Source organism: Hydractinia symbiolongicarpus, chromosome 7 (assembly GCF_029227915.1).
Source record: "Hydractinia symbiolongicarpus strain clone_291-10 chromosome 7, HSymV2.1, whole genome shotgun sequence".
In the NCBI taxonomy this organism is placed as follows: domain Eukaryota; kingdom Metazoa; phylum Cnidaria; class Hydrozoa; order Anthoathecata; family Hydractiniidae; genus Hydractinia; species Hydractinia symbiolongicarpus.
Window position 1 is genome coordinate 16,693,737 of NC_079881.1, and position 60,948 is coordinate 16,754,684.

At 33.2% G+C, this 60,948-nt stretch overlaps 3 protein-coding genes across 3 annotated transcripts; 1 reads left to right on the forward strand and 2 right to left on the reverse strand.

Moving 5' to 3' along the window:
• Window positions 1-11,608: 11,608 nt before the first annotated feature.
• LOC130648549 (steroid 17-alpha-hydroxylase/17,20 lyase-like) lies at window positions 11,609-13,710 on the reverse strand. The gene is made up of 3 exons (XM_057454602.1): window positions 13,677-13,710; window positions 12,277-13,545; window positions 11,609-12,117 (listed from the first exon to the last, which is right to left on the reverse strand). Exons 1-3 carry the CDS (start codon window positions 13,708-13,710, stop codon window positions 11,747-11,749), a joined length of 1,674 nt encoding a protein of 557 aa, XP_057310585.1. The 3' UTR covers window positions 11,609-11,746.
• Window positions 13,711-23,082: 9,372 nt separating this feature from the next.
• Window positions 23,083-32,417, forward strand: LOC130649225 (uncharacterized). The gene is made up of 14 exons (XM_057455474.1): window positions 23,083-23,425; window positions 23,777-24,872; window positions 25,198-25,351; window positions 25,723-25,910; window positions 25,987-26,070; window positions 26,149-26,430; window positions 26,702-26,839; window positions 27,031-27,312; window positions 27,583-27,720; window positions 28,113-28,343; window positions 28,542-28,777; window positions 29,599-29,772; window positions 30,065-30,188; window positions 30,445-32,417. Exons 1-14 carry the CDS (start codon window positions 23,267-23,269, stop codon window positions 30,645-30,647), a joined length of 3,489 nt encoding a protein of 1,162 aa, XP_057311457.1. The 5' UTR covers window positions 23,083-23,266; the 3' UTR covers window positions 30,648-32,417.
• A 25,297-nt stretch (window positions 32,418-57,714) lies between these two features.
• On the reverse strand, window positions 57,715-58,899 carry LOC130649554 (fibrinogen-like protein A). The gene has a single exon (XM_057455851.1). The coding sequence runs from the start codon at window positions 58,869-58,871 to the stop codon at window positions 57,825-57,827; it is 1,047 nt and encodes a 348-aa protein (XP_057311834.1). The 5' UTR covers window positions 58,872-58,899; the 3' UTR covers window positions 57,715-57,824.
• Window positions 58,900-60,948: the final 2,049 nt, after the last annotated feature.

Genomic DNA, 60,948 nt, shown 5'->3' on the forward strand with positions numbered 1-60,948 from the left:
AAAAAATTACATTATTGTTTGTCGAATTACCCTTTGCTTTTATGATGCGTATCAAATCTCTACTTGTTTGTTTAAACAAAATCTTAGAAAAACGATATGTTTTAAAGACATTCCCAATTTTATTCGATACTTTTTGTGGACTCTCCACAAGAAAGCCACTAGATACTTTTTTTTCCTACAAGTGTTCAGAATTTTTTTTGCTTTTCAGAGCAGGTATTTATGAATGACTAGTATTTCCTTATTTTGACGGTTAAAACAAGGAAAGAGCACAGGCTTTGTGGTCTTATGCGTTGTGGATTCATCTTTTTTTTATTATGCTTTACTACATATTCGATTCGAAGGAGGTTTTTTGTGATGTGTGATTCCGCCTTGTGATCCTGCTGAATACTTCTTTGATTAATTACAATTGTCCGAAAGAACCTTCAAGCTTTGGATGTTAATAGCAAGTCCGAGACGCAAAGATCACATTTTTCTGGACTAGTTGTTTATAAACATGTTTATAAAAAAATCAAATGAACTTTAACACAAGACTCCAATGTAAAACCTTGATCCCAGGGCTTGTAGCGTTTTTTGATGAGGATAAAACGCGTACGAGGCCTTGGTACAACAGACTTACTTAACCAATGAGATTGCGTGTACGGCTTTTTTAAATTATGTTAAAAAAATTTTTCTGGTTTCTTGTTTATGAAGAAAATATTTATATTCACGTTATTTTTGGCTTTTCTTGCATCGTTTACAAATTTATCGAAGCTGTTAAGAAATTTTTAAACATTACTTTTGTTTTCTCACTGATGGCGAAAAAGGCAGCTGACAACTGAAATGGAATGTTGCAACATCCTGTCCTGCGAACGAAAATAACATGTACTTCTCACCTTTTGTTGGGACATAACACGGTCGACGCTCGTTATCTCGACCTTTCCAAGGGAATGGTGAATAAGGTCGAAATAACGAAAGTTCGAGATGGTGGATAGTCGAGATAAGGAGCGTCGATCGTGAAAAAGGTCGAGATAAGGAAAGTTCGAGATAACGGGTAGTCGAGATATTGGACGTGTTTTAGCCTACGAGAGGTTGAAATGGCGAAGGGACCAATAAAAATTGGTCGAGATACGGAAAGATCGAGATAACGGGTAGTCCAGATAACGAGCGTCGACTGTACTTATATTCAGTTACAATTTTTGCGTTGGTGTGATTATATTTAGTGTCGACTGCTCTTGAATCTTGGACTTATTCTCCAGAGGTTTATTTATCTCTTCAATTATCATTAAATAAATTTTTTTTTTTTGACTTTTAAAATTCTTCAGTCAAAAAAACCCTCAATCAATGTTTAACGTATTGATACAGAATAATTGTACTTCAGGGTCGACGTATCAGGTTTTATATAGTTTAGCCGAGGAATTGATAAGCAAGGTATTTGAAATTGACGAGTATACCATATATTTCCGATTTTTCCGATTGATACAAAATAATTCTCGTCTTAGATTCTATGTATAAATTCTCTATTGATTTTTTGTTTTAATTTAAATTTTTGAGCAATATTTTTTAATGATTTTTTTTCACCAATACACCTTTCCCGAATGTCATAAATTATAATAACTATGACGTCATCCAAAATTTTATAATGGTTCTTTGCTCTTCAAATAAGGATATTCAGATAGAATATTAAATTATCATGAAAAAAGGTTTTAGAGCAATATAATATCCTGGTTAGATTTTTTTTAGATTTGAAGAAAATAATTATTTTAAAAATGAGGCTATTCTTGGAAAGCTCGGCTATATAAAGGGTTTGCCCATAATTGTTAGCTCGAATTTGAGGCACTTAACGAACAGAGATTTTTACGAAATTAGGTAATTTGTTCTACCTTTTGCTAAGGAACTTAGAGATAAGAAACATTTTTAGTATCGACCGCTTTAATTGAATTTGGCATAATTAGGAAATTCGGAAAAGGTCTATTAACCAAAAATTTTTGTGGCCGAAGTTTTTTTGTCTATTTACTTTTCCGTTATCTGTATGCATTAAGAAGCAAAATGCTTTAAAAATATAAGGATGCAGGCGCTTGATTTTTGTGTTTTTAATATTGCGATAAAAATATTAAAACGTGTGAAGCAAATGCAAGGATGAAGCCTATTGAACTAAAAAAAATCAGCAATAAATTAAATATAGAGATCAATGGTATATATGAATTTCATCAAGTCTAAAGCTTAGGTGAAACGAATCCAACATTCCATCCAACATTTTATCATTGTGTTGGACGTTTGTTGGATGAATGTTGGATGACTGTTGGATGAAAATTTTGCACCGATCTAACAATCATAAAACATTTCGTCCAACATATGTTTACTCGTTCTCCATTGTCCATTCATTCATTCTTGCAAAAAAAGATGATCTTCCCTGCTGTTCTATTAGAACTTTTAGATTATGACGACGACAGGCCGTGTCGGGGGTAAACCAGAGAATGGATGAAAAGAAGGAGCAATTTGGGAGAATATGCGACCATTGTTAAAGAACGAATTATTGAAGATCGATTTGGCGTCAAATCAATGTTTCGGATGTCTTTGGAGGACTTTGAAATTGGACTTGGTCACATTTAGGACTTAATAACTCCACAAGAAATTATAGGTGATGCACGGCCAATATTTGCAGTTGAACGGTTGGCATTAACCCTACAATTTTTTGCGACTCGAGAAACGTTTTGTTCTCTTTCCTTTCAATTTCGTATATCTAAAGCAGCTGTCTTACATTGTGGCTGGTTGTTGTAATGTTATCGTGGAAAGAATGTTGCCGATATTTACCTTCTTCGACTGATGAGTGGCTTAATATTGGAGACGATGCGTTCGCTTTGAAAACCTACATGATAAAGCCCTACCCACAAATAAATTTAAGAAATGATAAACAGATTTATAACTATCGGCACAGCTGTGCCCGGCGTATTTCTAAAAACTTACTTGTTATATGGGCAAATAGGTGGAGGGTATATTTTCTTCCAATTCATTTATATCCCTAAAAATTTGAAAAACATAATCCTTACCACACTAGTACTTCACAATATGTTATGCAAAAGTAGTTCTTCAAAAATAGTCTACGGGATAACGGGAATTAATCTTTTTGACCTGGCCTATTTTTCATTGCAGGGAAGTAAGAGCGCTTTGGTTCTAATAAATAGTTATTGTTCTTCTTCTGGTATTACTCATAATTTTAAGAATTCCGCCATACAAAAGCACGCTAGGTTATGATTATTACACACAACCCTTTGTCTGAACCTTTTATCCTTGGTAAATATGCACATTAAAGCAATGAAATCACCAAGACATTAAAGGTTGCTTGGGAATATGGAACACTGGAGTGGCGTATGTATAGGTAATTATTTTATATAACTTGCCTCAATAATTATGAGAGATACACTCTATTGTTTTGTTTCCAGGAGGGACCACAAAAGCAGTTCGTTTTGAAGCTCCCATTCTAGTGACAAAACTGTCTGCCTAGACAAAATTTAACTTAGGAAGTACTCTAAGAACTGGGCTCGTTGTTCAATTATTTTTTTCTCTGTATTGCCACAAAAGAAAATTCATTAGTTTTCTTGTTACATGTGAAATGTTTTGTAAGAAAAGTATTTTCGTTTTAGTCACAGTATTTTTGACTTTATGACAGACAGCAGCTTTTTTTGTCATGCGTTGCATATATTTTTCATCGATTTTCACCATTTTCGGTATAAAGGTTGGATGTGTTAAAAATTAAGTTTAAATTTTTGAGAGATAAGAATTTGATAAATTTCTTTGCAAACAAGTATTTAAAACGGGAAATATTTTTTGTTTTTAATTAAAAAACAAAACTTTAAGTAGGAGAGAAGAAACAATTCTGGGGTTATTTATCATCTTCTTAACTACTTCTTGATGATAAAATGTAGCAACTGACTTAACCTACCAAATTATTTTAGACATTGTTAAATTACACTTTTTTTAAAAATCACACTTTATAAAAACAATAAAACTCAGACTGAGTAAAAAGGTAAGAAAAAGGTAGGGCTCAAATTTTATTCACTGTCCATCAAATTAAAGCACAATAGCTTTGAAAACTCTTCTCACCCAACATGGCAAAACTAGTGAAGATTTCTCTCCACGGCAACCAAAGTGAACTATTTATGCTTAAGGGGGGTTTTCACGAAGCAAATTGAGCGGTGAATTCGACGGCGAATTGTATCTGAGCATGCGCAGTTTTGTTTGTTATGATTTTGCATCGTAATATTAGCTTCGCTAAAAAGTAGAAACAGTTCCTACTTTTTCGCGGCTAAAGGTTTCGCTGCTAGTTTTAGACCAATCAGAACGCGGTTAACCAATGTAAACTATGAATTTGGCGTCTAATTTATTTTGTCGTAAAAATTAAAAAGCGAATTCGCCATCGAATTTGCTGTCGAGTTTGCCGTTCAATTCGCTTCGTGAAAATCCCCCCTTAAAATGAGTTCGTTTTACAATGATCTTTCTTGAAACAAAAAATGGTATAATTTAGCTTGTTGTTGCAATGTTATTGTAGGGAGGATGTATCTACATTCTTTCTATTTTTTTTATCACGGATTTTCTTGACTCTTTTCAAAGCACAAAGCAAAGGAAATTCCTGCTTGCAAAAAACAGTCACACTTGCTGTATTTATCAAGATGCCACACAGATAAGAACATAATAAGAACAATCGAGGCTCAAATTGTGAAAAAAATAAGAACACTAAAGCTCATTAAAATTTTACTGGTCTTTATAAAAAAGTGCAGGTATGCTAAGCTGGCGAATATGTTTAAATGCTTAGTGAATTGCTGATGCAATGACAACTTTGGAGATTATGCAACCATTATGGATCAAAACTCAGATAAGGCAAGGTAAACATAGGTTGTATGTTTAGGTCCATTTATATGCAAAAAGTTGATAACATGCTGCTCCATCGATGAGTTACAGTCTCACTATATGACTACACTGTTTCACTTCATTCTTTAACAACAAAAAAAAGATACACGAGGTCATATTGAAAAAAAAGAGAGTAGAAAAGAAGTCAAAAAAAAGTAAGCACACAAATTTGAGTTTCATTTGTCGACAAATTAATCGGTTTGACCCAGAACATTTTTTCTTCTTTGTCCTGATATGACATGTAGCTCTTATCGTACGTCACAAGACCACTTGTTCAATTAGGTTCAATTACTTTCGTATTTTCTGTTAGTAGTAAACGAGAATTTGACATAGATGATTCATAAGAAGAACAAGACACAGTGAGTAGTTCCCTTGTTACTTATTTTATTTTTTATTTCTTAATAGTTTTTAATAATGTAATTTTACACGTTCTTATAAGTTTGAGTAAAAGTTGCATTAACTTTGGCGCTGCATCAATTTAAAGGGTGTTTTTCAAGTTGTTAGTGAAAATGTATTTCTAAAACATTTGTAAATGTTTTATATGCGCATTTATACGGTGCGTTATAAGTGGATTTTCCAAGGGACTTTAAGTTGCTAATAAATATTTAGAGTAATTTAAGCTTAGTAGTTAATAGAGTGTTGTAAACCTAACGTCACGGTGTTTGGATCTTAACCCTATTCAGTCCGGGGTTTTTCGAACATACTATGACCGGGGGGGGGGCGGATTCCGCCCCCCCCCCCCCCTCAATAACTTTTCATAGGATTGTTCAAATTGAATCAAACTTGGCACACTTATAGTACGTCATAAAAGGAACAAAATGGTGGCAATAAATTTTTGCTTACGTCAGCACATTTTCTGTGACGTCATCAGAAGCTTGAAAGTTGTTAAAAATGCCACTATCTGCTTAAAATATAATTACTTTTGTTCTAGAGCGAATTTTTACATTCTGTTTGAAGTTTCAGAAAGCTAAATAATTTTTTTTTAACATATCTTCCGGTTTTTACATGGATCGAATAAGAAATTGCCAAAAATTGCCCGAAAATCCGTTTTCTCCGATTTTCGGGTAAAACCCGACAAAATCGGGAAATCGGATTAGTCACGTGTCAAAATTATTAAAAATGATTCTTCTTGATGAAACAAAGTTGTGTTGCAAGTTTCAAGTTCTAAGGATAATCCTAACAGGAGTTATTATATTTTCCACTTTATAAGGATTTCATAGAGATTTTAGGGGTAGTTTCGAGTAATGGCCAATATCAAAGCCTCTGAAAGGTATGGGACCTAAAAATTTAGCATGCAGGTGTCTAATAGATAAATGTTGAAACTCAGTAAGTATTGTAGCTATATAAGTAAGCAATCAGGAGTTATTAAAAAAAAACCGTCAGGGGGGGCGGAATCCGCCCCCCCCCCCCCCCCCCCGGACCGAATAGGGTTAACTCCTGGTTTAATGTGCTGGACGTCAAGCTTAAGGAGGCTTTAAAGACAAAAGTCCATATGTTTTAATTAATAACCACGTCGGTTCCAGGCGCATTCTCTTAAGTGCTCAATATTGCGTAAGTTTAAAAGCGCTTCTGCACGCGCTGATCGTATTAAAATTCAAAATCATTTTGACTTTTTAAAGAGCGCTGCATTGTAAAATGACGTAATTTTATGATTTCGAGCAATAAATTTACTTGAATCGCCGCCATTTTTGTATTTGTACGCGCATTTTTGTTTCCATTGGTCATTGTGCTGCTTGGACGGGCGAACGCGCAGCGCGAAAGACGTCGTAATTGCGTTCGAAGTGGAATTTCGCCTCAATGGATAGCAAATGGGTTAAAACGAGTTAAGGTACGTTTCCGTTTTTTATGAGCGCATGCGTAGTTTGACAAAATTAGCGCTTAATTACAGATTTTTTGTGCGTAAGAGCAGCGGATGAAAATGGACCTTTAACGCCTTTTAGTGGGAACTAGGCCTTAAAAAAATTGTACCGCTACTTATTTTACTTATTTTTTGTAATGGATTCTATTATGGAGCACATGGAGTAGTTAAGCGTTTTTAATTGTTGTTACATATAAAAATGGTTGACCCCTACAAAAAAATTGTACCGCTACTTATTTTACTTGCTTTTGTAATGGATTCTATCATGAAGCATGTGGAGTAATTAAGCATTTTGATTTGTTAGTGCAAATGGTTTAAATAAAAATGGTTTGACCTCTTAGAATAAAATTTTTTTTAAAAAAAAATAACGCACGTAGATATACACGATGCTTTGAAAGCATCTTTGTAGTGGCATTTCTCTCGGCTAAATCTCCAGGGGAACGCACTATAGCGGTCTTAGTAACGAGATATATTGTCCACGAATGAATGACAAGGAATATAAACAATCAAATTCCGATTAATCGACCTGGTTGTTTAAAAAAAATGAAGATTACCCTGGGTCTTTATTTAAGCTTGAGCGATTATTAGAAATTACGTTTATTTTAGAATTTTTATGCAAGTGTAAGCTCAAATATGTCCCAAAAATTTTTACAACAAATTCTTTAAATAGAGTTACAGGGCTAAAAAAGTGATGTACGAACAAATTTTACTGGAGAAGATAGTGGAATGGCTTTGCAATACCACTTATTTCAACGCACAAGAAACTTTCGTGTGAAAGTACTTAGTAAGTTTTCTAAGCAATCAATTACACCGCCGCAGAAACCGGATAGGGAGCAAAAAAGGGCAAATAATTTTTTTATATTAATTTTTAATTATTAGAGATTTTTTCCGCTTAAGAGAGGTGTCCTCCAAAGAAAGGTTTTTCCTTTTTGGCATAAATTGCGAAAGAAAATCTACTTCAAAGTCGAAAACCCATTAGGCATGCCCATGTTACCCATTTTCTCTCCCTAATTAGGCAAAGAAACATTTTTAAAAGACAATTTGGCCTAAAAAAGAACATTCTGCTAAACGGAGATGCTTTGGACAATTTTAGAAAGTAGCTTACCTAAAATCTCCAAAGCAAATCTTTTTATTGTCCGATTCACAATTTCTGGAAGAAATAACTGTGCGTGACCTTGAAGAAGTGTCTACTTAAAGGAGTTGTCTACTTTACACTGTCCACTTTAGAAAAGTTTATTAGAAGAGTTTATGAAGAAACCGTCAGGGTAAAATTTTTTCATCCGTCTTAAGGAGAGGTCCGGTTTAGAGGATGTCTGCTTTAATGTGTTTCACAGTATAGCAATTTTATAACGTTATCAAGCAAAGAAACGTAGATTTGCCGTTATATATATATTTACTTGTTATTTTGCGCAACGTATTTAAAACAAACGAGGCGTTTTTCGACAAGTTGAAGTTTTTTATTCACAAATTTTCGGTGGATTCCGCACACCATGATAACCAAGATCACAAGTGTATGCAGATGGAATCTATTTTGTTTATCATGTAATTAGAATTGCATACCTCGGATATTGAAATAATTGTAAAATTAAAAATAAGTTGCATTCATTTCACATGTGTGAATTATACATACTTACGTTTCTCCGTGGGTGGATAAATTACTAAATAAGCAATGAACCCACAAAGACTTTTGTTTAAATTTCGATGGTTATTTGTAGATAATTATCAGATCATTGCGCAACTCTTCGAAAAAACAATAAGGACTTAGTTTTTTTTTAAAAAAATGTTAAACATTTGATTATTATATTTAAAAGCATAGCAAAGATCAATCAGCCAATTCTTGACGTCGCCTTTGCTAACTTGCTTTTAAACGCAATCATACATGGCAACTAGATAACATATCGTCTTAAAACTTTTGATTTTTTTTCTTTAAATTTATAACTGTACACAAATAAAAATTGCTGGAGAGTCGTTAAAAAATAGCTACATACATGCAGACTTATAAATTAAAGTTACAGTAAATTCAAAATCTCGAATCACAATGGTTTGGATTTTCTTATTTATTTAGTTCTTATTCATTCCTATTCTTTTAACGGTTTATTCAGTTTAATAAAAGAGCTTTTATCCTAGCCAATATTATTTATTTTTACGTTGTTTACATTTAGCTACCTATTCCTGAAAAGTGGAAGTAGCCACAATATTCTTAAGCAATATGGTAAATGCAGTTACGTAGCTACACCTTCTGAAATTTTTCTGGAAACTTTTTCTGCAAAATATAAAGGCTATTAACCGTAACGATAGGCTGTTTCCTGTGTATTTATTTAAACCAAAGTTGTGATAAGGTTTTTTTAGAAATAGCTATTACGCCTATACGCCTGTTCCATTCTGTTTAACTGTACTTTACAGGCAATTTTCAAAAGTAATGATTTATTTTTACTTTAAACGTTGTCAACTAAAATAACACTGCGGCAATACGCGAATATAAACCCTATTTTGAATTCGCAAAAGTTTTTCCGCGAAATTTGTTTCAAAAGTCGCCAAACGCGAAAGTTTTTGTCAAATATTTCGCGAAAAGTTAATACCCGCGAAAAAATCTGCCCTTAAAGTAGTAACTTAACAACGGACTGTTTTTTTGGAAAGGGCTATTACGCCTATGCGCGGTTTACCTGTACTAAGCGGTCAGCCCACTGCGATAATTAATTTTTGAACTTTCTCAGGAATGCATTCTACAAAATAAGAAAATATTGACCGACTCTTTTTCCTATGACAAGGTAACAACAGGTTGTGAACTGTGTTTTTATTTTAGCTAAAGTTATTGGAAAGATGTTTTTAGAAAAAAATATTATACCCAAAACACTATCTCTTTAATAATAGCCGTATTTTGTCTGTCTGTCCGCGAAAGAGGCGTCCCTTAACAGAAATACGAAATTTTTAATATGCGCACGAATATCAAACGCGATATATTTTTATCCACTTTGTTGCGACGGGTAAATTTAAAAGACGAGCGAACGCGACGGGCGACCCCGTGGATTTTTCCACGGGTTAACGGCCTATCTCTTTAATAATAGCCGTGGTCTGTCTGTCTGTGTGTCCGCGAAAGCCGTTTCCCGTAACGAAAGCACGAAATTTTTAAAATGCGCATCAATACCAAATGCGACATATTTCTGTCCACTTTGCTGCAACGGGTTTATTTAAAGGACGGGCGACCCCGTGGATTTTTCCATGGGCAACGACTAGTCTCTATAATAATAGCCGTATTTCGTCTGTCTGTTCGTGCGTCAAGAGCGACTTGTGTTAACCACGCACGAAATTGCGCCCAGCTCTTATCTTTTTGCCACGCTATTTTAAAATTTTATTTTATTTTGTCTTTTGCGTAGTTTCACAAAAGTTTAATTTGAAAATTTTCCTATACAAAATTCACGATTAATTAACTTTTATTGTTCCTTCGATGCAGTTTCTTTGTTATAAATAACTACAGTCAAAGTTGCGGACAATTACTTTACGTTGTCTATTTCATTGAAAAAGTTTTAATTATTCCCGCCTTTTCAAGGAAATTAACAGAAACAAGTTTTTAATAATAGAAGGAGAACAATAAGTTTTAGAAAGATTTTGTAAGTGATTTTTTGTTTTTTCTAAACATGAATGTGAAATTTATTTTGTAAATTTTGTTTCATTTTCAACTATTTATATTTTTAATGACAACAATAAACCTGGATGTGCTTATTTTTTTTCAAACTGAACAAAAAGTGTAAGAAAATGTCAAACTTAGTTTTTTAAAAGCTATTTGCAGAGAGGAACCTCTTTTTTACATCAAACTCAGGCCGTAAAAATGCACAAATTATTGTTAAATATATGAATTTTAAGAGAAAGCAGCGTAACACTACTTCCGATAAACTATGCTATAAAAAATAAAAAAGTGTAGTTTACACTGCTTCCGTGTATATTTCCAGGGACCATGGCTACCGCAGAGTATTTTCATAACAGATGCGCGAAATAAGTTAATTAACAGATACGCGAAATAATTAAGTCAGCTAATTTCCGTGGATTGTTTCACGGGTTAACGACTGGTCTCTTTAATAATAGCCGTATTCCGTCTGTCTGTCTCTGCGCAGACCCCCGGTGGAGTTAAAAAATCATGCCACGGAAACACGAATATCAAATGTGATATATTTTTATCCACTTTGTTGCGGCGGGTAAATATAAAGGACAGGCGAACCCGTGGATTTTTTCACGGGCAAAGACTAGTCTATATTATAACACTCGTATACTTCTGTCCGTCTGTCACGCAAAATGGTAGCTTAGCTGCGCATCGCTGCTTCCCTCATACCACGCCTCAACAATGTTAGAGTCGCAACAGTATAATGGTTTGATTTACGACATACTGCATACCTGTAGTATAGCGCTTTACCTGGTCGTGTTCACAGATCAAATTGAGCGTTTCATATTACGTTCAACGCCGGGTCACACAGTTATGTGCGGCTAGTCTATATATTAATATCCGTATACGTCTGTCTAACACGCAAGATCGTGCAGCAAGTAGCGAGACGCACGCAATGCCGTATAAAATGGACCCTTTTATTAAATTATGCAAGGAGGTTCAGGGTGGCTTCAGGCAAGAAGAAAAGACGATGAAAAAGGCTTTGCAGTGAACCAGTTTTATTTAAAATAATAATTTAAATAATAAATACATATTTTTAAATTTGCGTTGCCATATATTAAAACGAATGTAAAAGGTATTGCAAGAATGTCTACTGTTATCCGTACTCTTCCTCTGCCATGTTCGGTAAAATATTAAAGTTTAATGTCTAACTGTGATCAAAGGTACAACTATGATATTCCACAATGACAATGTTTCAAAGTTTCGCAGAGTACAAGAAAAAAATGAAAAAGAAAATTACTGTGGTTTTCAATATTTCCATCTGCATCAAACATAAAACTTAATACATACATTAAATAAATAAATAACATAAATTACGGTAACTGATGTGGTCTTGTAACAAGTTTCTTCTATTTTTTATTCTCCTTGTCGTCTCCATGTCTTCGTCTAGCGTAAATTTTATAAGGATGTGGAGCGTGCGTCACTTTTGTCGTGCCATAGATACTCAGCTCCTCGTTTAAAGGTGAAGATTTGAAATGAAAGTGTTGTAATAAATTAGCCAGAAACAGAAATAGCTCTGTTTTACCTAACGATTGTCCTATACATTGTCTTGGACCACAGCTGAAGGCAAAGAAGTGTGTCCTCTCTGATAAAGGGATTAATTTCCCACTTTCATCCAAAAAGCGCTCTGGCTTGAAAATGAGGGGGTCATTGTAATTTTTTTCGTCGTGGTGGATCGACCAAATGTTAATCATGGTTGCTGTGCCTGTGAAAAGCAAGTTTTATGTAGTCATTGCATGGTATTTTACATAACAAGATGTTGCGCAATGAAAAGAAAAGAAGTTTTATTATAATTTGACACGAAAAAATTCGAGTTTAGTTTTTTTAAAGAATAATTAAAAAAGAATGACTAAAGGTAATGAGATTCAGTCTTATTTACAAATATAGTTTTTCCTTAAAAATAGGTAATAAATATGAAACAAGATGTTTATAATTAGGCAGTGAACCGGATTTGCAGTTAGGCTTAGGTTTTTTTTACCTTTTTGGATACGATAACCGTTAAGCTCTACATCTTCTCTAGCTTTGTGGAAAACACCAAAAGGCAAAGTTGATGCCAGTCTTAAGGTTTCTAAAACAACTGCTTGTATGTATGGTAGACTATCTTTGTCTTTGTATACCACTCGTGATCTTTCATTTGGCATGCCTAATACCTCATCCAACTCACAATGGCATTTGTGTTGTGTTTCCGGCCATTTCATTAAATACAACAACGCCCACATAAGAGTTGTTGAAACAGTCTCCACTCCGCCAAGAAACATGTCGAATATGTTCATTTCAATGTGATCACGTGAGAGAATATTTGATACATAACCCTGCCCTTCTGTCTCTTCTATGTCTGACCTTGCCTTAAGAAGTGCTTCTATGTAGTTTGTGACTTGACCACATTGATATGTGGAGATGGTATAGTCTAAAATATTTTTTAATACTTCATCTCTTTCACTTAATACCTTTATCATCCCTTTTAAATCTTTATTTGGCAAGTATCTAAGGATTGGGTAGAAGTTTATTAAAGAGAGTGTGACACCGGATTGCATCATGTAAAAGACGGCATTGCGTAGTTTTTGAAAACGCTCGTCTTCTTTGTCCAAGGACGTACCGAGCACAATTGAAGACATCACGTTGAAGCACGCCAACTCTACATCGTCATTCAAACTAAACATTTCGTTCTCTTTGTTCTCATTGAGAGTATTTATCAACGCATCGACCGAAGACATAATACGGTCCTCAAAACAAAATAAACCTTTCCCAAACATTGATAGTGCTGAATGTGCCATTCTTTTATGGAGAATCAATGCCTCTCCGTAATCACCGAATATAATATCTTTACATCCTCTTGAGTACAGCTTATCTCCAACATATAGTGGTAACCTATTGGCAAATTTCTTAGTTAGTGCCACCTTTTTAGCAAGCGTGATGTCAGTAATAACAATATACGGTATGTCAGTCATCCATAGCGTGAACATATCTCCGTATTGCTTTGAAAGTACGTCCATGGCTATATGAATGTCTTTTCGTAGCAAATGAAGGTTGCCTATGAGCGGCAATGGAAAAGGACCAGGGGGATAATTTTTTCTTTTTTTCCATGTTATAAAAATCCATGTTGTTAATGCTATAGTCACAGCTGCCAATATATATGCTGCCAGCATGACTAAAACAGAAAAAAGGAATGATTTTCAAAACAAGTCTTAATTATCCTAATTATCCCTATGGCGATATGTAATTACTTTCAAGGTATCTTAGAGATGCAGAGTCTTGGTTGAAGTAAATAATTTAAGTTACAGATCGTTATATCATAGTGAATCTTGCTGTCCATTTCTTCGAGCTACATGACAAAGCTAAGAGCTGATTGTAATCAAGGATTGATAAGAATACCAAAACAAAATACACTCTGTTGCTAAGTTGATATAAAGTTTGAAGCATAAGACATTTTGGTTACCAACATATCAATTATTTGATTAATTTTATTATCTCAGTTTGAGATGTATTAGGATACCCATTAAGTATAAAGGACAATAAATTCATAGCCAAGAAAACCGAACCTACAGTATGTAGAACAAACGGAAATATAATTTTCTCAGTTATTAAGAGAGGACTTTACGGTTAATTGTACGAACAGAATCAAATAGTTTACGTGACATTTTCGGATGAATTTGTTAATATCACTATCCAGTCAGCCAGGGACAACAAAACAACCAAACATGGCAACAAAAGGATTTAAAACGTTTATCATAGCATTTTGTGGATAAATTTACATGTCCTGGATCTATTAGGTAGCTAATACAAAAGGGAGATTCATGTAACATAGCTAATTCCTCTGTCCGTTTGCAATATTTGCCAAATGACATTTGACAAGTTCGCAATATGTACGTTCTTTTAAAAAAAAGTGCTTATAATTGCTTATTTTACCCTCTTGTGCATTATATTATGTCTGGAATTGTAGTGGTAAAATTAGAGTGAGTCCACTTCATCGACACGAATGATGGTAAATAACACGAAAATTAGTTTCGATTGGTGTATTAGCCTAATTAAGCAAGTAAACAAGTGAAATTGCTCTTTTCAAGCAGACGGTCATCAAGTAATAACTAAGCCATATTTTAGTTTGTTTTTTTTAAAAAAAAGCTCCTGTTGATACAGACCATGACTTATTTGTTTACGCGCGAAGCTTTAAAGTAGATAAAACTCCCAGCGTTTCTTAGTTAGCATGAATTCTAGTTTTATATTTGAGTTGAGCATGAATCCTTCTACAGGTATTCAAATCGCACAACAGGTAAAACGTGTTGGTACTGTAGACGTTGTGTTGTGTCCAAGTATCAGTCATAAGGTAAAACAAAATTTGTAACTTTTAGCAAGAAGAATTATCTTGCATTGCAGGAAGACAAACTTCGCACTTTTTGAGAAATGATACAGATAAAAAAGAAAGTCACAGAAAGCCAAAAAAAGTTTCCCAGTGAATATTCAGCTTATAGTCGTTTTTAGAGCACGCCAAACTAGTATCTCTCCCATAAACAAAAACTACGGACAGAAATTTTGTAGACGCGAGCAATAAATATCAAAGATTTTTTTGTTAACAACGAAATGGCTTGGTGGAAGTAGAAAAACATCATTGAGTCGAGATTAATTACTACTTGCTTTCGGAAAAAAACTTTCTGCATATTTATAACATAAACATTATAACTTTGACCAGATCTTTTTTTTCTGAAACAAAACTACGAATAAATTTTATGCCTGAAGCCAAATAACATTTCAATGGCCATATACTTGCGTCTTTTGCAACACTTACAATAAAATAAATCTTATTTTTACGTTTTTTTAATGAATATGTTTTGTTTATCAACTAAGCTTTTTCCATCGCTATGATCATCTTCTTCATAAAAATTTCTGCTCAAGCCAACCACTAATACTTCGCTTTGCAGTATGACTGAATTATATAATGTATATGAGCGTTTAACCTTCTTAACATAACGCGTTTTCTGTGCATAAAACATGCTTTTTATTTTATTCATTAAAATTGAAAATACATATCTGTTTTCTTACAGATTTTAAATAATATGAATCTGCCCTATCAACATCCGCTGTCTGTCTTTCACAGGGACGAACTTCGTGTTGAATATTTACGAAATATAAATGCTAAGGTACGGCTGGCGAATCTGTGATTTTCAAGAGAATAACGACTAACTAGTTGTTTATATCGCCCTCAATTTTTTAGGTATTTTTTATAGGGGAATAAAATAATTGCAGACGCATCAGGGACAGAAGTTCCCTGATGCGTCTGGTTTGGTTTTCAAGTTTGGTTTGCTAACATTGTTGTGATCGCGACTTTGAAAACCAATGGCGCTAAGCTATCACCTGTTAGCTTGTTACTGAAATACTCTAAATCTGAATATCTCTAAAAAGCTATGATATACATGTGTTAATTTATTTATTTTAGTGATATTAACCTGGTAAACATTTGAATAAATAATTTAAATTTCGTCCTTTGACGTGTTGTTTCGTGTTTGTTGTCAAATTGTAAAGTTGAATGTAAAAAGTAACTTCCTAATTTTTTATGATTGAAGGCAATTGTTGGCGTTTTAAACAAATTCAAGATATATTGCCATTAAAAGCATTGGTTTAAGTACTTGATAAAATTGACAAGAAAGATACATTTTTTATCAGTACTACTCCTGTAACGCCATGAAAAGCTTGGTATAAAATTCTATTACTTCAGTTCTTGAAAAGTTTCTGGTGGCCAGATAAATGTTAATTAACATATATTCCAGTTTTTACATAAAAAAAGCCAAATATTACCCAAAAGTCAGATTTTTCCGATTTCTAGGTAATATCTGAAAAAAACAGGAGATCAGGACATGTTCAAACTTTGCAGAATGATTGACCTACGTAAAATATAATTGTGTTCTACGTTTCAAGATCTAACGATAATCCTAGCGGTTATTAAATTCCAAGAATTTTATAGTAACTTAAGATGGAGTTTCAGGTAATGGTTAATGTCTAAGAGGTATGGAACCTAAAACTTGGTAAGCAAGTGTCTTATAGTCATTTAAAAAGTATTTGAAGCATCAAAAAGCACAGTGTGAATCCTTCTTGTTCGAAAAGTTCTACTTTCTACCTTCGAAGTGGTCAACCAATTTTAGAAGCTCATATGTTACTTATGTTTCGAAATTTTTAAAATTAGAATTTTTGCATAGCTGGGAATTTTCACTGTTTTCTTCTCTACTTGGTCGGTAAGCTAAGCATTTTTCATGTTCTCTGTGCTCAAGCTTCTTGTAAAGATTATATTCTCATTGCATTGGGTACTTACAGAATATTCATTCCACTTGAAGTTTTACACTCGTGGATAAGTGATTTTTAAAAATTGTGCAGAAAGGAACTTTGAATATGTAAAAAGAATAATCAAAAACTTCACAATAATCTTGGATATGCAAGAAGTCTTTTTATTTATGTTTCCAGGCGTATATATCAAACTCCAACCCATTTTGTTGCATCATGTACATTTTTTCTTCATCTGTTGCTGTAAAATTACTGCGTAAAATTTGTCACGATTTTTTTCGAGGCAATTAACCCATGGATTTGAAATTTCAAAAAAGAATTAGCAATATTAATCATCTCTGTAAAGAAACTCTTTCTTAAAAGAACGCCACGTCCCAGCAACCTCAGATTTATGAAAGAAAAAAAATTAAATGAATAGAAAAAGTAGATCAAGGAAAAACAAGAGTTTAAGCAAAAATAGTGCATTGTTTTAAAGAATTATTATTAAAGGAAGTTAATTTATTTGTAAGTATCTGTAGCTTCTCGCAATGGGGTGAGTATCCACTGAAGGAATGAGGAACCTTTTGTATATTATTGACGAAACATTTTAGCTTGCTTGATAGATTTTCTAGGAGTTTGTTTAGAATATGAATAAAACTATTTTGAATAAATTCTCATTTGCCTGAATACTGACTTTCTTTTTAAAATGTTTTGGTCCAATTTTGTATTTTGGGGAAATGTATCTCATATTTCCACACCCCAGCACACTTATGCCTTTCTTCCTCTGGTCCACAAAAAAGTTGACACATAAAACAGTAACATACCTAAGCTGTTTCAGGTTTTGAGGGTGTATTGTTAATGCAAAGTCCGACTTTAAAAAGTACGGACGCGTAGTCAGCTTCTCTTGACCAAAGAGATTTGTATATTAAAGCGTAACATCAACACCGGTCAGTGTTCTTTGCTGTTACCTTAACGTGTGTGGTAATTTCATATAAAAACGTGTACACCAAACAATCGAAAACTGACTTCAAGTCAACACTTTTAGCATTCAAATAAGTCCACATTGTTCCCGAAACATTAGAATCTTTAATAACAACTGGTGTTTGTCAATTAGGTAAATGCCATTACAACGGCCCTGTCTTGGCACAAAACATTATAAATAGTTGAGTCGTTATGCAAGCAAACATTGGCAATTAATTGCGTTGGCTGTTTTACTTGCGTGTGGTCGTGATAGAAGCTGCCACGCTGGCGTCTTGCAAACCACATTTAGTGTGCAAAAAACAAAGAATCTTGTTAAAAGGGGCTGTAACGTTACATGAACACTAATAAAACCAGCAGATATACTGTTTTGCTTACCTAAAGCAAAGTAGCTGTGGTTGTGAATTTGCAAGACCTCAACGAAAGGATATAAGGAAAACATTCTGATCAAACAAATCAATTTAAATGACTTAAATCAACATTAATAGGTATTTGAGGTTTATGTTAAAACGTATATCATCGAAATTTAAAAATAACCAATTTGTTACCCATTTGTAACCTGGTAATTTGTCTGCATTTTAATTTTAGGACGAAAATTTGACGTTTGGTTTATGATTATTTCTGCAATACCACGACAATGTTTTTCTCCATTCTGTCCGAATATTTTTCACAATCGAGTAAATCAAGTCAAATATATTTTAAGGGTATTCATACAAACCCAACACTATAATTGTTCTTCAATTCACTTCACAAATTATACGAGGACAATTTTTTGGTTGTGAGTTACAATCAATTGGGAATTTTTCATGTTCAAAGAAAAATATGGTGCTAAAATCTTTTTTCATATTTCAAGCAAATATTTTTCTATAAAGACGAGTATTTTCATAACAGACATTAGAAACAGATAGAAAAAATGCAAATTGTTCTTCTATTATAATTCTATTACAGATATAAAATAAAAGCGCGCCCTTTTACACTCCTCTTGCAAATTTAGTTCTTACCTGTTCTCAACAGAAGTTCTTTACCGACAGTGTTACTCATTTCCTCCAAATCCCCCTTTTTATACTTGTAAATAACAATTCCGACACAAAGAAAATCCATAGCCACATTTCCGATGGTATTAGTTGCTATGTTAACAGCGTTGTTGCCGTATTGATATTATATTCTAAAATAATGGCGCATATTTTTGTTTTGATCAACTATTGTGGACAGAAAATAACGTTTCTTAAAAAGCTGCGTTTAAACGTCGCAATTTGCGAACGCACCAGATCGTCCCACTTGAAACATACAAAGCCTTCAAAATAGCCTTTTCATTTATCCCGTTTAATGTAAACATTCTTACTAATTGTTTAACAACTCAAATGAGTCACGATAAAAAAGTTCTAGAAATTTGCTTCCTTCTGGCTATCACTTTCCGTATTATAACATCCAGTGCTTGGAAAAGTGCTGCGAAATTATATGTTTGAATGAAGTACGTTACATTTTGTGCGACTAGATAATAATGCACCAAAATATCCACCTTATCTGCTATGTTTTTAAAATAACAGGTTTATCATAAGACATGGTGGATTTAAAAAATGCTTAAAACGCACATCTTCGTATTACATATTCCTTACACAAAGGTTTAAAGAGGCTTCTATATAATTAAAAAAATTTAAGTGCCTGATCAGCTCAATTAGAGATTAAGAAGAAACATAATTAGATTACTGCGGATTAATTCGCTTCGGAACAGAGAGCGGGGGAATGTGTATAAGTGTTATACATTCTTTACTTACCTACTAGACACCATATTATTACCCCTTCCGAAATTGCTGAAATTACAAATAGTACCCAGGACAAGTCCTAAAAATATGAAGAAATTCCTATAGTTGGTATAATATTTTATTTTTGTTATAGTTGAAGCTCGCACTCATCGCTATAATTACTTTCTCAGCATTAGTTATGTAATTTCTGTTGTTTTTTTTGTTAGATACTTCGCGAAACACATAATTCTGATGTGATCTTGAAAAAGGTTTTTAGTAATTTTAGAGGCTGAGTCAATACTTTTAGAGTTAAGTAGTTAATTAGTAGCCAAGACAATCCACTTTTTAGGGGGTCGTCTTTATGTTGATATTACGAAATTTTCTTTGTCAGAAACACAATGCATGGTAACCTCTCGAAAACTCGACCATTAAGTTGGCAACAACAAAATAGGATAATGAAAAGAGAGAAAAAAAATTGCGCAAGTTTGCTTAGCATTTTTAAACAGATTTGAATGATAAGTATGCAGCTATTGACAGGCCCTAATTTAAAATTAAAATAACGATATATAGACGTTTGGAAAGGAATTGTAATAAGATTGCTTAGGACTTCATGACAAGATGTAGGTTGAGGTAAACAACCAGCTGAAAATTGCTACACCGGTTCTTACAAAAAGACGATAGAAATTTTAAATTAACAAACTCTCTTGCGATTAAATTGTCTCTTGCGATTGTCTTCACATCATTACGGCAACATAAACTTGCCCGGTGTGTCTACCTATTTTGAGCCTATCCGGTCTGTGAAACAACTGCATGCCAAATTTTTAGGCACCATACTCTTAAAGCCAACTACCACTTTCCCTTATAATAGGAAAATAACTTTTGTTATGATTTTTCTTAGAACTTGAAACTTTTCAGATTTTACCCAAAAAGCGGAAAAAATCGGATTTTCAGAAAAATTCCTTCTACAACTAAAGTAATTGAATTTTAAGCAGATAGTGGCATTTTAAACAAATTTCAAGCTTTTGATGACGTGACAGAGAAAATGCTGACCTAAGCAAAAGTTTATTGCTGCCATTTTGTTCCTGTTGTGACGTGTCATAAGTGTGCTAAGTTCGATTCAATTTGGACAAGCCTATCAAAAATTATTAAGAGGGAAGGGGGGGGGGGGGCTGAATCCGCTACCTTTCCCCTTAAATTATTTTTGTCGAAACCACCGACTGGATAGGGTTAAAAAAAGAATTTCACACGCGCAGTTAACGTAAACGGCAATTTTATTTCTGGTAGCGCATTTTACATAAAAAAAAACTCGTGATTATGTCTACATATTTAATATTTCGAATTGTGCATGTCAGACTCAAGTAATACGAATCAGTATTATTTCAACACGTTAGTAAATGATAGTTGATATTGGGAAAAAAGATAAAAATAGTAGTACTTAGGCTACCATTAATTACTACTTCTTTAGATTAATGGCAAGACTAAAGTTTAACATATAAAGACGGTCATGGTTCACGCCTGTTTTTGAAGTTAAGAATGCGTAGGTAGCTGTGTCTAAGTATTCAAAGAAGTGCTATTTCCATAGTTGCTGGGCTTAACTAAAAATCATAATAAATTTTTAATTCTTTTGAGTTGCTATCTGCTTACACCACTAAAACATTATCCCCTTTATATTAATCATTTTGATATATGGAAAAAAGGATTTGATGTATTATAAAACCATTAGACATTTTAGTAAAGAAATGCTGACACTAGTGTGTCGTAATATCTTGATTAGTAGCGCTAGTTTTATATTTAAATTTCGAAAGCACCATACTAAGTTCAATCGAGTTAATCTTCCTATTTAAAGCAGTTATATGAAATATGTGCCTTGCCCAAGAGCAAGCTGGTTAATTACTTAATAAATTAATTAATACGTTTAATTTATTAGTGTTTGAAATTTTTTGTTTCGTACGGCTCTCCCATTGTTGTATGTGTTACGTAAGTTAACGCAGACTAGACTGAAGTAATTGGTGTGAGTCGATAATAGATTTTCATTGCGGCGAATTATTCACAGCTAAACGTTTGCAAAAACATACAGGAGATAAAACATGTTGTTATTGTTAAGAAAACAGCATCTCAAAACACCATTTAAATTCAAACGGGGGGCGCATTGATAAATTATATGTAGTTTGTAGTATCTGCCGGGATTTGCTCGTCGCAGCTAAGTCAATATAATTTTTTCACATTTTATATTGGTACCTTTAGGATTTCGTGTGTGATTGCATAACCTACTTTTGAGCGAGAAACAACAAAATGTGGCTATCATTATTAAACAGATAAATCATGTTTGCTTTACATTTTGTTTCAAGCAACGCAAGATCACAAAAGCATGGTTATGTTTGTGTCGCTCAGCATACTTCAGTTGAAGTGTTTTCAACATTTTAGCTTAGTTTATGTTAGACAAGCGTTGTTTATAATAGAATGAATACAGTGAAATCCCATTAAAAAGCACACCTTAAAGCAGACATCCCGTTAAGACGGACAATGATGCTTAAAACAATTTCTTTTAGGTTAAACTCTCATAGAAAAATCTCTTTAAAGCGAACGATCATAAAGCACTCGGCAAGGTGAACAGTTTTTTGCGCCAATTTCCCCGTTTCCTTTATTTGAGAAGTCCGCAAGGCATTATGGTAGCTGTATTCAGAAAAACTTTTCCGAAAAGAACAAAATTTGTTAATAAGCGTTTTAATCAAGTGTTATCATTTGCTTATGGAGATAATGAAAATCTCAATTAGAGCTTACATTTCTTGCATTACTTTTGAAGTAAGACCCGTCCGTCTCCATAATGGAGCGCCAGCAATACGATGTAAACATAGGATCGTCAGTAGATAGTGATAGTGCAAAGCAAGAAAATGAATGATTTAGTTTATGTAAATTCTAGCAACGACTTTGTTTTAACTTCTATGCTGAACGACCATGTATATGTTTCTTTAAAGAATATTAAAGTAATTTTTTAACTAGCTAGTTAGCCAAAAATAACATGGGTTTCAACGAGTTTTATATTAAATTCGGTAACCACAAAGCTGAAGGAAAGAATATGAAAATGAGAGGAGATATATTTTTTATGATTCTGTTGCCCTGTATTTAGTATTTTTGATAAAACTGGATATCATATCATCGTTTTTTTTATGGACAATGTAGCTAGTTAGCAAGTCATGTTGAAGAAGCATCCAGACGAAATGTTGGTGACTCAATCTGGTTGTTTTAACTGTTAAACTTGACATTGTTTTGTTTCTATCCCATGAAAATGTTTTTATCGATAAATGTATTGTAGGAGTTAGATATATAATCATTTCCAATGCTTCTTTAATATTTTTTTTCGTGCTTGTTTACATTTTTAATTATCATCTTTCTTGACGACGTGCAATACCGCAAAATATCGGCCCGTCGTCAAGAGTCATCAAAATGCCTAAAAACCCGTAATGCCCGCTTCAAAAATCAAGACGGTTAACAATGTTTAAAAGTCAACGCCTTGATGTATTTACCACTAAACGTAGAACTCCAGAGTTGTTTTTGGTTCCTCAATTCATTAACTGTGCATTCTAAATACACCAGTAAACACCAGTGTAGCTCATAAAAAACATGCATTTTTCCTTTGAACTCAAATTGCGAGTTTATGAAAGTTTAGGATGTGCACCACAGCTCCATATAAATGAGTTTCTAATTTCCACTCCATATTTTTCTTTTGCTTTTTACTTTAAGGTGTCCCAGATTTATTGTCAATGTTTGGGAAGGAGACAAAAGATGGTACAGAATATGAAGCATTTGGTTGTAAACTAACTGTTTCGAAAGATACATGCAAAATTAATTTAATACCGGATAAAACATGTAAAGAAAAGGGCATCTTTGGGAAAACTGTTTACAATGTTGGTGAAAAAAGGGAAATTGGAAGACATGACAAAATTGTTTCTACCGATTGGTGTTTTTCAAATTGAATCATTTAATTTGGATAAATGCAAGGGAGATATTATGTTCAAAATGGCCGCAAGAGAACCATTTGAAATTGTAAAAGAAAAATTGAAGGTAAGTTAAATTTTTTAACATCCACTAGTTAGCAAAATTAAAGCTGTGTAACACAGCCAATACGAGTAGACATGTTCTGTAGACAGTTAACAAAAAAGAATTTTCTACCTAGGTTCCTTTGCAGTTGTGTTAAATTTTAACTAATATAATAATGACTTTGTTACTTTTATTACCTCATTTCACGACGCTCACATTCATCGGAAGACTGATATATAGATTTTATTGGAGTGGTTCTCCTTTGTCACTTGTCAAATATCTAGCGACAGAAATTTTTCCACAACATATTGCTAAATATCACGATCCCTTGTAGTTAGTAAACTTAAATTCAGAGTTTCAATTCTCGATGTCTAGGTTCAAAAAGCAGTATTGGAAATGAAATTTAACTACAAAACTATCACCGCATCGCCAGATTTCGAGAAAATTGGAATTGACATTGATGGAGAGGTAAACATTGCTAACAAACATGTTCCGATAGAGCTTCGTAAAGAAAAGGATAAGAAGGAAGCCAAATTTAACATAAAAGTGGACCAGATGTCAGCAAGTGATTTCAGCAACCTTTTCTCCAAGAAGGAAGTGGTTGACAAAGACGCACCCGAAAAAGCTGGAATATTTTTAAAAGCTGTTGTTACAAATCCATCTATTCATGGTACTGTGAGTGTAGAAGGGGGATTTCAGGTTGTTCTATCTGGAACAGCTTCAGGAATTACAGGTTTGGGAAATATCGTTCTTTTTTTTGTTGCTGAACAAAATGCTGAAGAAACGACAAATGTTGCGGTTGTTGCTGACATAAGGGACATTCAACCAATTGCAATTATCAATTCCCTGACAGGAAAAGATTTAAGCAATATACCTTTACTAAAGGATTTGAAAGTAAGTGTCACTCTTGAAATATCAAATGGAGATATGATGGTTCTTAAAAATGATGCATTGAATGAAGTTCTACAGAAATATGTCTCAAATGCGAAAACAATAACAAAAGGCACAAAAATAAAATTAGACATACCTCTCAAAGAAATCATCAAGAAGACTGGCACGAAAGCAACGTTGACAAATATTCCCGATTCCATATTTGTAAAGATCTTTGTTACTGATGGAATAATATGCTGTCAATTTCCTGATAATATAAAAATGGATTTGCTTAATGCTTTGGTTGCATTGGTTCCAAATGTGCCTGACGCCATTTTTGAAAAGGTATTGAAGACGCCACCAAAAATTACTATCAAAAAGTTTGATGTCAATGTTCAAACTAAAGCTGTTGATGTCCAACTTGAAGCGCCTGATGAAGTGAAGTTAGGTAACGATTTAATCGCAATTAAAGATGTGCAATTCGATTTGTCTCACAAGCCAGAAGGAAGTTGGGATTTTAAAATCAAAGGTGCTGCAAAGATTGGAGATTGGACCTTAGAAGTGACAGTAACAAAAAAAGGAGATGTTTATGAATTGAATGGTAAGCATCTTTCTTAATATCTTTTATAATAATAATCCACTCTCTGTCCGTCTGTGAGATGCAAAACGGATTATTTTTACCTCCCTAACCAAGTGTTTTTTTCCACAGCTTATTCGACTAATATTTTATGAAGTTCCATTTATGATTTCACAAAATAGCACACTTATCACAAAGGATTAAACAGCAGTATCTTTTTAATAACTGTTTGACCTGATTGCTGTTTTTATTTATGCTGAGACTTTTTAATAAAGTAAGTTCAAAACTACATATCAATTTCTAATTTTAGCTGTAGAATATGGAAGAATCTAATCTTATTTTTTGTCAGGTGAAATACATACACTAACAGTAAAAAGATTGATGGACCAATTCGGTGGCAAAGAGGAAGGGAGAAGATCTGCTATTTCAACCATGGACTTTTTAAATTTCGGCATAACAGATGTTAAAATAAGTGCAGTATTTGGTGATAACCTGAAATTACGGTAACAAACAATTCTTCTTCTTAATACCTACGTATGAAGGTTGTTATACGCATCGGTTTTTATTCCAAATTGAACTGACGGAAACTGATGTTATGTCCAGCGGAAATTTACTTTTTTTATTCCATTTGAGCATGACATAAAATAATTAAATGATGCAAGTTGGAAAACGTATATTCATGAAAAAATACGCAGCAAAAAGGCTCCATGAAATTTTAGTCTAGCTATTTAAAAACCGTTTTGCAGCTGCGTTTGAAATTTACTTTTGTTCTGAAAGTTGATGTAACATGGTCATAAAATCAACTCTGACATTGTATATACCTAGTTACTAGCTAGCGTAGCTAGCCATTTGATCTTACATGGCTACCTTCTAGTGTGACAGGCAATCCTGTATTGTTTGGTTGGGATGGAATGTTTTTTGAAGGAATGATATTGGGAAGTTTAAAGGATCGCCAAATGTTTCTTGGCGTTGTAATGAAAAATAAAAGGTTGGATGAAATTGTTGAAAAGTTATTCAAAAAGAAAATCTTGCAAACATCATGGCTGTCGCAATTAACTGCAAGTGAGTTTCCCTCTCTAGCTTTCAGTTATAAAGATATAGTAAAGCATGAATTTATTCTTAATCATGTTTTTTTCAGCTATCTTGATATCCAATACTGACGCCACAAAAGATGTGGATTTCACATTACCAGAACTAAACACAGCAATGAAGCTAAAGAAAGGTAATATACCTAGCTGTTTCCTAAATTAAATTCAATTTGCAAATTGGTTTTCATAAAGTCTTATTTGTCATTATTCAGGATTATTCTTCTCCACTCAATTAACCATAACAAATGATTGCAAAGGATCAGCTCTGTGTGAGGTTGCACGTGAGAAAATGAAGCCAGGTACAAAGTTAAGATTGGAAGGTGAAAAAACAACTTCAGGAATGACACTTCGAGCAGTTTACGATGGGAATGGATTTGAACTTGGGAAAAACCTTAAATTGACAAAGTTGCAAGCTGTTTTGCAGGTTGCAGCTGAGACAAAGTTTTATTTTGAAGGTGAAATGAAACTTAAGGATCCACCGCTAGAGTTTGCAGGTGGGAAATTCTAACTACATTCTTTTACGAACCAAACACAATGGTTGAATTTTTCTAACATGCTACCGAACTTTGACTAAAAAAAAGAGAAACAGATAAAAATCTGTTTTTCTTTTTGCTGGATAAATCACTAACTAGACACATTCTTCAATGTACCGGTTGATTTTGTAAATCATTAGCGACAACAAGGAATTTCCATTTTTTGCAACAATTTAAGTCAAACCCTTTTACATGTACACTGCAACAAATTTCTTTTCATGTACTATCTCAGTTGGTGAAAGTGGAAGGGTAGAGATTTCACTCCCCATGAAAGGTATATGGAAGAGACCATTCGGCTTGAAATATGTTGCATTTGGTAATGTTAAGATGGGAGTTGCTATTGATCCTGCAGTACCAGTTTCCAAGCTAGGTATGGTATTATAACTGGTTTTGTTCCTTCCGAAAAAGTTTAGAGTCCTTAAGGATTTTATTCCAATGACTTTCTTTTCACTATGTCTCGTCTGATTAGCTATAATTTTGTCATATTACCCATCAGAAGTACCACCAAAAAAATATATTCTAACTTGCTATTGTCTTGTACAAATATTTGTCATTATTCAGGAGTATTTTTCTCCACTCAATTAACCATAACAAATGATTGCAAAGGATCAGCTCTGTGTGAGGTTGCACGTGAGAAAATGAAGCCAGGTACAAAGTTAAGATTGGAAGGTGAAAAAACAACTTCAGGAATGACACTTCGAGCAGTTTACGATGGGAATGGATTTGAACTTGGGAAAAACCTTAAATTGACAAAGTTGCAAGCTGTTTTGCAGGTTGCAGCTGAGACAAAGTTTTATTTTGAAGGTGAAATGAAACTTAAGGATCCACCGCTAGAGTTTGCAGGTGGGAAATTCTAACTAAATTCTTTTACGAACCAAACACAATGGTTAAATTTTTCTAACATGCTACCGAACTTTGACTAAAAAAAAAAGAAACAGATAAAAATCTGTTTTTCTTTTTGCTGGATAAATCACTAACTAGACACATTCTTCAATGTATCGATTGATTTTGTAAATCATTAGCGCAACAAGGAATTTTCATTTTTTGCAACAATTTAAGTCAAACCCTTTTACATGTACACTGCAACAAATTTCTTTTCATGTACTATCTCAGTTGGTGAAAGTGGAAGGGTAGAGATTTCACTCCCCATGAAAGGTATATGGAAGAGACCATTCGGCTTGAAATATGTTGCATTTGGTAATGTTAAGATGGGAGTTGCTATTGATCCTGCAGTACCAGTTTCCAAGCTAGGTATGGTATTATAACTGGTTTTGTTCCTTCCGAAAAAGTTTAGAGTCCTTAAGGATTTTATTCCAATGACTTTCTTTGCACTATGTCTCGTCTGATTAGCTATAATTTTGTCATATTACCCATCAGAAGTACCACCAAAAAAATATATTCTAACTTGCTATTGTTTTTTAAAAGCTTATATGTTGTCATTTGATGGTTCCAAATGAGCATTATGTGTAAAAATGTATAGAGACGAGTTTCTGTGAATTTTAATCTCACCAAAGTAATACAATAACAACTATTTACACTGAACCTAATACAGCGTTTGTAGAATAAAATCTTTGTACCTGTTGTATTTTTATTTTTTACTTGGTCAACTGCAAGATAGTTTAACAATACTTTTTTACGCTTAGAACTTTCAGGAGAAATGCAACTTGGCAAGATTGGAAATGGAAAAGAAATAATATCTAAAAGTGCAATCTCATTTGATCCATCGCGAATTTTTTACTTTTACTCATCCATCAATACTTTAACTCTTGAAAGTATATCAAAGGCGTTTGAATTTGACATTTCACTTCCTCAAGTTCTAATAGAGTCAGGATTCCCTGAAGGATTTGCTGCAGGTTTCAGCACAAACCCTAAAGGTATTCTAATTTTCTAAACCCATATTTTGTTGATATGTTAAATAAATAAATTGAACAAGATTGTCAAGAATTTCAAACTTTGAGTAGTAATGAATAGATTCTACGAAATTTGTTTTGGATTGAAGATAAAAAAATTTAAAAATACGCGATTAAAGATAAAATCACAATGTTAATGGACCTAACCTATTTTATTTCCAGGTACAAAAATCGAACTTTTAGAAGTTACGATACCTGAGGGCTTCATGCTCAAAGGTTTGATCAATATACTTGGTTACAAAATCAAATGTGACAATTTTGTTGATTTTCCGAAGTTGATTCAAGTGTATGATGAGTTGTCACCCATTAAAATTGGAAAAGGTTTGATCGCAGTTAGCAAGAGTAAGAATGATCTGGAAAATGGACCAAAAGTATTTGTTAAAATATCCAAAGAAGAAGTAAGACTAAACAAAATAAACAGACTTGTGTCGAGCTATAATTTTCTTTTTTGCTTAAATCAACACCTGCAATCTTTCATAAAGTAAAGGCAAGTTTTCCACGAAACAGTAACAATCACGCAATTGGAAATTAATTTGCTATATTTTTAGATCCGTAGACTAGGCATTTTTTCAAAAAAACCCAAAATTTCCATTTTTTTCGCCGACAATCCTTCATCTGTGAACCTTATTTCTGGCCACCTGGCTGCTACCAATAAATTTAGTTCTCTTTCACATGAACCTGTATTTTGATATCTCAAAATTGATTGATCACAATTTATGGCTAATAGATAGCATACCGGAATGTGTGGTTATTTCGGCAACGCCAATTGGTGTACTCCGAAGACTAAGGGTTGCTTGCACTTTCTAACCTGCTCACGGAATACTAATCAACACTACAGTTTAAGCGCTCTACTGTCAATGTGCAAATTTATGTTCCATTGATAGCAGATTTGTGTGACTTTTCTATTAATAAAGTGAGTCCTCTTAATCGCTATTTTTTGCTCTATTCTTTATCTCTTTATTTTCTTGTAATTATGCTCATAGTAGAGATACCATCTACTGACATCAGCAAAAAAACTAGATTTGCAATCCTCAAGTATAATTTCAGTTCCTTTAATAGTACATATACGTTCGCGTGTTTCATACGTCGTATCACAGCAGATAGGGAAAGCAATGTTTACTGAAAGAGGAGTCGAAAAGTAACTTTCCATGGGTTACCATATCTTAATGATAATAATATATTACTCTAATACTATAACCAATATAATATTCCTCTTCAGGTAGCTGTCAAAATTCAAGGTTATGTATCCTTACTCGGTCTTGGAGCCGAAGTCTTGATAGATGTATCATATAAAGGATTTTATTTCTATGTCTATGGAAACATATTCAATCTTATTGAAGCTAATGTTACAGTTAATCCGCCTTATGGTAGTTTGGCGGAAACAGGATTTTCGGTATGATTCATCTTTCACAATTTTATAAAATTGAAAATTGTAAGAGCTGAATCAAGGAGTTTGATTGGTTAATAATACGGAACTATTAAATCATTTTGCAAATAATATTCCATGGCATAAAAAAACTCTTGAATTTAATCTAAAATTACTGAAGTCGATTGTACATAGTTATACATAGGACGAAGTTAAAAATCTTGTTTTAGCTTGAACTTCAATTCAATTGCCAACATAATTACATCTACCACAAATCCCTTCCCAAAGTGTCATTACAAACTGGTTTTATCTGACTTAGGTTTCATCTTGTATTTCGGCGTCAGTTGGAAAAGTAACCAGTGAAACAACAAATACCTTTACTACGGCAGCTGATGAAACAGAGGAAGCACTTTCAGGCCAAAAAGAAACTGCAAACAGTTCTGGTATGTGTTGCGTCAAAATAAAATTGCAATAAGATAGATCATTGCTAAGAGATTCAATACTATTATGTTCCTAGAACATGGTATAAAAAAATTGATGAAAATTAATATAATTGTGGGTCTACCGAACTAAAACCTAAATTTTCCGTCCTTAAAACAAAACATCGTTGCTATTCAGTTTTTTCGTAATGATGTAAAACGAATGCTCCCAAAAACATTACCAGAAAACTTAGTTATTCCACGAACATTTTTATTTTAGCTTCTTGGTTTGAAAAAGCCACAGAACGTCTGCAAAAATGGATAGACAAGCTGGAAGGCTTTGCTGAAAAGGTTGCCGAAAATATAAAAGAAGTAGCAGCTTCGGGAAAAGCAACTTTGAAAGCAATTGCAAAACACACCAGAGAAAATATAATCAACATATATCATAGCTGCTTCAAATCTGTTTGCGTGTTTTTAGGATGACTTTCACATTTTCTATTTTCCCTTATCCTGGGAATATTTACTGCGAATCTAATCACTTTGCATAACAAAGTGCCGGTACACAGAAGAAAAATGAAATGGAGCAGTATAGCACACTGTTCAACATTAGCTACTTCGAGCTAGTTATTGTACACGTATTTTATAACCTTTGTTGTGATACTAGAGCTGCTTAAAGTGATACACAAGTTCTTCAGTAGCTTATCCGTTACTGATCATTAAGTTTTTGGAGTTATTTTAACCTAAAAAATTGTAACCTGACCCTCAAATTTTGGTTTGGAAGTTAAAAAATAATTTTTCAACCCTGTTTACACTGGCAAATAATTAAACACTCTACGTGCACAGGTCCGCAATATAACACGTATCTCATATACAAAAATAAACTACAAAGAATTTAAATAAAAGAAAGTTGCGTGAACCCTAAATATTACTTAATTTTGCCTAGAAATTTTTCAATTTTGGTTATAAATTAATTACTTATCAAGAAATATGGAAGGGGAACCCTTATGAAAATACTACAGGGCATATTACAGCTGGAGGCCTGTGCACGTAGTTGGCGTGTTACAAAGACCTGGCACTAAAGAAAACGACTAGCGAAGTTGCAATCCATTGAAACTGGATGGATTAGACAAATAGCCAATTGTCCGGGCACGAAGGTCCTTATAAAACTAAAATAGTTCATATTAAAGCCTAAATAAATGAATACATAGGGCATTATGGATTTTGATTTAAGGAAAATCAGGAAAAGATGAAAAAGGCTTAGATACTTGGAAAGAATACTTAAATGATGTTGCTAAATCCACGGATAATGTAAACGCTGAAAAGTGGATGAAAATGCTTACGTTAGCATCTAGGGCTGCCCGCAAAAGAAACGATATTCCAGATGAATTTGGTAACAGTTTAAAAACTGCATCAAAGGTATAGAATGATATTTCAAACCAAATTTATTTTAGTCCCCAAAACGCAAACATAAACACAAAAGCATAAGTGCATACATTTTTAAATATTTAGCTCTGATTACTTGACTCGATTATTTTTAGATCGTAAACAGCCTCATGGATGCAAAATGCTGTTCGCTAAGTTCAAATAGAATGTATATTGAGGAGCTAAATACCAATGTGAAAGCTTTGCCATTTATTGCATGCGTAGAATAAAGTCTCGTGATGTTTTAGCATCACATTTTTACATAACTTCACAGTAAAGCATTGTTCACTAGTTTTTATTAAACATCACACAAATATGTTCAAATTATTTGACTTTTTTTCGGTAATTTAATGAGAAAACGCCTTCCTAGAATAAGCGCCTTTGTTACTTAGAAAGTATATTTTTGCGAAGCAACACCGAGATTATTTTTATGTTTTTTTTTCAGACATAATGTTTATTTATTTATATAGTTATTTATAGCTTTGTTTTCATTAACTGTAGCTTTTAATGAAGGGGTTTATCTCTAAAATAAAATTTAAGATTTAAATCCAATAATGACTATGTTTTTTAGTATACCGTACTGATTAGGTTAATCAAACAGTATTTTTAAGCGCCCCATCTAAAAAGCGCACAGTTTATAAAGGGGGTTCTTTCAGAAACTTGTCGAAACTAGAAACACTAGAAAGAAGAAACTTCATTTTGTCACAACTTTTGTTCAGTTTCACTTTTCAGGAAAAAAAATAAAAGAGCCCGTTTCTTTAATTTGCACTAAATTAGAAAGAATTCATATGCGCTCAGCATTTTTTGAGCGCCTTCATCGATTAAGGGTTTAAAAAAGTTTAAAGGCCGGCAATTGTGAAGAATATGAATTGGGACTGAAATTTGAAAGTCACATTTTTGGCTGTGGATAGTATATTTCGGAATGCAGAGTGGTTAGCTCGTAAAAGCTAATTAAAATCGACATATACTAAATAATAATAATAACAATAAGTCGGAGAAACAAAAAAATATCAACTATTGTTAACAAAAGGTAGCAATTAAATACAAGAAGAATTACAATTTGCCGTGAACTTTCAAGGACGGGTGAACCGGTGGGGTTTCCACGGAGTTGCTTTTCCAATTAACGTAACGCCCAATGGCAAGTTAACAAGTGACAGGTTATTGCAACTTAAGAAAAAAAAGCTATTTTTAACTATTTCATAAAGGTAAAATCAAATTTAATTTGGCCAGTACCCGAGACTTGTACTATGACACGTGTGTAAGCCAAGTAAATGACGTCGCAGAATACGTTTGCTGTACTACTTACAATGTCGCCATTACAGAACAATCTGCTCCACACCCGGAAAGATCCAAAGGATCAAGGAATTGGAAGGCACTGGTGTCAGAGCAAAGTTTAGCAGCGTTTAAAATATTTGATCTAACCAGCTAATGCTGACAAGTGAATTTCGACAAGTTCCGAGTGCATGTTAGATAGAAATGGCTTTCACAATTGCTTGTGGAATCTGTGGAATTACACCTTGTCAGTTAAATGTGGTATTGATTTTCCAGGTCATTCTTTTAAAAAAAAAACCGTTAAGGGTGTGTTTTCCACGTGCTTAAATGTCAGAGAAAAAATATTGTATCTTGTTGCAATTACTACTTTTTACGTTCTGTAGAAAGTTTTTTTTGATCAAATGTGAATAAGATGAAGTAAGAAAAAGTATTAAGTGAATGAGTTTTCGAAGACAGTCATAAGGCAATTACGTTTCTGTAGAAAGTGTATTTGTTATAGCTACGTATGTGATTTTAAGACGCATACGTATTCTTTTCGTTTTAGAGGAGCACCTCTGAAACGAATAAATGAAAACAACATAGCTTTAACTTGGTTGGTTATTTCGTTCATTATTTAATGTTGTACTAATGAATATTCACAGCGAGACATTCAAACCGTTTTTAATTGTTTTTATAAGGCTTAAAAGCGAGGGTAGAACGCATTTAGTGGAGCGTAAATATTGTTCCCCAATTGTAAATTTCTTCACCTTCAGAAGAAATAATTTTGTGCACAATTCTCTAGACTAAATAAATAAATAACATTTAAAGGAATTATGTACACAAAGATTGTTATAATTTCAAAGGCGCTCATGCTCGCATAAAAAGCGCGAAATTTAATACCCGCAAATCTAGCACCATTAAGTTAGCTAGCTGTTTTTTTGAAGGCTTTGTTTCAAATTACATTTTCGTTGGAATTTAGTTATCCACGAAATAAAAATCCCTTTGAATACCTTAACATTTTTAAATTAAATCTATTTTATTCAATTTATTTTTATGGTGCGTGCGTACATTTTCGTGTTTGTGCGCCTGCGCGCGTGACGATCTAACACCTACATGAGGTAGGAGTTAGGTCGTCTTATACAAAATGGAACAGCAACAAAACACAACATGTAGAAACAGAAAACTTTGCAATGTGAACTGTTTAGGTGATCTAAGAAAGTAATCTAATGTTGTCTGTTTGATACATATCGTTTTTCTTATTAATTTTGTTATTGTTTTTATTTATGTCAACAAACCTTGAAATTTGGCGTTGCATGCCGGGAGAAGTCTGTTGTTCTTGCAAGTATACCGTACATAAATACCACCTAACATTCCTAGAATAAATTTGATCTTTTTATTTGATGGTTTTAAGGTAGCTTAAACTCAAACTTAAATATTATACCATAACAAAATTTTATTTACACTCTGTTTAGAAGAATACTTTACGCTGCTCAGCTACCATTTTGCCAAACAAACAAATAGACAGACGTCGGTATTGAAATGAAAATAATTTACTTTTTAAAATCACAAACACGATTTGGTAATTATACCCAATTAGTATATTATGAATTGTTTTCCTTTCTGTATATTTGTGTGTGTTTTTTTTGGAATCTATTCGTTTTCTTTTTCATGTTCTTCCTTATCATGTTATAGTGTACGGTTATTTAATTCCATGGTGTTTATCATATGCTTCTTCTAACTTTATTGAACGTCTATCTAATAAACATTACTTCAGTAATAAAAGTAAATTTAATTTTTCAGAGAAAATGAAGATATATTTGAAAGTGGTACTGGCGTTGTTATTGCTCACCACTTTGATCAACACACATTACAAGGCGTCAACAAAGCGTGTCCATTTTCGCCATCACCACGACGGTGAAGATGAGCATGTAAAAAGAAACATTCTGCAGAACTCAAATGCTTTGAAAAGGCAAGGTATCAACAACAAGTTTATTTTTTTGTCATTACATCTATATCGAACTTGAAACTTTATATGCGATGATCTCTGTAACATCAACAAAGTTAAACTAATTTTAATAAATGTCGTTAGTGTTAATTAACTTAAGAACGCCTTACCTAGAGAGTTTGTAGTCAGTAACACGCTGCTTCCACGATGTCAGTATGGGTATCGGTCTAAATGGTCGACATATTTAGCAGCCACGTTGTTCGATAATATTTCTCATTGTACTATACTCAAAAAACTCTCTGCATAAGGAACTAACAACACCGAATTAAATTAGTTCACTTCGTAATTATTTATTCGGTCGCAACAAGTAGTACTAGAAAACACCAAATCCACAATTCACCACGTGCATTGTGGAGTTTCACAATTATATATATTAGGTCCTTCCCTATTTTTGCTATTTTTCTATGATTTTCATGATGTCATTCTTGGAACGGACGTTACAAGTTTGCTGACGACACATTGATTTACTTTTCAAGTAATAAATTTCGCGTTATCGAGAATACTTGGTAATTAATTTAAAAGGGAAGAACGGAATCAATGTTAGTGGGCACTAACAACTAGTTTAAAAAAGGACCAAATGTTTTAAAAATGGACTATACAATGGTATTGAGATTAAAAGCACTTCCACCTTCTAGTACTTGGGTTCATTTATCGACTCCAAACTTATAATGAATGAAAATTTTGATAGTATAAACAAACAAGCATTTGCAAAATTTCGACTATTAAATGCTTTGAAATCTTACTTAGACAATGTGACGGCTATATAGAACACCATGGTAGTTCCTTTACGACTTTTAACGGTATCGTAAATTTGAAACTCGTTTCCGTTGACAATCGAGCAAAGAATATGACAAAAAATCAGGAAAATGAAAAACAGTTGTTGCAAATGCATCAACAGTGGTATTTTTTGGATTTTCTCAACTACCTTGTAAAGCATTATCACGCTAAAAAAACACCAGAAATAACCAGTACTTGTTCAAAATTGGGTGCCAAAATTTACAATGAAATTACGTCAACAATCATATACTAAATTTAAAAGTTTATGAAAGAATTACGATTTTAGGCAGTGATATATTCATTAGTCATTTTATGGCAACAGTTTTTATATTCTCCTACTTGCAATAGGTGAATTTAGTCATATCAAAGCCTGTTTTTGCTTTCAGATTCATTTTTCGTTTTTTAATGCATGTACTTTGATGTGTTTTCGATAATTTGACGATAGGAGGCACCAGTGGATGCATCCACGGCTTCGCTCATCCTTTATTTACCGCTACTGCGGTTACCATTTTGCATTTTGTAAATAGTTTTTCCGAAACAGGACACGCTTGGAAGGCAAAATTAATTAAAAAATATCATGTATAAATCTTGATAATAAATAAATATATTTGTGTATTATTATTATAATTATTATTTCTTCATTCAATTTAAATCATCAGTAGCTACATTTTGTATATGTGGCGCTGCTTTAATTAAAAAAAATTAAAATGCGCACGTCATAGGTTCTAAAGAAGTCACACAAAAATAGGCCGTTATCTCAAATCGTCTGGAAGAACACATTTCGCTTTTTGTTATTAACTATTGATACTTGAGACTAGCGTTTCTAAAATTTGCTTCGTAATCACAAGGTCCGTGGTTTGGTCCACAGCGCGGACATGTGTAGGAAATGCCTTCACTACAGCTAGAGGTCGACCCTGTCATGTGAGCGAAATTGGGTAGGCAATGTCGGTGTATACTTAATGTGTGTATTCAGAATACAAAACCCACATTGATATCAGTTTTTCCAACACTGAAGTGGCTATATTCTATGCAAATAATTGGAATAATAAATTTGTCCAATTTTACCACCCCACACATTTTCTTTGCTTTCAATCTTTTCATGTTTTGATGTTCTGATAGTCTTCCAGACTTTTTTATCCTTGTTTCATATAAAGTAACAACATGAAAAGTGCAAAAAGATATTTTTGCAGTACTAATGAAAGTAATGGAAACTTGAACAAAAATATTGAACCATTGCCATTTAAATGTCATTTTACAAAATTAGCAAAGAACTCGCGAATTCTCTGCGGAGGTTCCATTTTTACGATTTCGGTCCCTTTTCGCGAAAATTTTTGCCCGGTAAGTTATTTTTCCGAAAAATTAACTTTTTCTAATAATCGTGAAAGTTTTTTCCAAGTTTTAAAAGCCGAAAACTCTTAAATAAGTCCGAGGACAAGGGTAGAAATAATTTAATCACAACGGAAAAAATAATCAGCCCGAAAAATGACTCCAAAACTCTTACTCTAAAAATGGCTCCAGAGCCCGACCCAATGTAGCAAAAACAGCTAAAAATCAAAAAAATTCCTTGCTGGACTCTCTTCTTTTTTTGCCGCTTAAAAACATTTCACGAATATCTCTACTCCCGAAGCTGACTTTTTCTTTCTCTTGTTTTTCTTCAACGGTGTGGCGGGCATGCTAGTTAACGGAGAAAGTGTCATCACAAAATTGAAAATAAGTTCCCCCATCAGTTTTTCTACCACAGGTTCAGTATACATATTGTGAACCAATTCTAAGTAGCGTATAGTATTGTTATTTCATTGGAAAGATATTCAATTTAAAATCTTTTTTTTTCATTGAAATTTATTGTCATTCGCGAAAATTTTTGATCCAAAAAAAGGAAGAGAGTCCATTAAGAAGATTTTTCGATTTTTATAGTAATTTTTAAATTTACTACTTTAGGAAAAACATGTATTATAAATTTGATAGGTCGTTTAGAAAAAGATGTTCTGAAAGACATACCATCGTGTGCTTTATGGGCAACTCGTAATAAATACTCTAAAGCCGATAGATTTTTTAGGATTGTTGTCATTACCCCCGTCTTTCAAGGCATGCATGCGACGAAGAAAACATTTACTTGTTGTGAGGTGCATAATTTTTGAACTTGAAAGTCAAAGTAAGTTTGAAATGAAATGAATCAACGAAACGAAGTTATTAGGAAACCATTAATGTTAAAAGAAAGAATTATCATTGTGTAAAATATAATTTCTATTGGCTTGGTATGTAATTGTTGGTTACCAACACGAAGTTTATACCGAGCTTGTATCTTTTTATTTTGATAAACAAGTACGAAAGAAGCATGTGTTAGGTCGATACATACAAAATCAAATGATTTACGTAAATCAGGCAATTGCCTGAAGATCTCTTTCAAAGCAGTCTGGCTTAAAGTGGATGGAACATATATAAAATCCTGAATCCTTAGGCAAGGGACCAGTTCTTCTAATGTTAGGTGACCATCTTTTTTGCAGCTCGTTTTTTTTCTCTGCGCTGGGAATTTTGAAAACGATACAACATCGTCAACATTTTCTTTTGATTTATTGTTACCAGTTCTGTTAGTGCAGTTGACGTCGGCGCAATTTGGCATGTTTTCAAGCAGTTAAACTCGAATGTTTAAGTAAATTAACAACTAATACTACTACCACCACTAGCACACTACACTTTCTGAACTAAAAAACGTCATAATTTCAACTCGAACCAATCCTTTCAAAATCGCAAAGGGGTCAAAATAACGAAGCGATTTCACGCGTAGCAACCACAACTTTTTACTAAGTTAGTGAAACTTTTATATGAAAAGAAATAGGTATTTCAAATTTTTTTTTGCTGCGGCTACTGTTTTTTTTTTAAATAAAAAATTAGAGCTTACTTCCCCTTTAAAGGCAATATTAAAGTAGAGTTTGGTTATGTGAATTGTTAAGATTTTATCATTTTATTACCCCTAAAATTATTTTTAGGCATTATTAAATAGGACTTGATATGATTTTAACGCTCTTTACAAAATACAGGACATTTATGTAATTGAAAATGAGTATTATTATAACATTTTAATAATTTTCGTTTGTTAAAAATTTATCAGTGTATTGTTCAAATACTCTGAAAAATTTGTGTCCTGAAGTGCTTTAGATAGAATAAGGAGATTGATAACACAAGGATAACCAATGAAATGATAAATCACTAACAATGTTACTTTTTTATCAAAAACATGTACCACAACAGGCTGTTTGGGTATTTTGACCAACTTAGCTTTTGAAGAACAAGCGTACGCAGCATAACATTTTAGCAAACCAGGCGAATGTATAAACAAATTATGAGGAAATTTTGCTTTTTTGCTTTTTTGCAATGTCCAAATCAGTGTCTGATATTTACTTGTCCATGGATTCTTTTTTGATTCGAATTCTCGAATTAAAATTTCTTTTAGGGAAACTGTTTGAGGAAACTCATTGGTCATTGTTTTGTTTGATAAATCCAAAAAGGTAAAAATATCTAACTTCTGAAATTTAAATTGACAAATTGAATTCAACAAGTTGAGACAAGAAAGGGTAAACACACAATTATTAATTTTGTGGATTTGATAAATCGATGGTTCTTTTTGTGATTTTTCCCCTCATATGGCTTGGTTAACCCAAGTCATTTGAGGCAAATTGGGGAGGTGTGAGCTGTTGGATGTTGCATGGAGTTGTCTGGCAGAGCACGGACCCTAATTGAGTCTGCGTAGCTCAAAATGAGCATTAAATACTCTTAAGTCTTCCCATCTAAGTTATGGCCCATCCTGGAAATAATAGAAATGATATGATATACTTTGATATACTTTCGCGATTCGTGATTTTTAAGTGGCCTATATATCTTATGATAGAAAAGTGTTTTTTAACGATGTAATTTTTTTTCTAATGGTATGTAAAAACTTCTATTTACAAACTGGCTTCATCGTCAAAATCACAAAACAGATCAAACACATTTCTAGGATCGTCTTCTTCCGGCTCCCACGAATCGTCGTCATCGCCGTTTTGCCAGTAACTCGGTTAAGCCATACATATACATTTGAAACATCATCGCTTTTCTTTATTTCTAAGCTTATTCCCAATCTCGTTCCCAGCGCCAGTTGTCTCTTCCTTATCGGAAGGGCGAGCCAAGTGAGAGCGAGTCAAGAAATAACTTTTAAAACCAGCAAATTTCTTTCAACATTTAGTGGACAAACTTTCGCGAATCGAAAATTTAGAAAGTTTGTACTGAATAAACCTTCGCGAATGGCCTTTTTTGAAAGTTTCGCGAGACAAAGTTTCTCCGAATAAATTATGTGAGGCTAGCAGATACAGATCATCTATTTATCTATGCAGAATAATTATACAGTGGAGTCTCTATGACTCGAACAGCCACAGGGAGTCGGAAACCGTTCAAGTTAAATAGAGAGGTTCGGGTAATACAGTGTTTTCCAAATTTTTGTATAAATTTCGTATAAATGGCCAATTAAGCTTGATTTTTCTTCCTTTTCTGCTTTACGTTTTGTCCCAGCAACAGACGCCATGATTGTAAAACTTTAATACCAAAGAATCATGTTTACGTTTTGTTTGAATGACATTTGAATCATTTAAGACCCCTCACACATGTAGATATGAAACAATCAAATCAGTTAAGACTCTATTACAGAGCCAAAATAATGCAAAATCGGATTGTGTCATATAAAGTTCTCATGTTGCAACACTGGAGTTATAGAGAGGAAATACCCAAAGAGACCATAAAAGACGTTCTAGTTAAGGAGAGATTCGAGTTATAGGGGTTCGAGTAATAGAGGTTTTTATGAGAGTTATTAGGAAATTCCCACTGCGCTGGCGAAATTGTTCTAGTTAAGGAGAAATTCGAGTTATAGGGGTTCGATTAATAGAGGTTTTTATGAGAGTTATTAGGAGATTCTCACTGCGCTGGCGAAATTGTTCTAGTTAAGGAGAGATTCGAGTTATAGGGGTTCGATTAATAGAGGTTTTTATGAGAGTTATTAGGAGATTCTCACTGCGCTGGCGAAATTGTTCTAGTTAAGGAGAGATTCGAGTTATAGGGGTTCGATTAATAGAGGTTTTTATGAGAGTTATTAGGAGATTCTCACTGCGCTGGCGAAATTGTTCTAGTTAAGGAGAAATTCGAGTTATAGGGGTTGGAGTTATAGAGAGTCCACTGTATATACAGTGCGTACAGTATAATTAGCCACTCATACAACTACTTTTTTTACTTAAATTTCCACACTTTCCTTCGTTATCAATTTCCCATAGCCATCTATATTTATATAGACCCATATAAAGTTGTGCTTCAATAGACCTATTTCCATATCCATTTTGTTCCGCGAAATATGCATGCGAAAATGCAGAATAGAATGAAAACGAGATTAGTTGTGAGCAAATTTCGGGATGCTGGTTGTTTGCATGCAGGTTTGAAGAATGTATCAACAAAATATTGACTTTTACAGCCTTTAACTGACAGTTTCACATAATCGTAGTTAATACAGTTAAAAAGAGGGTTTGGTAGTGGTAGTGTGACAAAAAAGTTAAAATATTGCAAATTCTTAGGGCGTATCTTTTGGTATATGTTAGGTAGCTAAACCTAAAACCTAACCACGTTTTTAGAATGATGTGGATAAATTTTACTTTTACTGTTTCCTAGTAAATTTAGAACTAAAACTCAATATACAGTTTACTAGCGATTAGTGGGACTTCATATTACTCTGATCAACTCTGATCAAAAAATTAAATTAGCTTTCTGGGTAGCTAGCCAAAGTAGCCAGCACCAAGCTACAAACATGGAAAAACATATTGTGAATTTCATTTGGATCTCTTCATTCTCCCAAAATCAATGTTGAATATTGAATATGCTTGACTGGTGCTAACAAAAGTACTGCAAAAACTTGGAGTACTAGAGATAAATAACATTGACTTGAAAGTGGAGGGGACAATAAAGAGAATTCAACATCAAGAATAATGAAATAGCTGGATGTTCTAATAGCTTTTTCACAAGTATTTTTCCAGGGTTGTAGCTATAGCTTAGCTGCATGATTAATTAACAAATCATTTTTTAACGTTTGTTGTGTAAAATGATATTTAAAATTAATATTTTCAAACTATCGGCTGTTGTTACTGTTATTTTGTAACTGTCACGCTCGCTCTGTCACTACTCCCTCTCTTACTCACTGTCAATAATTGTACATTTGTATCAAGCATTGTGATGGTTAACCTTAATACTTACAGTTTGTAAGCAATATGAATTGATTTAGCATAGGGCTTATCATAAATCTCCATCTATAGAAAAAGTAAAGTCTTTCTTTAATATAGAGGTTTTTATCCAAAAAACGGAAAGTAAAATAATATACTTTATCTTATAAGAATATCTAATATAAGAATAATTTTTGGCAAAATCTCAGTCTCAATGTTCTTAAAAATCAGGTCCTTATGCACTTTGTAATCTTACTTACATCAAATCTTGAAAATTAATCTTGTAGAATTGTTCAAATTGTTTATTAACAGAAAATCTTCCATATCGTCGATTTGTGAAAATTGACCAAGCATAATCACTGGAGAATTTCATTTGCCTGAAAAAATACCAAGATGTTAACTCTCTGAATACAAAATTTAAGAATTAGGATATCTTCCCTTTTGTCAACCTTATTTTTTGGAATTCTAAATAATTTTTTTACCAAATACAATCTACGATAGAAGCTTAAGATGTGACACAAAAAAGCATGAACATTCCAAGGAAAGTTTAAGTTCAACTTTCCCCACCAAGTCATATTAGTATCCTAATTCTTAAACCACAAATGTGTAACATGTGAGTTAGAAATACTTCCAAAACTACCCTCACTTGGAAAAAACGAGTTAAGGCACTCATAAGGTCAACTTAACTACTATTATAAAACCACGCCGACATCAGTAAGCCTTGCTAATGTTATTTTCACAGATGTTGCTTAAAAAATAAGGTACACTCAATAACTGGACACAAGACATATACCAGCAACATCACCAATTTTGGTTAACAGCTTGAAATTTCACGTTTGTTTGGCACAAGTCAGCCCGTGAACTGGCTACTCGTATTATATTCAAAACTAACCAATACCTAGCTCCTTTAACACCAATAATAATTAAGGAAAAGCATTAGAACGGCTCAATGATACATACTATTATCCCATGTTATTACCAAATGTTATTAACAATCTGTATTAATTTTGTAAATATTGCAAGTAAACAAACCATGTCTGCACTGCTTCGCTGCAAAACTAAAACTTTGCTCATAACTAATCTCGTTTTCACGTTATTCAGTATTTTGGTATATATATTCCGCGCAAAGAGAATGGATATGGAAATAGGTTTTTTAAAACCAAAATGAGAAGCCCTTGCAGGCTAAAAGATTTCGCATTCTTGTTATCCCGTGGTATTATCTTGAAATTCCAAAATGTTTCACGTAGTACAAATACACAAAAAGTGATTTGTGAAAATTAATACTTTCACAATACTGCACTACACTTTCATTCATAAGCAAGAAACGAAGACGTTTTAGTATATTAATTTATTAAATATTATTGCTTATGGTGTAGCGATATTTGGCGTGTAGCGATGTGTAGCGATGGAAATGTTTTATTATACCTGTGACATGACTAAAATCTTTATCAATTTTAAGATATCTAAGATTTGACCATAAACCTGGATTCTACAAGTTCAAAAACAAAAAAGAAATAGAAGCAGGCGGAAGAAACAAAAAGATTAAGACTACGTTCGCTGGGTTAAGCCACAAGTAACTGTGAAACCTGGCGCTGAACGCCTGGAAGAGCGATTAATAAGAAGTGTAAACTTTGCCACACATTCAGGTGAAGCGCCTTAATATAATATGTCATAGATCGAGTGAGGCGCAGAACATTATGGTGTTCCCAGTGTAATATATTTTGAAAAAAACAACTTGAAAAAAAACTGTATCGTAACTTCAGATAAACAGAAACTCGGGAAATAGCCATCATTAACATTGGACCGAGCGCTTAGTACAGAAAAACAACTGTGTCTTCAGTGCGTTTAGGCGTAATACCCTTTTCAAAAAAACTTTATTGCGACTTCGGTTTAAATAAAAACACGGGAAAAGCAGCCTGTCGTTACCCTGTCCAGCTAAAAAAATCACTCACCAATTCTATTTTGCAGAGAAACTGCATTTAACATAATAATTATTGATTAACAATTTTGTTGTAGCTAGCCAAACTGCATTTGTGGCTACTTTTACTCAACAGCCAGAAGTAGCTAAAGAGCTTGCTAAAAGATAGCCACAACCCCAACATAAAAATAATATACCAAACTTTAAAAAATAAGAATAAATAAGGCTAGCTCCAGGTAGCTGGCTTTAGCAGGATGCTGCATTGAAATCTACGTTAGCTAGCTAAAATCTTGAAATTGGATTGTTTGAGATTTACACATGACTAGAAGAAGAAGAAGAAGAAGAAGAAGAAGAAGAAGAAGAAGAAGAAGAAGAAGAAGAAGAAGAAGAAGAAGAAGAAGAAGAAGAAGAAGAAGAAGAAGAAGAAGAAGAAGAAGAAGAAGAAGAAGAAGAAGAAGAAGAAGAAGAAGAAGAAGAAGAAGAAGAAGAAGAAGAAGAAGAAGAAGAAGAAGAAGAAGAAGAAGAAGAAGAAGAAGAAGAAGAAGAAGAAGAAGAAGAAGAAGAAGAAGAAGAAGAAGAAGAAGAAGAAGAAGAAGAAGAAGAAGAAGAAGAAGAAGAAGAAGAAGAAGAAGAAGAAGAAGTAAAATTTTTTCACATTTTATATTGGTACCTTTAGGATTTCGGCTGTGATTGCATAACCTACTTTTGAGCGAGAAACAACAAAATGTGGCTATCATTAATAAACAAATAAATCATGTTCGCTTTACATTTTGTTTCAAGCAACGCAAGATCACAAAAGCATGGTTATGTTTGTGTCGCTCAGCATACTTCAGTTGAAGTGTTTTCAACATTTTAGCTTAGTTTATGTTAGACAAGCGTTGTTTATAATAGAATGAATACAGTGAAATCCCATTAAAACGCACACCTTAAAGCAGACATCCCGTTAAGACGGACAATGATGCTTAAAACAATTTTTTAAAGTTAAACTCTCATAGAAAAATCTCTTTAAAGCGAACGATCATAAAGCACTCGGCAAGGTGAACAGTTTTTTGCGCCATTTTCCCCGTTTCCTTTATTCGAGAAGTCCGAAAGGCATTATGGTAGCTGTATTCAGAAAAACTTTTCCGAAAAGAACAAAATTTGTTAATAAGCGTTTTAATCAAGTGTTATCATTTGCTTATGGAGATAATGAAAATCTCAATTAGAGCTTACATTTCTTGCATTACTTTTGAAGTAAGACCCGTCCGTCTCCATAATGGAGCGCCAGCAATACGATGTAAACATAGGATCGTCAGTAGGTAGTGATAGTGCAAAGCAAGAAAATGAATGATTTAATTTATGTAAATTCTAGCAACGACTTTATTTTAACTTCTGAAAATTTGGATTCTAGCTTTTCTTAAAGCTCCAGCGTGGGTCTAAGGCCAGTCTTCAGAGAGATATCAAACACAGAAAGATGCGAAACGTTGGAAGAAAATATTCCATCTGATATCAGAAAATTGAGCACAGGTCTTACTGATATTCCTCCAATATCTCAGAAAAGGTTATACTCCTACTTAGTGCTTAGGCAAAGTTTTGGCAGCAAACCAAGGAGAACAGAAAAGCATAAGATATTAGGATGTCAGTTATTGAAAGAAAATCATGTGAAAAAATTGAGAATTAAATCAAATGTTTTGGTTGAAAGATTTTGTTTTATAGTCAAGTGTTTTATTGCAACTTTGATTAAAAAAGGACAAATATACTGTTTACGTTTATTTATGCCAAAACACTGGAGATATGTTTTGAGTAAAATGTTTTTGCAAAGCTCATAGTGGAGGGTGTTGTAAACATGTTGCTGCTGTCCCATACCAGCTAGTTGAATTCAGGATACTATGTTTGAAAACTGTGCCAGATGATAGAACATGTACCGATATATTACAGAAGTGGCATGCTCCAGCAAATGTCAACTCCTTTAACCTTATTATACCTGGGGGGGGGGGGGGGAACAAAGTGCCCGCAGCTTTTTTGACTAGGCATAACTTTAGATACACATGTGATTAAGTGCTAAAATTTTGTGACTATTCGTAACTTTTATTTTTGCTTTTAATGAAAGAGAAAATTTTCGGAAAAATTTTGTACTTTGCTGGGGGTATTGCTTTCCTTGGACGGGGGTTAATTTTTGGATATTTGAAAACCGTTGACATTCATGTAAGAATGTTAAGATGTTGTATTGCGTATATAATTATTTATTAAATGTATGTTGCTTATTAAGTGGTAACCAAGGTGTTGCTAAGGTGATATGAAATTGCTAGGAACAAAAAGCAGACCAGATTTGAAGGAAATATCGATCCAGCAAATTGACGTCATTTCGGATCCCAATGACGTCATTATATTGTTTTCCTTACCCCGATTATCTTTAAATGTCATGTTCTACATATATGTCAAGTTTAATGACATGAGCATCAATATTTCTGGTAGAACGGGTCTTTTTATCTTTATCGTTAAAATAAGAATTTTTTTGCCGAAATGACGTCATTTTTTATCCCAATGACGTCATTAAAATTACTTTTTTCATGTGAAACACATATTTTGGTATTCATTTTACCAATCTACCAAGAATCAAGGCCATATCATTTAGTATCACGCGAGAAATTAAAACGTACTGAAAAATTGGGAAAATGACCATTTTTCACATGTGTAACGTCATTTCTAATCCCTATGACGTCATGAAATTACCTTTTTTACCTGGTTTAAGTTTGTACTAAAACATTCTCCAATTGAGCCAAGTTTCATCACCTAAGCACAGCTCAGGGTTAACTTTTTTCAAAGCAGACATTATCGCAGATATAAAAACCAATTGTAAGCGATCATTGGTGACAGGAAACTGTAAATTTGTTGTTTTAAATATTTGTTTCAAGGATTTGTAAATTTGTTTTAAATTCTTCCTCCATCAAATCATATTTTAGTTTTAAATCCTGGAGCTCATTAGTTAGTTCTTGAACTTCTATGTGTAACTCCTCTTCAACTGAAAGTTTTTTTTCTGGAGCATCTGCTACAACATCGCGTATAGGAGAAAAAATAATACGTTTGACCCCAGAACTATTTCTGGTTATTCTAGCGTTAACTCCTTGGGCTTTATGGTTTTTGGAAATACAGTGGGAATATTATTCATGTATGTTTACTTGCCATCAGCAAAATGTTCTGAACATACACGATGTGAATGCAATGGGTTTAAAATCTTTTCTGCTGATATTTTTGAGCCACTTTTTCCAGGGTCCTTTGGAATAACATGAAATTACAAATTTGGATTTCTTGTGAAATTGTTGTAGCAGCGTGGCACACAGCATGTTATTCCACCTCCAGGATTTCCATTTTTATTTCTTGATGTGCTACCACTGCAATATAATGACAAAAAATATAATTTATTGCGTCTTTATTTTTTACTATTTTACGCATTTCTTAACTTTTTTATTTATGTTCTCAAGAACATTTTTAATGTTCTTTTCTGCTAACCTACACGATTCACGAGTTTGCCAGTCACTTTAAATCCAATTGTGCAATACTGAATCTTTAGAATTCGAGAGTAAATTTTACTCAAGTTTTTAGGAATATGCCTAACTATTCGTTGTAATAGCAATCGAATATTAATGTGTCCAAAAAGTGCAGTCTCACATTTACATTTGTCGTCAAAAAACGCAAAAAAAAACATTTTTTGGTCAAATCACTTATAAAACTGCATCCGGTTAAAGCAGACATTTTTTGCAACCATGGTGTTCGCCTCCTATCGAATAATGCATGTTATCATTCACCTCAGGCGGGAGCGTCTGACGGAATATTCTTGGATATTCGCGCAGTCGTTAGCCGAGAGTCGAATATCTCAGCAGATATCTGATATAGAATAGCTGCTAGAGATATTCGACAGTTTTTCCGGCAATTGTATTTCGTTCCGTTTCGTTAATTCCTTTAAAAAATTACATGCAAATCAATCAGATGGAGAGTTAAAACTAATTAAAAATAAAAAAGTTATCAAACAAAGGATGTATTTTATCACACTCCATCTTTTATTGTTCTCCATAGTGTACACAAAAGAAAAGCATCAGATGGAGAGCCGAAAATAACTGAAGCGCGAATGTTTTAGAACAACAAGAAACAAGAACGAAAAAGACAAAAACAAAATTAAATATGGTGAGGTTCGCCACTTTAAATAATGATGAGTTAGAGAGAATTGTGTTAGAAAAAGATAGTGTACACAGAATAAATTGTTTTTGTCATCTCATTCCCCGTGCGTCATCACAAGCTCGACTGAATAATTACGGATTGGCAAAAGTTTACGTTAACCTTAATTGTTAACTTTTATTTGCGATCAATTTCATGTTCTTTCAACTTCTTTTATTTTGACTTAACCTGGTTGGTTAAAAGTATACTAAAAATGATTGAGAGCATTTTGTGAACATCTACAAAGGCTTTTTTTCTAATTTTGTCAAGAAACTGTTAACATCATCCCGAGAGAATGAAAGTTTATAATAAAAAAATAAACACAAAATTGTTCTTAACAAACCAATCACAGACAATAATTTTTTTTAATTTTTGTTTCAGCCAATTATGGTCAGGCAAATTCTCGAGAATAGCGGTCGCTTGGAGTGATTATGTGCACGCGTAGCTATGCATAATTAAAACTCGTTACCGAATGTTTTTTGTTTATTTGTTTTTTTATTTGTTTTTTATTTGAAGAATAACGCTATCGGCAAGAGAGTGAAAATTTAAAAAAAATAAACACGAAATCAACAAGTGAAGATGAAAGTGCAATTCAGAGAAATTACTTTCCAAAAAATCTATTAAATTGTAAATATTTTGGTAAATAAAATACTGATCTACCGATCGAATATTGAATTTTCATGGAATTTGTTAAAAACAAACTTAGAACCAATACCCTGTATTAACTAGCTGACTTCAGTCAAACCTGCCTTGCTGTTTTTGTTTTGTTGTTGTTTATATGACCTAATAAAATCCATTTCTTTTACTTTACAAGAACTTCAAACACACACTACTAAGAAAATACAAGAGTGAAAGAATTTTTTAAAAAATACACTTGTTTATTTCAAAATGGTGGAAAATTTGTATTCGTGCATCTATGCCTAAGTAAAAAAAACTAGTGCAAGTTTCTACAAAGCTTATATGTAACATGTTTGCTGTGACTTTTCAGAAAGAGGTGACAGTTGTTGATTTCGAGTGTCACATTATCAGAACACATACGTATATACTGGCAGCATATCACTAAAACCAATAAAAGGTTAAATTTTTGCCTGCTCTTATTATCTTAAAAAATATACGCTACAGCTTTCCACTACTTATGCTTGCTATACTGTAAAAAGTTATACACAAATTCGTTCATGTTATTCAAAGTTTATCATCGTTTAGTAGGAGGCGTTCTTGGAGAAGTCCCAACATCGCAAAGTAAAATATAATTTATTAATATTCTTACTGCGAATCTCCCAAAAAGTCGCATTATAAACTATCATGTGCCAAACAGATAATCAGATAAAAATAACTTCAAATTCGTTTAATGTTTTATTTTTTCAAAGAAATAGTTTTAAATTGGCAATAAAACTACAGTAATGTTTTTCTTGACTTGAAACATCTTGTTTTGGAATTAATTTAAAAGGGTCAAGGTCTGGAACTAACATTAACTTACACACATGGCTGAGCAATTCTTAATTCTATGTGATGATCCACTCTAAATATAACTTATTTCTTGGTGTGTCATTTTTTGTATATGCGATGGGACGCGTGTGTGTTTTTAAGGAGAAGTAAAGTTGAGCATCATTTTGAAACCTTAGTCTCTCTCAAAGTTAGACACTAGAACATCTCTTCTTGTATACCAGCACTAGATTCGTCGTAATTCAACGGTTGTTTCTGAGTACACGAGAAAACAAATATGACAGTTTATGCCCGAGCTTTTTTTTCGTCATAATTTCGTATCTCGTATCTTCTATAGAAAGGGTAAATCCTGAAAAGATTTTTAGCCTAAAATTTCTAGAAAATTCAGTGAAAAACCTAATTATATTCCTAACGTATTGTTACAGATTGTCGGGTTTCCACATAAAAGAAATCGGTTATTGCTCGTTACCCAAAAAACACATAAAAGGGGCTGGTATCCAGTGACGGAGCCCTTTTTTAGCACAATTAGATTTAAAACTGGTAAATAACTTGTAGTTCTTCTTCTATCTGTGTTCGTCAATGCTTTGCCTATATAACACGAAAAAGCATGAAGCGGTAAAAAACGCGAAAGCAAAGGAAGAGAGAGGAGCAAATCAAATATTAGTTGTTGTAGAAAACACAAAAATTTCAAAATACATCAAATTTTGTCTCAACAACAGAATTTAGCTCTAAAATTAGTTAACTTGCTAAAAAGCGGACACCTCTAATCAGTGTCTGCTAATTAGAAAGATTACTGTAGTTAGCGGGCGTCCTGCTTATCCAGGGTCTCACTTAAGCAAAGTTTTTCGCTTGAAAAGGATACGGAAGTTTAAGGGTCGGAGAAAAAGCGTACTATATAGCAGGCGTCCTACTTATCCGGGTTCCTACTTAACGAGAGTATACTGTATATTTTTGTTACTTTGCGTAAGCAATATATTTTCTCCTGATAGACAGTTTCCATCTACTCAGGAAAGAGTTTATAAAAAAAAAAAACAATATTGGACCTTGACCTTCGCGTAAACTTTTAACGAAGCTTGTTTTCATTTGAGTTCAAAATTAGGATTTTGCAATAATTGCACAGAAATATTTTCTGGTATTTTGTCAATGGCCTTGATAATTATTTCATTCTATGATATGCAGCTTAGCATCTTTTTGTTGTGTTTAGAAGCAGGTTGGTTTTTAGGAAAGATATGAATTGCATTTTCAGTTAGTTTTTGAATTTTAGTAAATCATCCTTTCGCGTTTCTAAGTTTCCTTTCTCTGAGATTAAACATTGATCATCACACTTCCTCTAAGCTTCCGTCAGTTCAGCAATCGTAAAGTATTTCCTGCAATGCAAAAATGATTTAACAGTGTATCTCTGCACTCTGCATCAACTGACCTTGCTTGAATTGGTAGAAGTTAGTAAAAAACATCATACGCTATAATACATATTCGTGAGAATGGGTCTTCAAAACATCTAAATATTTCGGTTAAACGTTGGTTGTAGCTTGTTTAAAACCGTTAAGATTTGGTCTATTACAATAACGCTTAGCACTGAATATTTATTTCGCAGCATATAATCCTTTTTTATCACTCAATTAACAAGTATTTTAAGTAAAAACTTCTATTCGCTAGTACACTTTCCCCTTTATCTTAGCAGTTTGTGATGTTGTTTATATATATTCAAAGAAAAAAAACAGCCAGATGAGTCGAACCCAAAGCAGTCTAACATATTTTATATTATACCAGTATTTATTTTATGGCACTTAAATAAGAGCAGTCTTCAACGACAGAATTCCAGAACCTTGTACGAAATGCGTAATTTTACTTTGCTCAATATTACAATATGTAGTATTTTGATTCTCTGGAAGTACTGGTTTAGTTCTCCTAGCTAGCTACACAATGCAAGTTTGTACTTGTTCTGCTCGATGTGGAAATTCAATTAGAACAGTAAGTTAAAATACACTCTCTTGCCCTATTTAGCAAAAATAATCATAAATACAGGTAAATAAAATGTTTCTTCCTCCAAAAGCACCGAATATCTGGACTTCCTGCATCAAAGTCCTTTCCGTTTTCATTTGGTGCCCTTAAAAGTAGTCTGGGTACTAAAAGATCTTGGAGCCTGAGTTATTCACCGGGAGCGGAGCGCTATGTCACAAACTTCCAGAGTATTCTTTTTCTTGTGAATGTGACTAGAATAACTACTATGACAAATAAATAACTATATTTCACAACTAAGTATCTATTAGAGCGTTCAAAATAAGCATTAAATACTCTAGGGCTCCCTATTTATGCCATGACCCTGTTGGAAATAATAGACAAGGTCCCCTGGGATAGCCGCCAAATTTGATAAAGTGGACTGTGGTTCTTGGATAAATTCACGGGTTTACCTGTTCTTTATTTACCGCATTTCGTGTGTGTCGCTCATTTTGTGACGAGCGTATACGGATTTTATAATATAAATATACAGACCGGAAACATTTACCGGCGGAAACATTTTAACATAAATCACTTAAAATAAAGTTTAATTATTCGACTAAAACATTAACAGTACCATATTAGCTAGCTATTGACTGAAAAAGTCGAAGCGTTAATCAAGAAAATACTTTGAAAAGTTTTATTTTACAACAACAATGACAAAAGTAGTACGTTGGGAAATTATGGATTAAAATCACGCTACATTTCATAACCAGTTAAAGAACTTTCTGCTTCTGAGGATGACCTTTTTAAATAAGTTTAAAAAGTTAGATTCCGAAAAGTAACAATACACTGAATAAGTAAAAGAAATCATTTCATTCAACCAAACATTGACAGCAGTAGATAAAACGAAGAACACGTAGAGACTTGCTAAAGGAAATTATTACAAGTTACTCGTGGATGCAATAACCAAAACGTCCCAAAAACCAACGAGAAAATTAAAAATTATATAAACTGGAAAGGCAAAGAAATAATGAAAAACACGAGTGTAATAAAATGGATAGAAACAAATAATGGAGTAAGTGTTTTATAACTCTTAAAGATTCGTCTAATAAAGCCTGCCAAAAATGAGTTTGAAAGAATTAGTAAAGCGATCCTTCATAAACTTAATAAAAATACTAGCCGAATTCCCGTGGAAGACTCCACTGAATCTCTCAACCGATGTAAGTGATACCAAACAAAAACATACAACAACCTCAAACCCGGGCTCTTTGTCTCTTTTATATAAAAAGAAAAAAAGCCCTGGGATCGAGGTTGTTCACAATCTGCATTATTCTATGTTTATAAACGCTGAAACAAAACATCTAAAAATATAAGTATGTGGAAAAAAAAAATAATAAAAACAATTATGAAATAAAAATGGAAAATGTCCAAAAAATCAAAGGCGTATAACAACCGTTACGTAAAAAGAGGTATACGCTAAAACTATATACTTGTTTTGCCATTCCAGAAATACACCAGAAAAAAAAATGATACCAAACATTGAAAAAAAATCCAACATTTTTTGTTAAATCATACAAAATCAGCTATTCAATCAGTTGCATACGGCAAACCTTCCAAAGTTATACTCAAAATATAAGAAATTAATTGTTGAAAACACATAAAAGAGAAATAAAAAACTTGAATCATTTGGTATATTGTATATCTATCGAAATATTTCAATCCAAAATAATAAAAGAACAGTTTGCTTTAACAGACCCAAACTTATAATCAAGAAAATCACGCATAAAATCAAAGAAGATAACAATGCAGCGTTTTCGAATTTAAGAATCGAATGTACTTCAAACGGTAACATATCAGATGTAAACATTGAGTGAAGTTTAGGTTTATTATAACGACATCAACACTGAATCACACACTCTGTAGTGTTAAAAACAATAATATCGGAAAAATTACTTTTAACAGTTTATGTAAATTCTTCTCTAGGATATAAACGCTGTTTTTATAAGAATAGTGTGTTTTAGTTTCAGCCTCGAAGTTCTGAACTTTTTGATAAATGCTATCCTCATTTTTTTCTCAATGTGTTCTTAACATGACTATGGCTTGAAAATATATAATGCCTTAATAAAATAAAGCATGCTATAATTTACTATAGCTAGCTAATGGCAATTCTACTACATGTAACGGCCCGTTGCTTGGACACAAAAAAGTTCAGTTCGTTTGATATACAATAAAAAAGTAAACTTCTAATCAATTTTGTGCGTCATACAAATGGTCATATTTAAACTATCAAGCTCAGACATTTTCTTAGGATATTCTAAACTTCTGACTCATTTTTCAGAGTATATTCTTATAAAATAAGTGCTTAAAGAAAATATTTTCCGGCTTAAGACACAACAACAAACTTAATATTTAATGAAAAATTTAGCTCTGGAAGAAACGGCTAAAAATCGTTATACACCCAAATTCAATTCTCTATCAAATAATTTAGAGAACACACCAGCTTTCCTTTCGCTTTCTCAGTAGTCCAATCGGTTTTTTACTTCGATAACTAATTCCGCGTTATCCCAAAGAGAACGAATTGAAAATGTATAGGTACAATTGTCTGATGCATTTCCAATCAATTCTTTTTGTGATGTTATATCATTGTGCGTTTTTCTTCGTTTTATAAAATATTTCTGACAACAACATTAACTTCGTTCGACAACAGCAGTTTGTTTTTTACATTTTAAATTCGAAATACAGTCATATTCGAACGCGATACAACTTCAGTCCCAGAGAACAAAAATGTAAAATATAGAAAAACATACAGTAGACTCCCGGTTATTCGAAGCCTCAAGGGGGATAAGAATTTACTTCGAATAACCGGGAGTTCGAATAACTGAAAAATTCGTTTTCCCGCCAGATTTTCAACTTAACCTTAATGGGGTGGACTTTTCTTAAGTAATTGAGGCATTGTGGTTCAGTTGAGCGTGTAAACACAAAGAATTTTTACTTTTTGAAGAAAGAACAAATTTGAACAAATTGTTAACAGGTTTTAAAATATGAAAGTTATAAAGAAAATGTATCTAGTAAATACAAGGAGTTCAACTCTTAAAAAAATCTTTAATGCTACATTGTTTTTTACTATCGATGTAGTGTTTTTGACATGTACGTGTTATCATGTTTAACTGCTTTCTGATTTCAAGACCATTCTCGTCAAACAAAGACCATCTTTCCAACAATTCTAAGGCCTCTTCCAACTCTGACTGCTTTGGCTTCTTCGGGGGGATGTCATGTGTCTCAATTTCATCATCATCAGTGTTTTAATCGCAGAAAATCAATGTTCTCACTCGACGATCTCCCAATAAGAAAAATTCGAATAACTGAGGGTGACTTAGCCTATAATTGGCCCCAAGGGGAATAAAAATCACTTCGAATAACCGAATTATTCGAATAACTGAAGTTCGAATAACCGAGAGTGTTTTTGCCTGAGTTGGGTAAGCAGATCCAAGGGGAACGCCATCTCACTTCGAATAACCGAATTATTCGAATAAGTGCAGGTTCGAATAACCGGGAGTCTACTGTGTAAGCTTTAAGCTAACCTCATGATGAATAAACATTGGCATGCTTTGTGTGAAGTAGCTTTTTTCAGGATTAACTTTAAAAAAGAGACAACCTTCTTCGCTTCGGTTTTCTTTTTTTGATAAACAACTTGTTTCCATGAGATACAGCGCGCACATGGTAAGCCGGGGGTAAAATGAAATTATTTCAACCGTAACGACCGAGAACGATAATTTTTTCCTAGAGAAAAAATAAAAAAAGAATTCATGATTTGATTCTTTTTCACCAAGTAAATGGTTAAAGAAGAACAAAATAATTAAAATGCATAGTTAAGACATAAGATGTACAAACACGGCATGGTTTTACGTAGTCTAGGTTAATTCAAAATCACGATTCTGTGGTCTCCATTCTCGTCCGTTGTTCTTGTACGGTTTTTTGTGGCATTTTGGAACATTGATCTTATAATAATAATAACAATAATAACAATAATAACAATAATAAAGGTTATATTTTAGATTCATAATTATACAAAATGGCTCTTCTTCTGAAATAATATATGATATTCGTATGTGCATAAAGGTTAATGTAAAAAAAAACACAAAAACAAAAAACAGTTCATAATATAGTATGTTTCACAAAAGTATTAGGAAGAGAATTATAGAAGAGAGATCGAGTAGTAGTAAGATTGATAATTATGTGAAACATACTAGCTATATGTTCTAAAAAGGGTTGTTGAAAATGCGAAACAAAAACAAAACTGACGGCTTAGGAATGATAAAATATAAAGAAAATAGTGACTTGGAAAAAAGACAGATTCTGATAAAGTAGAAGAGTAGTCGAAAAATCTTATTGATTGTGCAGACCTTATAAAATATAGTCATATAAATCACTAACATATTTAAACTTAAATTCATGCTTTTTACAGTTTGCATTAAAAAGCCAGTAAGTACTAAAAGAGTAGGCCAAGAGGCAAAATTGGACTGGGTTTTAGTGCATAAAATTTGATACTATTTTGTGCTTTGTTTTTTCATCTTTAGGATACTTCTCACGACTTATTGGAGCCGGTGTTAGGTTACTGACCTTTGTAGTCGACGCGCTATGTGTTGCCTGTGTTGATTTTTTGTGGAACCTTTAACAGCTTTGCTACTAAAAGTTCCAAGCATGATTATTGTTGGAAGCTCCTTGTAACACTCTTCAAATAACACCAAAAGTCAATGTTTAGTCACTCATACGAATATTAATAATAAGTGATCTATATTTTCAAAGTGATCAGTTCCAATTTTAAATTCAAGAAAATTTCGCATTCGCAAAAATTATTACACGCGAAAAAAAATTTGTTTGGCTGCGCGAAATTTAATACGCGTGAAAATTAGTACGAATAAGGTAAAAGGGCGGCATCGATATTTTCGAAAATCGCGCAATGTCATTGGTTAGAACTTACGTCATAGCGGGCAAAATTCCACGGTATTGCCCGCTACCATAGCAACTTTTTTAAAAGTTTAAATATAATAGTATTAAATGTAAATAAACACGGAAAAAAGTAAAAATAACGCGAAATAGAAGTGGAACTTACTTTTATCTTTTAAAGAATTCTATGTTGTAGCTATAATAAAAACCTGTAATTTTAAAATATATTTTTAGCTCGAATGTACGTTCCATATGGGAATAGTTTTTATAAAGACATGGTTGCATCGTGCTTATAATGTTACACTTTTTGTCTTAAAATGCAGTACCCGGACAATAATCTATATAATAACTGTTATTTCGGGCAATACCTTCAAATATTGACCTCTGTCACGATTGTCCTCGGGCAATATTTTTTGGTATTGCCCTCATAAACATTTATTATAGGGTTATAACTATGGGTACGTATGAGGGAGCGAAAGTATGCGAGCTCACCGGTTATTTTGCTTTACCAGATTTCATAATATTACAACAAAAATGATATTTGCATTTGCAGAGAAGACGGTTTAGCTGTTTTTAAGAATAAGAGAGAAAAAATCAAGAAACACATATTAAGTATATTTAAAAACCATGGTTAATTATCATTAAGATTATTATTATTAGCATATATAATAGATACAAAGCTTCTGTGTCGCAACAATATATAAAAGTTGCCACAATTTTTGCCATACATAAATAAATAAATAAAAAAAAAACAGAAAAGGAAAATATGCTGAAAAAGGTACCGATATACGTATATACATTATGCTAGATAAATTAGAAATCGTCATACAGTGTAATGTGAAAATAGTCAATAATTTAGACGCTACTTTAAACCTTAATGATTCGACGTACCGTCCGTATTAAAACCTGATAATGAAATTCTCTATATAAACAAAGAATCCTATCACCCGCATAGCATCATCAAACAATTACCCCTATCAATTGAGTCGAAGAAGAGTTGAGACGAAGAAGTATTTAACCTATCTGTACTAATTTACAAAGAAGCTTGTAACATCTGGTTTAACTCGCCGTTCAGTTTAATTGTTACTGTTACAAGGTATTTAACTAACCCCCATTAGTTACATACCATTCTATATATCAAATGTATTTTTTTCACAATAAAATTCTAATGTTGCAAGATAGGTATGCCCTTAAAATTTGCTAAGTGTCAAGGGTGAAATTTAGGGAAATAATTATGCAACTGCTAAGCAACCGGACAGGCTAAAATTTTGAAACGTTAATGAATTTATATTTATATATAAACTATACCTTGATAATCTAACAAGCAACGTACAAAGCAGTTTTTTAAAAGAATGATAAGTCTGTTTTGTAACTATTTTATAGATAAATATTAATTTAAAGTATTAATATATCAAGTGTAAGCTGAGTTTTTTTTGCCCTTAGCAAGTAATTCTAGAATGAAAGTTGGAGATGCTTTATATGTAATAACGTGTATTCATTTCTTTCCTCAGCGATTTTACTTTAATTATCATCGTCTTCTACAATTGCTTTTTCCGAATCATGGCGGTAGCAGATTTTAAAGACAGGTTAATGTCAATTAAAGTGTTCCAATGCATGCAATATCCGTCTGCATGACACGTCTCATTTGCATATTCGCCAAAAAAAGTGGCCATAAAGCAGTAATCCATCCACCATGCTCCATAGAATGAAGCGCAGAAATGATCGTTGTCTCGATCATGCGTTGCGAATTGAGTGTTATTGTGGTAATACAGTGAGTCTCCTGCCTGCAATTGTCCAAAATGTGCGACGTACGACCCCACTTTAAGAGTAAAATTTACACCCTGTAAGTGAAATTTATCATAGAAGGCGTAGTACGGCTCTTCTGATGCAAATGTTTTAAGTATAAAAACAATTTCATTTTCCTGTTGTTCAGTTAAATCTTGAATGGGTAGATTTCCGAACCAAAACTCGGAAGTTAAATTGCCAAAACCAAACTTAAAGGCGTCCCAATTTCTCTTAAAGTTCAAGGAACCATCGAATCGTTTCAGGATAACCGTCCAGCCCCCACCGAGGTAATTCATGTCACATAAAACATGTACTCTTTTGTTATTAATGATTACCTGGTAAATGCCGTCATTGGTAAAGCCTGCGTCGTATACATCCTTGCAGTCTCTTGCATTGGCAATAAGAAGTCCAAAAATAGATGGACTAGGATTATCGCACGGGACTTGAAAAAATGTATGAATGTTGACAGCTTGCTCAATGTAAGCGGGTAGCTCAAATGCATTAATTCGAAGTAATTGGCAGTGAACAACATTAGGAGATACTTCAACGCCCACAATGGATTTGCAGTTTCCATTGTCAACAAAGCACGAACCCAAACAATCCTCCACGGCAGTTTCTGTGACCGTCCTGATTACATTAGTCGATGTTGTATTCAATCTTACGTTTGCTGCCCGCTTAAAATGTCCCATCTGTGGACAATCTTGAGCAACATTTTCTGCAAAAAGCGACAGTTTTAGAAGTACAAGCAATAATTCTTTTAGTGCATGCATTTTGAATAACAGATGTCGCCAGTTGACCATTCCTGTATCAACAGTAAATTGTGGCAATGTTTCTTATTTTATCTTCTTAGTTATCAATCAGAATCAATATTATACAGAATTTTAAAAAAAGATTTAAATAGCCGCTATACTTTAGTTAACAGTTCTGCATAATGGTTTTAGTTACAACGAAATTATGGGCGTGCAGATTTATTCGTATTATAAAAGACACCTTTTCTATACTTTTGAAATGATAAAGGTGTTTTCGTAGAGAATTTTGTGTCTTCTTTATAAAATAATAATTTACTTGATAACACCTGTTGATAATACAAGTTTAAAGCACGAAAAATTTAAATTTCAAAATTTGTAACACCAATTAAAATCATTTTGGTGTAAATAGATTTTGAAATTTCTCAAGTTTTATATAACACAGTCGCAATATCTTAATTCAAAAAGCTTTACCGAGGCTTAAGATTAATCCCCTCCCATTATACTTTAAGAAGAATGTATAGCAAGAGAATTTCAAATTTCAAATATTTAAGACGTATTAGAAATTCCCAGCAGCATACGTTTCAGACGAGTGTACGAGATATAATTTAGGGCAGGGCGAAATATCAGTTACTGAGATGAAATGTTTAAAAATACGGGCAAAAATGGTGAGAACGGCGAATCAGATATCCTGATGACAATTTGTATGTTCTTGAAATTAATCTTAAAAAAATTTTGAAATTCCATGTTAACAATCATGCTGTAAAATTGATAATTCGAATAGTAATAATTTCTTAACCAAATATAGTTCAGCAATAAATGTAGCAACATCTGGATATTTTAGCTCAAAAGCATTTGAAACTTCCTTTCATGCTTAAGATTTTTTGAAAATGCTAATGGTGGCTGTTTTAATAAAAAAAGAAATTAAAAAAAAATTATAATTTTGGTACAAGCTTTACAAACTTTACTTTAAACCGGGTTGCTATTCATGGTTTACTTCCAAGTGGATGAGTTCATTTTCCTTTGATGTTACTGAAAATACGTTTTTTACAAGAATAATTAAAATTCCATTATAACTAATTTTCTATTGTTCTAAGCAAATGGCCTATTGTTTTTAACCTAAAATCTCCCTTTGATATTCTAATAAAGCATATTCTTATAAAATATAAAAAGCGTGTACGTCATTTTTGCCGAGAAAAGCCGCGAGTTTTTGTTTGTTTACATTTTAAATCATGTGATCACCATAAAATAATTTTTATTTGCTGAAAAAAACCACGTGATTAAATAATGTATTTCTATTCGTTGGAAAATCCAAGTTTCTCTTGACGACCAAAGCAGCCGTAAATTTTTGAAATTCAGGAAGGCGAACGAAGGAAGGAGGTTGCTTGTTACATACCTTTACAAATATCGAAGCAAAACATATTTTATATGCTGTACAACTTTTAACTAATATCGATACTGTTTAGGCACGGAACTCTCAAGCGAATGTACGTAAGTATAATAGTGAAGTTGCGTTTTCTTCTTTTGGAAGAAATCTTCGACCTCCCCCCCTCTGGCCGTGGACCACAATGTTTACGTATCTGCGGTCAAATATGACATCGTATTTGGGATCTTCACCCTCCTGAGGGACAAACTCCTATTTTTAACAAACTTTATATTTATGAAGTATGTGGAGCACTAAATGAGAGAATGGTCTGATCCCGAAAAAAATGGCTGTAGAGAAGACGTGACGCAAACTGTTCAGGATGTGATGATCAGCATTAGCTCTTTTGCAGCTGCATACTGGTACATGACTGAATTTAAAGCTGGTGAAATAGCTTAGGCAGCACCTGAAAACCATGTTCAATCAGAAGAATGGATAAAGATGCTGTCTCCGGTAAAGTGGGTGTTGCATTTATTAACTTGCAATTATGTGAAATAAATGTTTAACTGGCATTTAGCGTAACCTTCCAATTAACTAGAATTTTGCACCTGATAAGATTTAAATTTTGGTTTTAGGTTTGAGAAATGGATGAAGTAACCACTAATTCAATACCTCCTTCCTGTAAAGATGTGATAAGTGAAGATTCTCCCTTCAGTATTGTAATAGTCATATTTTAATAAAGTTGCACAAGAAGGTTATTAAAAACTA

Excerpts from the sequence above, each read along its gene's own strand:
- LOC130648549 (XM_057454602.1), bottom strand. The coding sequence starts at position 13,710 with ATGGACAGCAAGATTCACTATGATATAACGATCT. Across the intron at positions 13,546-13,676 it reads TCACTATGATATAACGATCT|TCATGCTGGCAGCATATATA; the intron begins GTAACTTAAATT and ends TTTCTGTTTTAG. Across the intron at positions 12,118-12,276 it reads TTTAAGGAAAAACTATATTT|ACTTGCTTTTCACAGGCACA; the intron begins GTAAATAAGACT and ends TGACTACATAAA.
- LOC130649225 (XM_057455474.1), top strand. The coding sequence starts at position 23,267 with ATGTTGGTGAAAAAAGGGAAATTGGAAGACATGACAAAATTGTTTCTA. Across the intron at positions 25,911-25,986 it reads GCTGTCGCAATTAACTGCAA|CTATCTTGATATCCAATACT; the intron begins GTGAGTTTCCCT and ends TGTTTTTTTCAG. Across the intron at positions 30,189-30,444 it reads AGAAACTGCAAACAGTTCTG|CTTCTTGGTTTGAAAAAGCC; the intron begins GTATGTGTTGCG and ends TTTTTATTTTAG.
- LOC130649554 (XM_057455851.1), bottom strand. The coding sequence starts at position 58,871 with ATGGTCAACTGGCGACATCTGTTATTCAAAATGCATGCACTAAAAGAA.